The following is a 72,089-nucleotide window of genomic DNA, read 5'->3' as shown; positions in this document are numbered from 1 at the left end:
TCGTTAAAAACATTACAAGGAAAGCCCAATGGGACAAAACCTTGTAAGGAAAAAAGAGTATAACGCGTATTAACTCCTCTTGATGAGAGTATCAATTCACATCCTTGAGCCTTTGCATCCCAATCTTGTACACTAGTTTCTGGAAGGTTGACGTCAGTAGAGATTTGGTGAACAAATCAGCCATATTATCACTTGAACGGATCTGTTGCACATTGATATTACCATTCTTTTGAAGATCATGTGTCAAAAATAATTTTGGTGAAATGTGTTTTGTCCTATCTCCTTTTATGAATCCTCCCTTCAATTGGGTTATGCATGATGTACTATCTTCATACAAAATTATGAATAGTTTGCCACATTTCAAACCATATTTGTCTCGAATAATATGTATTATAGACCTTAATCATACACATTCTCGACTTAGTTCATGAATAATTATCTCAGCATGATTAGATGAAGTAGCCACGGTTGATTGCTTACTCAATCACCAAGATATTGCTGTGCCTCCACATGTAAACACATAGCCAGTTTGAGATCGAGCCTTGTGTAGGTCATATAAATAACATGCATCGGCATAACCAATTATTTCTGACTTGAATTCATTAGAATAAAACAATCACATATCTAGAGTTCCCCGAAGATATCTAAATATATGCTTAACGATTCCAATGTCTTCTTGTTGGGGAAGAGATGAACTTTACTAATAAGCTTACTGCAAAAGTGTAACAACCCGACTTGTCGATTTGAGTTATTACTCTCCTTTATACTATTTGAAGTCTTGAATAGCTTTATATGATGTATTATGATTTGTGTACAAAGTTTGAGGTCAATTGGACTTGATTTGCTATGTTTCGGCATCAAACCTAGGATATTTCGACATCGATTCTTCAAGAATACGTGAAATCACATTAAGTAAATGCGCTCCAAATTCAGTTTTGATTGACGCATTAGATCCGTATTGAAAATTTGGAGCCATAGCAAAAAGAATCGTCGAATTCGGACATCGTATAAGAAAGTTATGCCCATTTCCGTGTCAGGAATAATTTTCCGTCGCCGTCGGTGCCCAGGGTAGCGTGGGGCGCTAACCCTGGCACTGGGATGTTTAAAGGTACTATAAATAGCGCCCCACACTAAATGCGGCACCCGAACTAGCTAAGGCCCTATAAACGGAGGTTTTCTATCATTTTTAACAAAAATAGAGTTGGGGAGCTCGGTTTGGGCATTTTTGGGCGATTTTCATGGGTAAACATTGGGGTAAGTGTTCCTTATCCTATATTGATTATATTTCATGATTCCATACTCATTTACATCATGAATCCGTGAATATATGCAAGAAAAATCAGTTTTTTTGTAAAATCTTCCAAAAATGTAAAATGAAGTTTTGAAGGTCAATCCGATATCAGAATTTGATAAAATTGGTATGGGTGAACTCGTAATTGAATGGGTTATCTGATTTTGTGAGTTTCGTCAAATTCCGAGACGTGGGTCCCATGGGCTATTTTTGAGCTAAATTTCGGATTTTGTTGGAAAATTTTTATTTTCATATGGAATTAATTCCTACGATTTTTGTTGAGTATATTGAATTGTTTCTGACTAGATTTGAAGATTTCAGACACGAATTCGTGAGGCAAAGGTTTATATGAATCTTGAAATTGGTTGTGAAACGAGGTAAATATCTTGCCTAACCTCGAGTGGGGGAATTATCCCTTAGGCATTGAGTCTTATGTAAAAATTGTGTAATTGAAAATCATGTACGCAAGGTGACGAGTACGTACTTGATTTATATGTGCAAATTATATCGGTTGAAATTCATAGACGCCCTTAAGTATTAAGTTGAAAAATCATTGTAACTTATTAAATCCCTTATTTGTCATGCCTCATTCTTTGTATGCCGAGATTTTTTTTATATGATAATTTGGTGTGATTGCCACTTGACTTTTATGTGAACTCTGTGTTTGTTTGAGTTGCCATTTTTATGGAAAATACTTTATTATTGATTTTACCTACAAATAATTTAAATGGAAAATTTAGTTAATAAAATGAATTACTTTTCAGTTTACGTTGTTGAAAATTTGGTATTAAATTATAAAGGTCGTGAACCATATTGAGGCAAAGTGCCAAATTGTGAAATATTATTCGGTTGAGTTGTTCAGTCCCGAACATTTTGTTAAGATGTTGTACACATTATGATCGAGTTGTGGCTCCTTATTGTGGAAAAATATTGTGTTGTTGATTTCTGTGGCAAGTTGTAATATTTGAGCACTTGATGTGCAATTTGTGATATGTTGTAAGATTTGAGCACCTGATGTGCAATTTATGATATGTTGTGATATGTGAGCACTTGAGGTGCAAGTTGTATTATGCTGTGATATTTGGGAACTTGAGGTGCGATTTGTGAAATATTGTGATATTGATACGCATGTGGTGAGATAAGAGTGACTTGAAACGCTTGGCTAGTAGGGTAACTACTAGAAGTCATGCGGTGATATAAGGTCAAGGTGTTGAAACTCATGCGGTGAGATAAGGGTGGCTTGAAACGCGTGGCTAGTAGAGGAACTACTAGAAGTCATGCGGTGTGATAAGGGTGGCTAAAACGCTGGATGCTATTTCAGAAAAAATAATTTTTAAAAGAATAATATATGAAGGCTTTCGCGGTGATATAAGGAAAGATTGTGAATTTATTTATGATTTGGGACTACGAGGCGGTACCTCGGGAGTACCCTATTATTGATATTTCTCTATGGTTGCACATGCCTTTGGTTATTCTATTTTATTTTCGTAATTACTAAATTCTTGTATTTTTCGTGATGTATTATTTGACTTAATATTAAGTGATTTATATTTCTTGATGTATTGTGTTGACCTTGACTTTTTCGTACGAGATTTTGAGGATTTGTGTTTTTGGGTTGTACTTATTTTTGATGATTGAGTTGTTTTAAATAAAAGAAAATTTCTAGTATGTTTAATTTAATAAATTTTATACCCAAATCAGTAGTTTATCTGATACTTTATTTTAAATGAAAATGTCATTTTTCCTCACTCAAATAATTTCTAAAATAAACTTATCTTTTTGTTGATTACTTACTTGATTTAAAGATTTTAACCTTACTTTATTGAAAATAAATTAATCCTACGGATCTTATATATATTAATATTTTGTCACCTGAGTTGTCCGTATAGTTATGAAAGTAATATGGGTATGAGGTGCCGGGTAAAAAATATGATGATTTTATTATTGACACGTGAGTTGTCCGTGTGATGGTGATAGAAATATGGGCACGAGGTGCCATGAAAAATATGAAAGTGGGTTGAGACCCCTAATTTTTATGATTGTGAAATGAGGTGTCACATGGTGACTTTTACTTGAAAATATATTTATTTGAAAGAAGTATATTCGAAAGATAATTATTCAAAAGAAGTATAGTTGAAAGATATTTAACTTAAAGAATAATATGTGAAGGATTTATATTTGAAGGACTTGACTTATTGATTGTACTTGTATTCCTTATTCGCCTGAGCAATAATTATGATGTTCTTGTTGCGTTGTTGTTATATCACTAGTTGGGTTTGTTGTTATTATTGCTAGTTGTTTTTCAGTACTATTGTATACTGCTATATTGCACAGGTTATTTGACTAGTGAGTGTCTTGACTGTACCTCGTCTCTACTCCACTGAGGTTAGTCTTGATACTTACTGGGTACCGACTGTGGTGTACTCATACTATACTTTTGTACATTTTTGTGCAAAGTCAGGTATTGGAGCTATCAGACTCGAACAGAATTAAAGTGAGATCGCAAGGATTCAAGGTAGAGCTGCTTGGTCGTCGTAGTCCCTTGGAGTTTTTTCATTTTATTGTACTGTTAATTTTTAATCAAACATTATTATATATTCGGTCCTCGTGATCATTCCATGTATTCAGTTAGAGTTCGTGACTCAGTACTACCAGTCTTGGAAAAGTTGCTATATTTGTAATTATTTTCGCTGTTAGTTTCTATTTTTTTAAAATGGCTTCAAAAATGTAATTGAAATCGGCTTACCTAGTCTTAGAGACTAGGTGCCATCAAGACGCATGTGGCGGGATTTTGGGTCGTGATAAGTTGGTATCAGAGCTCTAGGTTCATAGGTTCTACGAGTCACGAACGAGTCTAGTAGAGTCTTGCGGATCAGTATGAAGATGTTTGTACTTATCTTCGAGAGGCTACAGAACTGTTAGGAAATCTCCACTTCTTTCATTCATGTCGTGTGGAATTTGTTGAATTTGAAATTTGAGCCTTTGTATCTCTAGTCCCTCACTGATGGTGAGGACACATGCTACCGGGTCAGCTGAGCTGACACCCGCGCATACTGCTAGAGTCGCAAGAGGTAGAGGCCGAGGAAGGGCACGTGTCGCGACTAGAGCACCTGTCAAAACAACAGTTGAGGAGCCACCAGTAGCTCCAGTTGGGAGACATGTACCAAAAAAACATGTTGTTACCCCCGGACTTCAGGAGACTTTAGCACAGTTCCTGAGTATGTTTGGTACATTAACTCAGGCGGGATTAATCTCTATTGCACCGAATATTTTGCGGATTGGGGGAGTAGCTCAGAATCCTACCACAACTCCAGAGCAACAGGTTCACATTGGTCAGGTTTCACGTGTAGTACCGGTACAACCTGTTATTTCGGTTCAGCCTGAGGTCAGGTCAGGGGCATCAGAAGAATAACAAAAGAGAATTGAAAGGTTTAAGAGGTATAGTCCAGCTACTTTCAGTGGCATAGCTACAGAGGATGCCCAAGGATTTCGAGAAAATTCTCACTGTATTCTCCGCACCATGGGTTTTGTGGAAATGAACGGAGTTTCCTTTACTACATTTCAACTCTCAGCGCAGCGTATCAGTGGTGGCAAATCTATGAAGAAGGTAGACCAGCCGATGCAACACCACCAACTTGGGCTCAATTTTCGGAAATGTTCTTGAAAGAATTTGTTCCCCAGACACTCCGAGATGCGTGGCACACAGAGTTTGAATGGTTGCGTCAGGGCCTTATGACAGTGTCATAATATGCTATCAAGTTCAGTGAGTTAGCCCGTCATGCACCTATCTTGGTTCCTACAGTCAGAGAATGGGTCCGCAGATTTATTGAGGGTCTCGATTATGATATTAAAATATACAAGCTCGAGAGTTGCAAACTGATAATCCATTTCAACAAGTAGTGGAGATTGTAAGGAAGATTGAGTGTGTTTTAGGTGAGTAAAGGGAGTCTAAGGAGACCAAAAGGTCTCGAAGATCTGGAGGGTTCAGTGAATTTTACTCTTCAGCTAGGACCCATTATAGCGGAGGCTCGAATAGTCGGTTAGCTCAGTCCGCACGTCAGATTACTCGGGGTGCTCCAGTAAGTTCTTATAGTGCACCACCGACACGAGATTATTACAGTGGTTATTCCAGTTATCGGACACGGGCTCAGTACCAGTAGTCGACCTCAGAGGGACTGTTATGAGTGTGGTGAAACTAGGCACATTATGAGAGATTATCCCAGACTCGGGAGGGGTGAATTTTATCAGAATACTCAGACTATGGGCCCCAGTGCAGCTACTACCTCACCCCACATACACAGCCAGTTATGGGTGGAGGAAAGACGGGTAGAGGGCGCCTAAGAGGTGGAGGCCCGACCCGTTGATATAATCGCTATGATTTGGCTGAGGTCGATACACCAGATGGTGTCATTACTGGTATGATCCCGATTTGTTATAAAAGGATAATTCTCCTTAATTTGATTCGGTTCTGAATATTGAGGTGAGTCCTCCTATTATGCTCCGCTTATGGGTGAGCATCGTAATTTTGTGAACCACTTATATGTTTATCCTTGTTGGGAGGTTTCATGATGTTAGCCCATATCTAACATTTTATTTTTGGGCACCATTGAGGACTATAAGTCGAAAAATAAATTTTATTACTCACTACAGTAGGTTTTGATGTGATTTCGGAATATTTAATTTCAATTTTATGAATTATATGCCCTACCGGTATGGGGGTTCATTATGTGTTGTGAAAATTATTTACAAAATTTATTGAAAAGAAGAAAGAAAAGAAATTAAAAATTTCAGTTGGCACAATGTGCAAAATACTTGTGATTCGGAGTTGAGGACGAGATCCTCGCATTTTTATATGATGTGAAATATTTAAACCGGGATACAAGCTGCGGTGGAAGTTATATAAGGACGAGGTTCTTGTGGTGAAATATTTATGAGTTAAATTCTCCTTTTGTGAAGTTAAATTTGTACTATGGTACTAATATGGAGTTATGCCTGATAGGCTTATGTGATAATTCTTTTATATGTTTCTGTGCCATAATTGTGCTGTAATTATTGAGTTTTAGCCTACGAGGTGAGTGCCCAGGTGGCTTTAAATGTGACTCGTTAAGTTGGGTAAATAGTTATGAGGTCTTCATGCCTCACATTCTGTTGTCAGTGTTGTGAAAATTGAAATGAGGTGTTGGTTAATATGAGATTAATTGATGATGCTGGAATTAATTATAAACATCTTTTAAGACCAGAGATGTGGTGATGAGCATACATATGATGTGCTTCATGTCCTGATATCATTATATTAATGCAATGCTTGTAATGTTGAGATTAGTGTTATGGATATATACCTTGTGGTGTTTTGTTGGGTTGTGGAGGTGTTGTTAGGAGTTATTTTGGTGTTACTCTGGCAGGTGGATAGGCCCAATTACAGGGGAGACTCTGCCAAAATTTCTGAAAACAATTGGGAGTTAGTAAAATTTGGGGGAGTGAGATTTGCAAAAGAATAGATAAGTTATATTATGTGTTTGAAGGCGAATGATCCTAAGCGGGGGAAATGTAACACCCCGAAAAATTTTTGAAGTACCTCAACACTATCAAGAAAGTTGATGTGTGCGTAGGCACGAGTTGCTATAGCCAGTTGAGACTAATACCGTGCTTTGATGTGAAAACCAGGCCTTTTAAAAATGTTTGGAGTGTAAACAATTTACTCTTAAGGTTTACAAATATGGATAAAAGAAATAATCTCAATTGAGATGGTGTTGTCGGGCTTATGTTGAATAGGGTGACGTGGGATCACCCCCGGGTATGTGCGCGGTAAGATGGAATAGTGATTTGATGGCTTGGAAAACAACGCTTGGCACGTTCGAGGACGAACGTATATTTATGTGGGGGAGAATATAACAACCCGATTTGTCGATTTGAGTTATTACTCTCCTTTCGACTATTTGAAGTCTTGAATAGCTTCATATGATGTATTATGATTTGTGTGCAAAATTTGAGGTCAATTGGACTTGATTTGCTATGTTTCGACATCAAGCCTAGGATATTTCGACATCGATTCTTCAAGAATACGTGGTATAACATTAAGCAAATGAGCTCCAAATTCAGTTTTGATTGAAGAATTATATCCGTATTGAAATTTTAGAGCCATAGCAAAACGAATCGTCGAATTTGGACATCGTATGAAAAAGTTATGCCCATTTTCGTTGCAGGAAGAATTTTCCGTTGCCGTCATCGCCTAGGGTACCGTGGAGCGCTAGCTCTGGCGCTGGGATGTTTAAAGGTACTGTAAATAGCACCACAGGCAGTGCCTCACGCTACCTGCGGCGCCCGAAACAGTTGAGGCCCTATAAATGGGGGTTTTCTACCATTTTTGACAAAAATAGAGTTTGGGAGTTCGGTTTAGGCGATTTTCATGGGTAAGCATTGGGGTAAGTGTTCATTATCCTATATTGATTAAATTCCATTATTCCATACTCATTTACATCATGAATCCGTGAATTTATAGAAGAAAAATCAGGTTTTTGTAAAATCTTCCAAAAATGTAAAATGAAGATTTGAAGGTCAATCCGATATCGGAATTTGGTAAAATTAGTATGGGTGAACTCGTAATTGAATGAGTTGTCGGATTTTGTGAGTTTCGTCGGATTCCAAGATGTGGGTCCCACGAGCAATTTTTAAGTTAAATTTCGGATTTTATTGGAAAATTTATATTTTCATATGAAATTAATTCCTACGATTCGTGTTGAGTATATTGAATTGTTTGTGACTAGATTTGACTATTTCGGACACGAATTCGCAAGGCAAAGGTTTGTTGGAATCTTGAAATTGGTTGTGAAACGAGGTAAGTATCTTGCCTAACCTCGAGTTGGGGAATTACCCTTTAGGCATTGAGTCTTATGTGGAAATTGTGTAATTGAAAACCATGTACGCGAGGTGACGAGTACGTACTTGGTTTATACGTGCAAATTATATCGGTTGAAATTCGTAGACGCCCTTAAGTACTAAGTTGGAAAATTGTTGTAACTTATTAAATCCCTTATTTGTCATGCCTCATTCTTTGTTTGCCGAGGTTGTTTTTATATGATAATTTGGAGTGATTGCCACTTGACTTTTATGTGAACTCTGTGTTTGTTTGAGTTGCCATTTTTATGGAAAACAATTTCATTATTATTTTTACCTACAAATAGTTTAAATGGAAAATTTAGTTAATAAGATGAATTACTTTTCAGTTTACGTTGTTGAAAATTTGGTATTAAATTATAAAGGCCGTGAATCATATTGAGGCAAAGTGCCAAATTGTGAAATATTATTCGGTTGAGTTGTTCACTCCCGAACATTTTGTTAAGATGTTGTGCACATTATGATCGAGTCGTGGCACCTTATTGTGGAAAAATATTGTGTTGTTGATTTCTGTGGCAAGTTGTAATTTTTGAGCACTTGATGTGCAATTTGTTATATGTTGTAATATTTGAGCACTTGATGTACAATTTGTGATATGTTGTAAGATCTGAGCATTTGATGTACAATTTGTGATACGTTGTGATATGTGAGCACTTGAGGTGCAAGTTGTATTATGCTGTGATATTTGGGAACTTGAGGTGCGATTTGTGAAATATTGTGATATTGATACACATACGGTGAAATAAGGGTGGCTTGAAACGCTTGGCTAGTAGGGGAACTACTAGAAGTCATACGGTGATATAAGGTCAGGGTGTTGAAAAGCATGCGGTGAGATAAGGATGGCTTGAAACGCGTGGCTAGTAGGGGAACTACTAGAAGTCATGCGGTGTGATAAGGGTGGCTAAAACGCGGGATGCTATTTCGGAAAAAATTGATTTTAAAAAAAATAATATGTGAAGGCTTCCGCGGTGATATAAGGAAAGATTGTAAATTTATTTATGATTTAGGTCTACGAGGCGGTACCTCGGGAGTACCCTTTTGTTGATATTTCTCTATGGTTGCACATATCTTTGGCTATTTTTTTTTTCATAATTTGTAAATTCTTATGTTTTTCGTGATGTATTATTTGACTTAATATTAAATGATTTGTATTTCTTGATGTATTGTATTGACCTTGACTTTTTCGTACGAGACTTTGAGGATATGTATTTTTGGGTTTTACTTGTTTTTGATGATTGAGTTATTTTAAATAAAAGAAAATTTCTAGTATTTTAATTTAATAAATTTTATATACAAATCAGTAGTTTATCTGATGCTTTATTTTAAATGGAAATGTCATTTTTCCTCACTCAAACGATTTCTAAAATAAACTTATCTTTTTGTTAATTTTTTACTTGTTTTAAAGATTTTAACCTTACTTTATTGAAAATAAATTGATCTTGCGGATCTTATATACATTGATATTTCTGCACGTGAGTTGTCCGTATAGTTATGAAAATAATATGGGCATGAGGTGTCGGGTAAAAAATATGATGGTTTTATTATTGACACGTGAGTTGTCGTGTGATGGTGATAAAAATATGGGTACGAGGTACCGTGAAAAATATAAAAGTGGGCTAAGACCCGTAATTTTTATGATTGTGAAATGAGGTGTCACATGTTGACTTTTACTCGAAAATATATTTATTTGAAAGAAGTATATTCGAAAGATAATTATTCAAAAGAAGTATACTTGAAAGATATTTAACTTAAAGAATAATATGTGAATGATTTATATTTGAATGACTTGACTTATTGATTGTACTTGTATTCCTTATTCGCCTAAGAAATAATAATGATGTTCTTGTTGCATTGTTGTTATATCATTGGTTGAGTGTGTTGTTATTATTGCTAGTGGTTTTCCAGTACTATTGTATACTGCTATATTGCACAGGTTATTTAACTAGTGAGTGTCTTGATTGTACCTCGTCTCTACTTCACTGAGGTTAGTCTTGATACTTACTGGGTACCGACCGTGGTGTACTCATACTACACTTCTGCATATTTTTGTGCAGAGTCGGGTATTGGAGCTATCGGACTCGGACAGAGTTAAAGTGAGATCGCAAGGATTCAAGGTAAAGCTGCTTGGTCGTCGCAATCCCTTGGAGTCTTTTCATTTCATTGTACTGTTAATTTTTAATCAAACATTATTGTATATTCGGTCCTCGTGATCATTCCATGTATTCAGTTAGAGTTCGTGACTCAGTACTACCAGTCTTGACAATGTTGCTATATTTGTAATTAGTTCCGCTGTTAGTTTCTATTTTTTTTAAAAAGGCTTCAAAAATATAATTAAAATCGGCTTACCTAGTCTTAGAGACTAGGTGACATCACGATGCCTGTGGCAGGATTTTGGGTCGTGACAAAAAGTAATATCTGGCCGGGTATTGTTGGCAAGATACATCAGTGGCCCAATTGCACTAAGGTATGGAGTTTTATCACCAACGAGCTCTTCATCATTTTCTTGAGGTCGAAATAGATATTTATTTATGTGAAGTGATCTCACAACCATTTGGGTACTCAATGGATGTGCATAATTCATGTACAATCGCTTTAAAACTTTTTCAATGTATGTTGATTGATGGGAAAAAAATTCATCTGTTACATGTTCAATTTGTAGGCCAATTTACCATACATCTATTGTGTATTGAGGTACTTGATTTATCAATTGTTCATATCTTGGCATGACTTGAACCAATAATTGACAGTCCTGTGAAAGCATACTATGGCAGTACCCTCACATACAAATAGATTGTTTGAAGAACGAACTTCAAAAAATGCATGCATTTGCATAACCAACAAAACCTTGACAATATTTGTTAGAATAAACAAACCTATATCAATGATTCCTAGTATTCCAATATCTTCATATAGGAATAAAATTATATCTCACTAGCATACTGTTATATTCATGGTTCTAGCAAGATACATTAGTGCACCAATTGCAATAGACACAAAAACAAATTATGTATGTGATTACTGCTCTAATTCGCATAAGGATTTGTTGAAGCTTTATTTAATAAATTTCTTGGAAACCTTAATATGTTTCAGAATAATTTAAATCCTTCTATGATTTCCATTATACGCATATCAAGTTTTTCATGTGTTGCCAGATTAAAACCTGAAATGACTACATCCACCACATGAGAACATGTCTCTATATAATCAATGTCAGGATATTTACAAATCTTCTTGTGACACAAGTCGTCTTAATGTCTATCGACTTGACTTTGTTTTCACACAAGAACATATTTATACCTCAACTGGCTTTATACTTTCAGGTGTTGGGACTATCCGTCCAACTTCACATTTTTCAGGTGAAGTCAATTTTTATTGCGTATTATTCATTTGGCCAATCGTTTATCTGTCCAAATTTCATGACAGATTTGAGCTCAAGATCCTCGTCAATATTAATAATATTGAGCGCAAAATTATATTAACAAAATTGTCGACGATCATTTTGCATCGGTTCCATCATCACTCAATAAAGACATAACTTACCGAGATCTCAATAGTTTTAGGTACCTGAGCCTCTCCCATAAGGTCATATAAAGTGTTAAATCGTGGTGCTCTTATAGAGAACTTGGCTCCTTAGTATGACCATCTTTAGCATTTGCTCCTCTCCTTCTTCAAGGAGTTTTATCTTTGGAACCGATTGGTCTGTTACACTTCTTGCGTGCCATAGACTCTGTCCCTCGTGGACTTTATTCTATTTGGAGCATTAGCATCTGAAATATGACATTTAGCTTTGGGTCAGCAAATGCGCCTGACAATAATTTGCAAATTAATTATCACTTGAACTTCACGTTCATATTTTCTTGTACGAGGATCTATGTGTATTCATAATAATTCATTCCACGTATCACTTTCTTAGCCACCCATTTTCTCCCCCTAATATCGAGATCACCAACACATTTCCCAACCTTTTTTGGGAACTCATCTTTGTGCATTGTGGTGGCATAATTAAACCATATAACACATCCATATTTCTATATAGAAATAATTTGGTTCTTGACCCTGAACCGATTGTGATAGGGAGAAATTTTTATAACTTGGCTAAATGCGTACAAGTGTTGTTGTATATTAAATAATACATCTCATATCAAATTTCGTTTGGGAGTTTTGTTCTCATAACCAATGATTTAGCTATAATTTGAGGCATACAATTTCTGCTAAACCTACTTGGATTTAAACTAGCATTATCAAGATAAATCACCATAATTTATATTCTAGAATTGTGCTCTAATAATTTGAGAAAGCAACCTTGCAAAAGTCAAACTACAAGTTGATAACAAATGCATATTGACCATACAATAGATGCATCTATTAAAATCATATAATAGTAAACGGTACACATGGCAGGTGATTGAGCCCATATATTTATCACCTTTTATTCGTTCGAGAAATCAAGGGACTCAATCTCAACCTTAATTGGTATATTATGAGAATAAGCAGCACAAGAGAATTCTTGAAAAATCTTCTATTTCTTCAATATACGTGAATTCTATTTCTTCAATATACGTGCTCTAATAATTTGAGCAAGCACCTTGCAAAAGTCAAACTACGAGTTGATAACAAATGCATATGTGACCATATAATAGATGCATCTATTAAAATTATATAATAGTAAACGGTCCACATGGCAAGGGATTCAATCTCAACCTTAATTGTCTAATTGCTATATCATGAGAATAAGCAGCGCGAGAGAATTCTTAAAGAATCTTCTATTTCTTCAATATATGTGAATTCTCAATTAATTTCCGCATCATAATTGAATCGGGATGGCCAATCGGTCATGCCAATTAATATTTGTTTTAGTAAACATCTAGTTTACTTGTGGCATATGATTCCATCATCATGCTTATACTTGTGTAGTACAAATAGAAGGAAAATCTGGAAACTTTTTATATTTACCCGGTATGATTAAAGTAATATGAATATAATCAATCTTCCTTTCAGTTATAGTCTCAATATGCCAATCACTTTGACTAATATATTTGAAACTCAAAAAATTCTTTTGAGACTTACTTAATACAATATCAATATCGTGAACTATTTCACGCATACGAGTAGTAACAAATTAGCTCTTTCAGAGCTTTTAATTGATTTTGTACTACAAGATCTTTTGTCACACGATCCATATAGTGAATATCTCTTTCACACATAAAATCATATCATAATAAATTGTCATGGTCAAAATTATCATAAGCAAAATCATTTATTGCTTTAATTTTGCCTTTAATAACTTTTATAAGGCATGCCAAAATATGTATCACATGTACGCGACCAATGACATACTCATGTAACCACACAATATGTAACGACCCGACTTGTCGTTTTGAGTAATTGCTCTCCTTTATACTATTTGAAGTCTTGAAAAGCTTCATATGATATACTATGATGTGTGTGAATCGCCGGTTTTGATTTTCAGGTGTTTCGGGATTAGTTCGTAAGAATAAATTTCATGTTAGAAGCTTAAATGAAAATAGTTGACCAATTTGAATTTTTGGGCAAACGACTCCGGAATAGAGTTTTGATGGTTCCAATAGCTCTGTATGGTGATTTTGGACTTAGGAGTGCGTCCGGATATTCATTTTGAAGTTCATAGTTAAATTCGGCTTGAAATGGCGGAAATAGAAAATTTAAAGTTTGGAAGTTTGACCGGGGAGTTGACTTTTTGATATCAAGGTTGGAATCATATTTTGGAAATTGAAATAGCTTTGTTATGTCATTTATGACTTGTATGCAAAATTTGAGTTCATTCCGGATTGATTTGCTATGTTTGGCATCGAACCTGGAATGTTCGATGTCGATTCTTCACGAATACATGGTATCACATTAAGAAAATGACATCCAAATTCAGTTTTGATTGAAGCTTCAGATCCATATTGAAATTACTGATTCACAACAAAAAGAATCGTTGAATTCGTACATCGTATGAGAGAGTTATGCCTATTTCTGTATCGGGAACAATTTTCCGTTGCCGCGAGCGCCCAGGGTAGCGTGGGGCACTAGCCTTAGCGCTGAAAATTTTGGGATATTGGAAACTGAACCACAGGCAGCGCCCCATGCTACCTGTGGCGCCCGAAACAACTGAGGGTCTATAAAATGAGGTTCTTGCCTTTTTTACTCATTTTTTGAGTTTATGGAGCTCGGTTTAGGCGCAATTTGGGCGATTTTCACGGATAAACATTGGGGTAAGTGTTCCTTATCCTATATTGATTATATTTCATGATTCTATATTTATTTACATCATGAATCCGTGAATTTAAGGAAGAAAAATTAGATTTTTATAAAATCTTCCAAAAATGTAAAATGAAGATTTGAAGGTCAATCCGATGTCGGAATTTGATAATTTTTGTATGGTTGGACTCGTATCGGAACGGGCGTTCATATTTTATGAGTTTCGTCGGATTTCGAGACGTGTACCCCACTATCGATTTTTCGAGCGGAGTTAGAATTTTTTGTAAATTGTTAAATTGTAAGCATTAGAGTAAGTTGTGATTAATTTGCACGTTGTTTGAATAGATACGAGTCGTTTGGATTGAATTGAGGAGATAGGAAGGCGTATGGAGGTTGATACACGCGGAATGGAATTTCTGGAGTATTGTACATCTTGCTCGGTATTGGATTTGGCTTGTTCGAGGTAAGTAACTCTTCTAATCTTGGAGCTGAGGGTATAAAACTCCGAAATACGTGTTATGTAATATGTGTTGAGGGTGATGGGTTGTGGGCGTGCACCATGTGAATTGGGACTTTGTTGTTTCCATGGCACTGAATAGTGGCCCTATTTTGTTGATATCCGTATTTTCACCATGTGATAAAGAAATTGAGTTGAGAATCATATAAAAAATCATGTTGAGGCTATATGCCAGTATTATTGGGACCCACAAAGGTCATATTGCTCTGAATTATTTGTTTTAAATTAAAAGTTCATATTCAGTCATATTCATTTCATTACATATCATATCTCAGTCTCTGTTGTTATTTGTTGATACATCATATCATCATTTTGGGCTATTCTCATGACATTGTGAGCCCATGAGAGAGAGACTAGAGATATTGATGACTGAGGTAGGCCGAGGGCCTGATTGTGAGGATACTTTTGGGATCGGGTTGCACGCCACAGCAGGCCATGTTGGCTTTATATATATTATTACTATTATGTGGATCAGGGTTTTTCGCCTGCAGCACGCCTTATAGGCTTTATTATAGCACGTGAGTTGTTCGTGCAGCACGTGAGTTATCCGTGCAGATTATAGCACTTGAGCTGAAGGAGCCCCTCCGGAGTCTGTACACCCCCTAGTGAGCGCAGGTACCTATTGAGTGTGAGTGCCGAGTGTTGAGTGACTGGGAGGCTTGAGAGATGGTGAGGTATGCCTGAGGGGCTGTTTACGATTTATTGTGAGGTAAGCCCGAGGGGCTATATACGAGTGATTGTGAGGTATGCCCGAGGGGTTATCACTGAGTTGCATCGCATTGGCATGCACACATGATATACATGCATAGAGATGTATTTTTCTCATGTTGTACAGTATCACATCATTCATGATTTTCTCACACATGTTGACAGATGGGCATAGTGATGCATTTGTTTTTACACGGGTTATCTGGAAAAAAAATGAAATATGTCATTTATTATTGAAAGAATTTTGGGAAAATTATTATTTTCAAATTTATTGATATTTTTGGCAACTTCGGTAAACGATTTTGGGTTTCACTGATGTACTTGAAAGGAAGAACGATTTTTGAAAATCATGATTTAGCTGAGCATTTTACCTCTGAATTACTTCTTGTATTATTTTTTTTACGTTGTTATGGATTGTGGTGGACTATTGATTTTGGACCCGGCCTTGGTAAAGGCTCGTCACTGCTTTCAACCTAAGATTAGGTTTATTACTTACTCAGTACATGGGGTCGGTTGTACTGATACTACACTTCTGCACATTGCGTGCAGATGTTGGCTGTTGTTGTTGCTGTACTCGATGGTTGCCAGATTTGAAGATGTACATGCGTTCCTATTGTAGATGCCTCTTATTCATGGTAGCCTTAGATTCATAAAACTCTGTTTATATACTTTTCAAACAGATGATGTATTTATTTCATACCAGCTTTGTATACTCTATTCTTAGAAGCTCGTAATTTGTACTACCAGTTCTTGGGGAATGTATAAGATTGAGATTTTTCTTTACTTAAACTGCTTTAATAATTGTTACTGGAATTGGATAGTTGATAATTGGCTTACCTAGGGGGGTGGATTAGGTGCCATCACAACTAGTTGGATTTTGGGTCGTGACAAGTTGGTATCATAGCCCTAGGTTCATAGGTTCTACAAGTCATGAGCAAGTATCTAGTTGAATCTTGCGGATCGGTATGATGACGTCCATGCTTATCTTCGGGAGGCTGCAGGGCATTTAGAATAATTTCCCATCTTTCTTTCTTTATCATGCGGAATTGATTAAGCTTGAAATATAACTCTTTGAATTTCTTCAACGCATTTGTATGTGACCATGAGCGGTCGGTATCAGCTGTGTATTGCCGGCTTATGATTTCAGGGATGATGTATGAGATGTGTATTCTGTGTTTTGGTGATGGGCCAGTCTGGAGGACTTGAGGCCAGGTTTAGACTACATCTTAAGCTCGGTAGCTTCAGTTGTGTGAACTTGTACATTTGGACTTATACGTCCGGTAGTGTCCCTATGAGTCTAATTTGTGGCTCGATGAGCGGTGGAATGACCATATGATGAGTATGATGTGACTGCGGGATGTGTCCAGATAGTTTGATATGACGGGATGAGTTTGTTTGGGATGTGAAAAAGACTATTGGGTGCTTGGTTTTTGTCTTGATATGACGTATAGTCTCGGGTTATGAGTGTGTTGAGAGATTTTTCATGTTGTTTAAATGTGTAATGAAGTAGATTTTTCATATCTTGTGGCGAGTTTAGACCTAGGAAGATTAAGTGATGGCATAGTAGTTGTGGTTGTGAAAGGTTTTGGAGAGATGTCAGTTTGAAGCTAAGCAGGTGGGTATCACCTGCGAGGTAAACTACGGATGTGCGGTCATTATGATGTTGTGTGGAGACTTTCTTTTCCGCCAGCGGGGTGTACGTGTTGAGATTTGAATTTGAATCTGGTTAAGAAAGTTGACTTGACTGTCAAGAGGAATAAATGCAAGCTTAGCGGATGATTGAAGTATTTTATGGTTGGTGTGGCATGAGCTTGAGAAAAACAAATCATTTAACTGACTATAGTATTATGGTAGTAATAGAGTATGGATATTGTGAGTTATGGAATGCTTTGTTTTATGTCTTTGAGCCAAGTGGGGGAATCTGTTATCTACGATTTGATTGAACGATTATGTGTTGTATAGGTTTTGGTCCGAGGCGTACTTGTGGATTAATTATGACTTGCATAGGTTGAGATCGAGGATGAATCGTGTAAGGAAATTCCTGGATACGGGTCAGATTCCACTTTATGAGCATATGAAAATTACGGAATGAGTTGAGTTGTTATTCGTTACGAATGTGGTGTGCACGGTGTATGAATTTGCTCGATTGTGTTAAGGCATAGTTACTTCTTGGGGGTGTTGTTGTACTAATTGAGCATAGGCAGTTCGGCCCGTTTGGGCGGTGCAATTGAGATTTGAGCAGAGTGGATGACTCTCGAGAAAGTTCTAATGGATTCAAGATTAATATGTAGCAACTGAGAATTTTTGGAAGATTTATATATGGCTAGTATCTGAGATTTAAGTTGGATGGTATCGAGACTTGTGGCATTTTTTTTATATCATTATGGATTTTATATTTTGGTATTAGGAAGGTGAAGGAAGCGGCTTTAGACTAAAATAAGGTATTTTCAAAGTGGGTGTCTCGGTTGTGGTATTTATGGGGGTGCTTAAGAAGAATACAACGACTTATGGGCCTTAGGGCGATGTGGTTTTATGTTAGGATGTCTTGTAGTGAGCTTTGGGTAAGGATCGTAGTGTTCTGACAAGGAGAAGTGATAACTTGAGGATAATTCAGAAGAAACTCGAAGAAAATAAAATGACTGGGTAGTAGGCTGGACCAGTATGGTAATGGTATGATCGGTTCCTCGGTAATTATAATGAAGTGAGACTTTACAGATATTTTGGTGGCATTATTCTTGGGTTTGGTGACCTGCATGGCTTGATAGAGTTAGGGAGATTCAACTCTAATGGCTTGGTTATGTGCAAATGGATTTCAAAGTGTTCTTGATGGTTTCTACCATGGAACCAGATATTTTTTTTCCGGTGTGCGGAACGTGTTGTGTATTGTAATTTCCTTCTGGAAGGAAGCAAGAGAAAGTTTTCTAACTAACCAGGTATGTAATTTGCTGGTGACTTAGAGTTCATAATGAGATTTTTGTGCTTGTCACATGATGGCATGATATATGTGGTGTGTTGTGTGGGATTAAGATTTACATCTACAAGTTAGCAATTCAGTCTTGAAGGGAAGGTCAAGAATTTTGGACAGCATGGTCAATTTCAGATATTTAGGTGAATGTTATAACTCCTCGGTAATTCCTGAGAAGGGTGCGCATTTCAGAAGGCACATAGTGTTTTGACTTACGGATGTTCATCGGTATTGCGGTACTCACCTGGTTGATAGACTGTTGATATTCTAGTTATTGCTATATGGCATGAAAAAGTTTAGGAAGAATTCCTCGTGGGATGATTGTGCATGAGAGATGTGTTAGTCATTCAAATGCTAGAGTTGGGATCAGTTATGATGATTCATGCGTCCTATGAATTTGGAGACTGGGAGTTCTCAGAAGCATATTATTTCAAGGTGGTGACCTATTTGAAGTGAGTATTTTATTTAAATCCAGTGGAGGCACTAGTTGCGTTAATTATTTGGGACATCTACGCGCTACAAGTGCGTATATATGTGAGGTTTGAGACCATGTGCGAGAATCGGGGCAAGTATTCATACTCGGAAGAATGCTTAGGCTATGATATGCCTAGAGTTGATTGTTAAGCATAAGTTTATAACGTTTCTCGTATTCTTACCTTTGTTGAGAACTATCTGGGCTACACTTGAGGTTACAAGAGGCTAATTCCCTGAATAAATGGGGTAGTTACTATTTCTGCGTTAAATTGCTAATTTGAAGTGTGATAGCAGACTTTGCACATGCTTACACTATGGCGTGTTATTTATACCAGTCCAAGAGCATGAGAATCTTATTTTATTATCTTATACAAGTGTACTTGTTTAATTGCTCGTGTATGATATGCTGGGACTGGAGGCATGTGACCATGCCGGGCGATTCATATTATTGGCACATGAGTTGTCTGTGCCGTGTGTGAGAATTTTATTTCTTTGATAATTTATTGGATTTCATTGCTTTCCTTCCTATACGATAAAAATTACGTGAGCAACATATTTGAGGAATTGTGTACATATGCCTACGGTTATCCTTTTCACGAAATTTGGGGAGTTGGTTGTAAATATTAGGTTGTGGTGGTGCTAGCTGAACTTGTGAAGCGGTTCTCTTCTTTGAGATATTTTTCCATTTTTGGGTGCACAAGTTGCACAGTTTTTGGCTTGATATATATTGGTGTGGTGTGTATGTGGAATAGTTGTGTTTGATAATATAAGGTCATTGGACCTAGAATGGGTACTATCAGTTTGATTACGGTATATTCGAGAAGATAATATTGAAAGTCGGCTTAGAAAGTGATTATGGTTCTGGTTGGGGCGAGAGAGCTCCATGACTAGTTGATCTTATAAGTGGTTAAGAGATTCCACTTGTTTCTTTAATTATCAGCAGTGTACGAAGGTTTTGGGAACAAGGTTTTGTTTGATATGTGGTTTAATACTATTACCGGGTTGGTTTTGAGTACTTATTGTGGTCGAAAATGGTGTTGTGAGTATGCGAGTTGTGTAGTATGTTATGTGATTATATATGGGGTATGGTTAAGGCGTAATACAACTTATTAAGACTCATACAATGTATAGATGTGAGATTCGGGCCTTGAAAAGAATTTTTTTTTGGATGTTGGAAATAGGATTCCAAGGTTAATGGGAAAAGGCTGAATTAGTAATTTTCAATTATGTTGTGTTGTCAGGCCTATATGGAATAGGGTGGACCCCGGGTATGTGCGTGGTAATGTGGAATAGTGATTTGATGGCTTGGAAACAACTCTTGGCACGTTCGAGGACGAATGTATGTTTAAGTAGGGGGAGAATGTAATGATCCGACTTGTCATTTTGAGTAATTACTCTCCTTTGTACTATTTGAAGTCTTGAATAGCTTCATATGATGTACTATGACGTGTGTGAATCGCCGGTTCTGATTTTTAGGTATTTCAAGATTAGTTCGGAAGAATAAATTTCATGTTGGAAGCTTAAATGAAAATAGTTGACCGATTTGAATTTTTGTGCAAACGACTCCGGAATAGAGTTTTGATGGTTCCAATAGCTCTGTATGGTGATTTTGGACTTAGGAGTGCGTCCGGATATTCATTTTGAAGTTCATAGTTAAATTCGGCTTGAAATGGCGGAAATAGAAAATTTAAAGTTTGAAAGTTTGACCGGGGAGTTGACTTTTTGATATCAAGGTTGGAATCATATTTTGGAAATTGAAATAGCTTTGTTATGTCATTTATGACTTGTACGCAAAATTTGAGTTCATTCTGGATTGATTTGCTATGTTTCGGCATCGAACCTGGAATGTTCGATGTCGATTCTTCACGAATACGTGGTATTACATTAAGAAACTGAGCTCCAAATTTAGTTTTGATTGAAGCTTCAGATCCGTATTGAAATTACGAACCCATAGCAAAAAGAATCGTTGAATTCGTACATCGTATGAGAGAGTTATGCCTATTTCTGTGTCGGGAATGATTTTCCGTCGCCGCGAGCGCCCAGGGTAGCATGGGGCGCTAGCCCTGGTGCTGGAAATTTTTGGATACTGGAAACTGAACCACAGGCAGCGCCCCACGCTACATGTGGTGCTCGATACAGCGAGGGTCTATAAAACGGGGTTCTTGCCATTTTTACTCACTTTTTGAGTTTATGGAGCTCGGTTTAGGCGAAGTTTGGGTGATTTTCACGGATAAACATTGGGGTAAGTATTCCTTATCCTATATTGATTATATTTCATGATTCCATATTCATTTACATCATGAATTCGTGAATTTATGGAAGAAAAAATAGATTTTTATAAAATCTTCCAAAAATATAAAATGAAGATTTAACGGTCAATCCGATATCGGAATTTGATAATTTTTGTATGGTTGGACTCGTATCGGAATGGGTGTTCGGATTTTGTATGTTTTTTGAATTTCGAGACGTGGACCCCACTATCAATTTTTCCAGCAGAGTTGTGAATTTTTGTAAATTGTTAAATTGTAAGCATTAGAGTAAGTTGTGATTAATTTGCACGTTGTTTGAATAGATACGAGTCGTTTGGCTTGAATTGAGGAGATAGGAAGGCGTATGGATGTTGATACGCGCGGAATAGAATTTTTGGAGTATTGTACAGTTTGCTCGGTATTGGATTTGGCTTGTTCGAGGTAAGTAACTCTTCTAATCTTGGAGCTGAGGGTATGAAACCCCGAAATACGTGTTATGTAATTTGTGTTGAGGTGACGCACATGCTAGGTGACGGGCGTGTGGGCGTGCACCATGTGAATTGGGATTCTGTTGTTTCCATGGCACTGAGTAGTGGCCCTATTTTGTTGATATCCGTATTTTCACCATGTGATATAGAAATTGAGTTGAGAATCATATAAAAAATCATGTTGAGGCTATGTGCCAGTATTATTGTGACCCACATAGGTCATATTGTTGTGAATTATTTGTTTTAAATTGAAAATTCATACCCAGTCATATTCATTTCATTACATATCATATCTCAGTCTCTGTTGTTATTTGTTGATACATAATATCATCATTTTTGGGCTATTTTCATGACATTGTGAACCCATGAGAGAGAGACTGGAGAGATTGATGACTGAGGGAGGCCGAGGGCATGATTGTGAGGATATATTTGGGATCGGGCTGCACGGCGCAGCATGCTATGTTGGCTTTATATATATTATTACTATTATATGGATCGGGGTTGCCCACCTGCAGCAGGCCTTATGGGCTTTATTTTAGCATGTGAGTTGTCCATGAAGTACGTGAGTTGTCCAGCACTTGGGATGAAGGAGCCCCTTCAGAGTCTGTACACACCCCTAGTGAGCGCAGGTACCTACTGAGTACGAGTGCCGAGTGCTGAGTGACTGGGAGGCATGAGAGATGGTGAGGTATGCCCGATGGGTTATTTACGAGTGATTGTGAGGTAAGCCCGATGGGCTATATACGAGTGATTGTGAGGTATGCCCGAGGGGCCGTTTATGATTTTATCACTGAGTTGCATCGCATTGGCATGCACACATGACATACATGCATAGAGATGTATTTTTCTCATATTGTACAGTATCACATCATTCATGATTTTCTTACACATGTTGACAGATGGGCATAGTGATGCATTTGTTTTTACACGGGTTATCTGGAAAAAAAAATGAAATATCTCATTTATTATTGAAAGTATTTTGGGAAAATTATTATTGTCAAACTTATTCATATTTTTGGCAACTTCGGTAAACGATTTTGGGTTTCACTGATGTACTTGAAAGGAAGAACGATTTTTGAAAATCATGATTTAGCTGAGCATTTTACCTCTAAATTACTTCTTGTATTATTTGTTTTGCGTTGTTATGGACTGTGGTGGACTATTGATTTTGGACCCGACCTTGGTAAAGGCTCGTCACTGCTTTCAACCTAAGGTTAGGTTTATTACTTACTCAGTACATAGGGTCGGTTGTACTGATACTACACTTCTGCACATTGCATGCAGATGTTGGCTGTTGTTGTTGCTTTACTCGATGGTTGCCGGATTTGAAGATGTACCTGCGTTCCTATTGTAGATGCCTCTTATTCATGGTAGCCTTAGATTCATAAAACTCTGTTTATGTACTTTTCAAACAGATGATGTATTTATTCCATACCAGCTTTGTATACTCTATTCTTAGAAGCTCGTGATTTGTACTACCAGTTCTTGGGAAATGTATAAGATTGAGATTTTTCTTTACTTAAACTGCTTTAATAATTGTTACTGGAATCGGATAGTTGATAATTGGCTTACCTAGGGGGGTGGATTAGGTGCCATCACGACTAGTTGGATTTTAGGTCGTGACAAGTTGGTATCATAGTCGTAGGTTTATAGGTTCTACAAGTCATGAGTAAGTATCTAGTTGAATCTTGCGGATTGGTATGATGACGTCCATACTTATCTTCGAGAGGCTACAGGGCATTTAGAATAATTTCCCATCTTTCTTTCTTTATCGTGCGGAATTGATTAAGCTTGAAATATAACTCTTTGAATTCCTTCAACGCATTCGTATGTGACCATGAGTGCTCGGTATCAGCTGTGTATCACCGGCTTGTGATTTCAGGGATGATGTACGAGATGTGTATTCTGTGTTTTGGTGATGGGCCAGTCTGGAGGACTTGAGGCCAGGTTTAGACTAATCTTAAGCTCGGTAGGCCACAGCAGGCCATGTTGGCTTTATATATATTATTACTATTATGTGGATCGGGGGTTCCCGCCTGCAGCACGCCTTATAGGCTTTATTATAACACGCGAGTTGTTCGTGCAGCACGTGAGTTATTCGTGCAAATTATAGCGCTTGAGCTGAAGGATCCCCTCCGGAGTCTGTACACCCCCCTAGTGAGCGCAGGTACCTATTGAGTGCGAGTGCCGAGTGTTGAGTGACTGGGAGGCTTGAGAGATGGTGAGGTATGCCTGAGGGGCTGTTTACGATTTATTGTGAGGTAAGCCCGAGGGGCTATATACGAGTGATTGTGAGGTATGCCCGAGAGGCCATTTATGATTTTATCACTGAGTTGTATCTCATTGGCATGCACACATGACATACAGGAATAGAGATATATTTTTCTCATGTTATACAGTATCACATCATTCATTATTTTCTCACACATGTTGACAGATGGGCATAGTGATGCATTTATTTTTACACGGGTTATCTGGAAAAAAAATGAAATATGTCATTTATTATTGAAATAATTTTGGAAAAATTATTATTTTCAAACTTATTGATATTTTTGGCAACTTCGGTAAACGATTTTGGATTTCACTGATGTACTTGAAAGGAAGAACTATTTTTGAAAATCATGATTTAGCTGAGCATTTTACCTCTAAATTACTTCTTGTATTATTTGCTTTACGTTGTTATGGATTGTGGTGGACTATTGGTTTTGGACCCGACCTTGGTAAAATCTCGTCACTGCTTTCAACCTAAGGTTAGGTTTGTTACTTACTCGGTACATGGGGTCGGTTGTACTGATACTACACTTCTGCACATTGCGTGCAGATGTTGGTTGTTGTTGTTGCTGTACTCGATGGTTGCCGGATTTGAAGATGTACCTGTGTTCCTATTATAGCTATCTCTTCTTCATGGTAGCCTTAGATTCATTAAACTCTATTTATGTACTTTTCAAACAGATGATGTATTTATTTCATACCAGCTTTGTATACTCTATTCTTAGAAGCTCATGATTTGTACTACCAATTCTTGGGGAATGTATAAGATTGAGATTTTTCTTTACTTAAACTGATTTAATAATTGTTAATGGAATTGGATAGTTGATAATTGGCTTACCTAGCAGGGTGGGTTAGGTGCCATCACGACTAGTTAGATTTTGGGACGTGACACAATAATATTTATTCTCTTTATTTCACTCAAACCTCCCTTGGAGTGAGTTGTGTGGTATTCATCCAATCATGCATTACATGTCTTTATTCATTACTTTTTTAACCTTTTGCCACATTCACCTTTAGGAATGGGTCTGCAATCTCAATGCTTATCACAAGTCACATTCCATTCAAGGAATGGATCATAATCAGCAACGTGCTTTATTATTTTTCATACCAATTTGATGGTAAACATTATTTTTACCTTTTGAAGGATATATTTTGAGAACCATTATTGTTCTCCCTTTTATAATTATCATAATGATGACTATTATTATTTTTTTATTTGTCACACCAATGTTCATTCATCAACCACTTGTCTTCATTTAGACTTATTATACCATGCTACCATGTTCACTTCAGGGAATGGAGCATATCCAATGGGACGAGATTTTTATCCAAAGCACATTATTTTACCTTAGTCATCATTATATCATCAATATGGTGCATTAGGACTCAAACCTAGTGTCTTACCCTTATAAAAATATGTTAAGCCATAAGGCATTAGGACTCTAACCCAAAATCTTATTATCATGGTGCACCACCCTCATTGTGTGCTAGGACTTGAAGGCATTTATCATACCAACACAACTTCAAATACTTGTGCTTTACATAAAGCTAACAAGGAAACGGGATTCAAAATAGAGGTAAATTCTAAACTGGACCGAGATGGCCTATACACCAATTAACTGGCACCATTCCCGAAGAAACAAAGATCGTTGCAAGAAGACCCCCTACCAAGATGTGTAAATGGCATACATTTTACAACAGTAGAACGAACCTTGGGGCTTGACATGACAGCACCTTGCGATTCCCTTTCAAGATGAACATAGATATTGTAACGATCCGGCTGGTCGTTTTGAGAGTAATATCCCCAATCCCCTATTTTGATGCTTCTCTCATATCTTTTTCTGCTATTGTGACTTGCCGGGAGGTTTTGTTTTGGATTTTGGAGTGATTTGGGACACTTAATCCCTAAACGAAAGCTTAAGTCTTAGGATTTTGACCGTAGTCGGAACAGTGTGAATACAACTTCGGAATAGAGTTTCGTTGGTTCCATTAGCTCCGTTAGGTGATTTTGGATTTAGGAGCGTGTCCGGATTGTGTTTTGGAGGTACGTAGCTTATTTAGGCTTGAATTGGACCGGTAGTAAAAATTTTGATATCGGGGTCGGATTCCAATTTAGGAAGTTGGAGTAGGTCTATAATGTTAATTATGACTTGTATGCAAAATTTGAGGTCAATCGGACGTGATTTGATAGGTTTCGGCATCGGTTGTAGAAGTTTATAGTTTCAAGTTCATTAAGTTTGAATCAGAGGGTGATTTGTCATTTTAGCATTGTTTGATGTGGTTTGAGGGTTCGACTAAGTTTGTATGGTGATTTAGGACTTGTTGGTATGTTTGGTTGAAGTCCCGGGGGTCTCGAGTGTGTTTCGGATGCTTAACGGACTGAATTTGGACTTAGGCTAGTTGCTGAAGATTTTCTGATTTCTGGTGTTGTCGCATTTGCGGAGGGGAGACCGCAGGTGCGGGATCGCATGTGCGAAAGAGGAGCCGCAGATGCGGCCAAGAAGGAGTTGGGAAGGAACCGCATGTGCGAATATTTTCTCGCACCTGCGAGAGTCGCAGATGCGGGCAGTTGGGTGCAGGTGCGAAGGGGAGCCGAAGGTGCGATGTATTTCCGCACCTGCGATAGTCGTAGATGCGACAGAGAGTCTGCAGGTGCGAGATGTCTAGACAGAACACTTAAATGCAAAGGTTCGCGATTTTTGCTCATTTTTAACATTTTGAGCTCGGGTTTAGCGATTTCTTGAGAGCATTTTTGAGGGATTTCTTGAGGTAAGTCCCTTGTGCTTATTTTTTTTTATCAATAATCTTACTTCCCCATTTATTCTCTCACCTAGTTAGTGTGTATTTAAGGTGAAAATTGGGAGTTGGAGGCTAGGGATTTGAAAATTTTGATTTGTGGATTTGAAGGCCATTTGGTGTCGGATTTTTTGTAAATTTGATATGGTTAGACTCGTGAGGGAATGGGCTTTCGAATTTTGTGACTTTTACCCGATTCTGAGACATGGGCCCGGATCGACTTTTTAGGACGACTTTCGGAATTTTTATTAAAATCTTGATTTCATTAATTAGATTAGTCTATTATAGTTGTATTTATGATATGCAATTATGTTTGGTTAGATTTGGGCCATTCAGAGTCGGACAATCGAGGAAAGGTATTCTTACGGAATGATTGAGCTTGACTCGAGGTAAGTGGCTTGCCTAACTTTGTGTAGGAAAAATACCCTTAAGATTTGGAACTATTGTGATATGTGAGCGTCGTGTACGTGAGGTGACGAGTGCGTACATGGGCTAGTTTTGGAAAAACTCGATTTTCTTACTGAGCAGCAACATATTTTCCTTTAATTTTGAGTTATACCATTTTAATGAGTATTAATCTATTTTCATTCTGAATTGAGTTATTTCAATATGTGTAGGTATCGTGTTTAGTCTAATACAGCATGTCTACGTGTCTTAATTGCTTATGTGAACTCTGTGCAGCATGCTTAGTGAATTTCCTGCTTCTTCCTTGGGACTACGAAACGGTATTTCAGGAGATCCCCCTGTACTGCATATTTACTTTGGGACTACGGAACGATATTCCGGGAGATCCCTTGTACTGCATATTTACTTTGGAACTACGGAACGGTATTTCGGGAGATCCCCATGTCTTGCATATTTACTTTGGGACTACTGAACGGTATTTCGAGAGATCCCCCTGCAAATTTACGTTTGGGACTACGAGACGGTATCTCGGGAGATCCCCTGTTGTTATCTCTGTGTATTGAGCTGTTACCTTCTATGAGTTCTTTCTTGTTAAATTTCAGTCTTTATTTTACTGTGATATTTTATTTTTGCCTTGCTTTATTATCATATTCCAGTAGGCCCCGGACCTGACCTCGTCACTACTCTACCGAGGTTAGGCTTGACACTTACTGGGTACCGATTGTGGTGTACTCATGCTACTCTTCTGCACATGTTTTTCATGTACATATCCAGGTGCTCCTTATCAGCCGCACTATCAGTGAGCCGGGACAGCTTTGGAGACTTCAAGGTATATCTGCCGCGTTCGCAGACCTCTGAGTCTCCTTCTACTCTTCCCCATGTCCATTATCTTATGTATTTTCTTTTGATAGACTCTGATGTATAGAGAGACTAGATTTTCCTCCTGTAGTTTGTGATTCACGATGTTTCGGGTTTTGGGATTGTTCTATTATTTTTGAATAGTTAGTTAAATTTATATTTTTATTTTATTATTCCGCAAAAATATTAGGCTTACCTAGTTGTAGAGACTAGGTGCTGTCACGACGTCACATGGAAGGGAAATTGGGTCGTGGTAGATGTTGCACTTCTTGAGTTGCTCAACAAATTGCGTTGTTAAAGAAAATTTGTTCTATAGGCTCGTACCATTGTATCCTTGAGTTCTAAATTTCTAATGAGACGGGAAACCAAGTGTGGGAGGATGAGTGTTGAGATATAAAAAAAAGTCACTAACATATTTACTATAAACAATAAAATACGTAAATAAGTGTAAGGTAGTTGCAAGAATGTTGTGAAAAACAAAATGCACACAAAGTATTGTTGTTGTTCCTATATAATGAAAGTATGTATATTTTCATTACAATTCACAACACAATTAATATCTTCACACATATAATTTAAAACATACACTGTTAATAAAATACCAAATTAACACACTAGCCTTACGGAATAAAAGCATACTACAAAATTATGTTATCACTGATAAATTATACAATTTTTTTTTAAATATAATGAAAAAAAAGTTTCTTTGGTTGCTTACTTATAAAGAATAAACTTTGATCATATTCAAATGTATACAACAAGCAGAACTAAAAATATGCATTTAAACTCTTATTTCGAATATTGATTTGAGTATAAATGAGCAGAACTCAATCCTAACCAATACCTTTATTTTTATTTTGTCAAATCTCTCTTTCTTAATCGTTAATTACCAAATTTAAAAGCCCCGTTAGTATGAGGCTTACTTAAAGATACTTGCAACATATCAACAATTAATTGCTACTATGATTTCCACATATAGGTCTTCGGAAATTAAGTTCCACTCATGTGATATAAAATATGCTATATTAATACGTGCTTATGCAATACAAGCGTAGTACGAAGTTGTGTGCGTACAGAATATTAGAGGAATGACAAGTATAAGATAATCATACCTTCTTACGTTTCATTACTTACCATATGTAGTTTCTCTTTATATCTAACCATGAGATGATATGTATGGCTTCTGATTGTAACCTTTTCGGATGTAGGACAAATTTTGTAGATATATATATATATATAAATAAAATTGGTTAGAGAATCGTGTTGATAACGTGTTATAAAATATAGTTCAAAGTAACAATATAGAACAAGGAAAAACAAGCTAAAAGAAATAGAGAGAAAGAGAGATGGTATTCTTATTTCTTCTTTAATTGTGTGTCTTTTACTATCTATTATAACACATTTATATAGGCATGAAAAGTGAAGACTCACTATTGTAAAATATGTATTTAACATGTCATCAAGCATTTGAGAAAAAAATGATGAGAGAATTTATGGAGTTACAATCATAACTCCACAAGTATTAGAGTTGTGTGAGTTACAGATATAACGGAGAAGAGCATATATAATATATATATATATATATATATATATATATATATATATATATATATATATATTATGAAAATAATTATATTGTGTATGTTCATTTATTACTCCGCTATAGATAATCTTCCTGAAGAAGATTATCTATTTAGTACGCTGTTGAAGTTTATCTACAAGTAGCTGATGCAGGCAGGTTGCAAGCAGCTCAATGAAATGATTTGCAGCAGCTTCTTATTAAACAGGCAGGTTGCAAGCAGCTCATGCAGACAACTTACAAGCAGCTAAAGAAAAGCCTTGCAGCTGCTTCCCGAAAAGCCTCGCAGTTGCTTCCTTTCTTCTATAAAATAGAGGAGTTTTCAGTTCATTATGTACATAAGTTTGAAGTTTGAATAATATATCAGTTTCTATCTATACTTGTCTTTACTTTACAGTTTTTATTTAATAACACGTTATCAGCACGAGACTCTGCCATCTCGAGAAAATACTTTGAAAGTATCAGAGGTACGAACTTTCTTTTTCTAAATAATGTCAAATCTTTCTAAATTTGAGTTTGTAGCCCTGGATATATCGGGCAAAAGCTACATGTCTTGGGTGTTTGATGCCGAAATTCATCTTGATGCGATGGGTCTAGCAGACACCATCAAAGATAAAAATCAGGCATCAAACCAAGACCGTGCCAAAGCAATGATATTCCTACGCCATCACCTTGATGAGGGCCTAAAAATGGAATATCTCACTATTAAAGATTCAGTCATACTGTGGAATAATTTGAAAGATAGATATGACCACCTGAAGATGGTCGTTCTTCCACAGGCACGTTATGATTGGACTCATCTAAGGCTACAAGATTTTAAATCTATCAGTGAGTATAATTCTGCTATGTTCAGAATTATTTCCCAATTGAAACTATGTGGTGATAATATTACTGATCATGATATGTTGGAGAAAACTTTCACCACTTTTCATGCCTCGAATATGCTCCTGCAGTAGCAATATCGAGAGATGGAATTTAAAAAGTATTCTGAACTTATCTCACATCTTCTTATAGCCGAGCAACATAATGGACTGTTAATGAAAAACCATGAAAGTCGACCTACTGGTTCTTGTCCATTCCCTGAAGTGAATGAGACAAACTTCCACCAAGCTAAGCGTGGAAGAGGACGTGGCCCCAGTCGTGGTCATGGCCGTGGTCGGGGAGAAAACTCTAATCGTGGTAATAACAATGCACCAAAGAACCCTCCTCACCACCAGCAGTGAAAAAGGAAGGAACAAAAGCATGAAGCGGTGCAAGAAGCAAAGCCAGAAAATGCATGCTATAGATATGGAGAAAAAGGGCACTGGTCACGTACATGTCATATGCCAAAGCACCTGGTTGAGCTGTATCAAGCCTCCTTGAAGAAGACAGAGAAAAATGCTGAAGCAAATTTTATTTCTGAAGATAATTTAGACTTCATGCATTTGGATGTAGCTGATTATTTTGCACTCCCAGAAGAAGAAACAAGTCGTGTGATCGGTAGTGAATCTATAGAAATGTAAATATTTTAATTTTTGTTGTTTGTAGTAGATAGTATGGTTATGTAATTATTGTACATAAATAAAAGTTATGTTTTGATAATAATATTTACTATCATATTTATTTTGTTTATGTCATTTTGAAGAATATAGATAATTCTCAAATTATATTTGGATCAAAGACCAATCATGAAGATATTTGTGTAATTGATAGTGGAACAACTCATGCCATATTCAAAGATCAGAAATACTTTTCTTATTTGCATAAGGAAAAAGTAAATATTTCTACAATTTCTGGTAATATAAGTTTGATTGAAGGCTCCGGAAGAGCTATTGTATTTCTGTCTAAGGGAACAAAACTTATTATAGACAATGCATTATTCTCCTCCAAGTCCCGAAGAAATTTGTTGAGTTTTATAGATATCCGCCTAAATGGGTATCATGTTGAGACAATAGATGAAATGAACGTAGAATATCTTTGTATTACAAAAAATATTTCTGGCCAGAAATGCATTGTAGAAAAGTTACCAACTTTATCTTCTGGCTTATACTATTCAAAGATTAGTACAGTTGAAGCACACTCTATCGTAAACCAGAAGTTAACTGATTCAAATACTTTTGTGCTTTGGCATGGCCGTTTGGGCCATCGTGGATCAATAATGATGAGACGAATTACTGAAAATTCGAGTGGGCATCCATTAAAGAACCTGAAGATTCTTACAAATGATGAATTTTCTTGTGATGCTTGTTATCAAGGCAAAATGATCACTAGACCATCATCAATGAAGGTTGGCATTGAGTCTCCTACCTTTTTAGAACATATACATGGGGATATATGTGGACCTATTCACCCACCAAGTGGGCTGTTTAGGTATTTTATGGTCCTAATAGATGCATCTTCAAGATGGTCTCATGTTTGCCTACTATCATCTCGCAACCTGGCGTTTGCAAAGTTATTAGCCCAAATAATTCGATTAAGGGCACAATTCCCAGATTATCCTATAAAGGCTATTCGCCTTGATAATGCTGGAGAATTCTCATCTCAAGCTTTTGATAATTACTGTCTATCAGTTGGAATAAAAATTGAACATCCTGTAGCTTATGTTCATACTCAAAATGGCATTGTAGAGTCATTTATTAAATGGCTGCAATTGATAGCAAGACCACTACTTATGAAAACAAAATTGCCCACTACTATTTGGGGCCATGCTATCTTGCACGCAGTATCACTTATCCGTCTCAGACCAACACATTATAATAATATTCTCCGTCACAATTAGTTTTTGGTCACGAACTAAATATTGCCCATCTACGAATTTTTGAATGTGCTGTATATGTGCCAGTAGCACCACCACAGCGCAGTAAGATGGGCCCCCAAAGAAGGTTAGGAATATATATTGGGTTTGAATCACCCTCTATTATTCGCTATCTTGAACCATTGACGGGAGATTTATTTACTGCTCGATTTGCAGATTGTCGATTTGATGAAATAAATTTTCCACAATTAGGGGGAGAGAAAAAGGAAATCAAAAGAGAAATTATGTGAAAAGTTTCATCATTATCTCACTTTGATCCACGTACCCCTATATGTAATCAGGAGGTCCAGAAGATCATGCATTTATAAAATATAGCAAATCAAATGCTAGACGCGTTTACTGATTTGAAGAGGATAACTAAGTCACATATCCCTACAGAGAATGTGCCTATACGAATTGATGTCCAAGCAGGACCATCTACTAGCATAAGAACTAGTGAACCTAAAGCACGCCTGAAGCGTGGTAGGCCTTTAGGTTCTAAGGATCGAAATCCTAGAAAAAGAAAATCGACAAATGATCAAAATGATATTATGAAGGGATCTCCTGAAGAGACCCAAGATCTGATTAGTTCTGAGATTCCTGAAGAAATCAATGAACCCGAGACTCAAGTGAGTGCGAAACTTTTAATAAGTTCTATTGGTGATGAGATTAATTTAAATCGATCTGAAATAATGGTAGATAATATTTTTGCATATAATGTTGCACTTAGAATTATGCAAGATAGTGAGGATTGTGAACCCCGATCTGTCGAAGAATGTCAACAAAGATCTGATTGGCCAAAATGGCAAAGGGGCAATTCAATCAGAATTGAATGCACTTGCTAAAAGAGAGGTCTTTGGACCAGTAGTCCAAACACCTGGTGGTGTAAAATCAGTTGGTCATAAATGGGTTTTTGTGCAAAAAAGGAATGACCAAAATGAAGTTGAAAGATACAAGGCTCGCCTTGTCGCACAAGGATTCTCACAACGACCTGAAGTCGATTATGAAGAAATAACATTTCGATATCTCATCAGTTTAGCCTTACGTGAAAGACTTGAAATACATATGATGGACGTGGTTACAACTTATCTGTACGGGTCACTTGATAATGATATTTACATGAAAATCCCTGAAGGATTTAAAATGCCTGAAGCATATTCGAAATCTCGAAAAATGTATTCAATCAGATTACAAAGATCTTTGTACGGTTTAAAGCAATCTAAACGCATGTGGTATAATCGCCTTAGTGAATATTTACTGAAAGAGGGTTACATAAATGATGTTATTTGTCTATGTATTTTTATAAAGAAAATGACATCAGAATTTGTTATACTTGCTGTTTATGTTGATGATATAAATCTTGTTGGAACTCCAGAAGAGCTCCAGAAGGCAATTGAATATCTTAAAAAAGAATTTGAGATGAAAGATCTTGGAAAAACAAAACTTTGTCTTGGATGGTAAATTGAACATTTAGCAAACGGGATCTTTATACATCAATATGCCTATACAAAAAGGGTCTTAAAACGCTTTTACATGGACAAAGCGCACCCATTGAGTACACCAATGGTTGTTCGATCACTTGAAGTGAATAAGGACTCGTTCCGACCTCAAGAAGAGGATGAGGAACTCCTTGGTCCTGAAACACTCTATCTCAGTGCAATTGGTGCACTTATGTATCTTGCTAATGCTACAAGGCATGACATAGCATTTTCTGTTAATTTACTAGCAAGATATAACTCTTCTCCTACTCGGAGACATTGGAATGGGATTAAGCATATTTTGCGATAATTAAAGGGAACTCTTGATATGGGTTTGTTTTATGCTAACAAAGGTAGTGCAGATCTTGTTTGTTATGCAGATGCATGTTATTTATCTGATCCCCATAAAGCTCGATCTCAAACGGGGTACGTGTTTACATATGGAGGTACTGTCATATCATGGCGCTCCACAAAGCAGTCAATTGTTGCTACTTCTTCAAATCATGCTGAGATAATAGCTATTCATGAAGCAAGTAGGGAATGCGTATGGTTGAGATTAGTGATTCATTTTATTTAAGAAAAATGTGGTTTGGAGTGTGATAAAAGATCCACAATTTTATACGAAGACAATGCTGCATGCATAGCCCAATTGAAGGGAGGATTTATAAAAGGAGATAGAACGAAGCACATTTCACCAAAATTATTCTACACACACGATCTTCAGAAAAATGGTGACATTGATATGCAGCAAATCCGTTCAAGTGACAATCCGACAGATTTATTCACTAAATCTTTGCCAGCTTCAACTTTTGAGAAGATGGTATACAAGATTGGAATGCAGAGACTCAAATATTTAGAACAAGGTTTTCATCAGGGGGTAAAATACGCGATATACTCTTTTTTTCTTACTAAGGTTTTTTCCCACAGGGTTTTTCTTATAAGGTTTTTAATGAGGCAGCTAAAAATGCGTATTACTAAATATGTGTACTCTTTTTCTTTCACTAGGATATTTTCCACTGGGTTTTTTCTAGTAAGGTTTTAACGAGGCACAATACCTTTTAATGAACATCCAAGGGGGAGTGTTATGAAAATACTTATATTATGTATGTTTATTTATTACTCCACTATAGAAGAAGATTATCCATTTAGTACTCTGTTGAAATTTATCTACAAGCAGCTGATGCAGGCAGGTTGCAAGCAGCTCAATGAAATAATTTGCAGCAACTTCTTATTAAACAGAAAGGTTGCAAGCAGCTCATGCAGACAGCTTACAAGCAGCTAAAGAAAAGCCTTGCAGCTGCTTCACGAAAAACCTCGCAGCAACTTCATTTCTTCTATAAAATAGATGAGTTTTCAGTTCATTATATACATAAGTTTAAAATTTGAATAATATATCAGTTTCTCTTTATACTTGTCTTTACTTTACAATTTTTATTTTATAATATATATATATATATATATATATATATATATATATATATATATAAAAGTTATATTCGATAAGCTATATATTCTATTCCCTTTTATTTTCCTAGAATAGAACTAGAATTTGCATCCAATTTCCACAGATCCCTCACTGATCATCAATGGCTTCCACACCTCGAACACGGCCCCCTAGATCGCCCTCCTCTCTTAGCCCTAACCCTAAACCCACCAAGTACAAAACTCCTTCTTCTTCTCGTCCTTCTGCATCATCCATCGATATTCCTCTAGAACCTTCCTCGAACTTCTTCCCTTCCTCTAAATCAGAGTTCTCACGGCTCCTCGCCGTCGTCTTTGTTGCCTCCGCCGTCGCATTTGCCTGCAACTACGTCTTCACATTTCTCAATCACCAGCCGAAACCTTTTTGCGATAGCAATCCCGACTTCGATGAATCTCTCTCCGGTTAGTCCATTTTGTTCTTCTAGTAAATTTGCTATTTTTTTCTAATGTTATATTCTCAATTGTTTTTTTTATAATCAACATGTTAGGCTATCAAAACCTGATTATAACAATTACTTCCTCCTTCCCGATTTATCATACTGCTTTTTGTACTACTTTCACAGCTTTCGGCCATTTTGAAATTATCAAATTATTCAAAAAGTTGAACTTTTTAATATAACGTTTTAGATGTCATAGTAAATGTTGAATAATTACGTTAGTGTTCTCTTAAGCTATGGCTAAATAAGGAAGTTGTAAGGCCAGAAGAATTCAATCTGTTGGAGACTAAGAAAGGGGCAAGCTTTTGCTAGAAAAGTACTCCTATCTTTAATCCCCAAACTTTATAATTTGGATTGAAAGTCATATTTACACCTTAAATTGAGGAGCATAATCCATAAAATATTGATTAGAAGAAAAACCAAGTTACTGGACTGGATTTTTTAACTAAAGCAGCTCATGACCTGCTCTTGTTTTGAAAAGCTTATTACTCCGAATGATGGGATTGGAATTTTAACATTAAAGACAAGGGAAGCTAAGGTATGGGCTTGTATGTCATAAGAGGTTTAGAGGTTAAGAAAATGCTAGGTGGTTCTGAATTCTGATATACTTCAGCTTTATTAGTATATCATGTGGAAAATGTAATGTTTATCACATCATAGAGTTATTCAAATGATTCAATACATTATCTTGTGATACACTATGTCTTTGTGTCAAATATACCATTATGCAGATTGCAGACTTTTTCTTCATTGTGTTTATTGTTTTAATACTTATTGGAAAACACTCTTAACAAGGAGGTTAAAAGAAAGATAAAACTGTCATAATTTGTTAATAGTGGGAGATCAGCACATGATCATCTGTTTTCCTCTGCAAGATTCCTCTTTGCAGAGAAAAGAAGCAGAAGATCACCAGAAATGCTTCTTCCTCGTAATTTCTTTGCCCTTTTAACTATTTTTTGATCTCCTCCAGCGAAAGAAATTTTGTATATCATTTCTGACAACTGTTTGTTGAAGTTGTCAATCTTGCATATCACCACACAAAAACTTAATCAGGAACAAAGGTGATATCCAAAATTGTAACAACTATAGGGGTATCAAGTTGCTTAGTCATACTATGAAAGTTTGGGAGAAGGTGGAGTAAGCGAGGGTAAGGAGGACTGTGTGTCTGTGTCTGTATTCGAGAATCAGTTCGGTTTCATGTCGGGACGTTCACTTAAGCCATTCATCTTGTTAGAAGGTTGATGGAACAGTACATGGAAATGAAGAAGGATTTGCATATGGTATTTATTGACCTAGAGAAAGTGTACGACAAGGTCCCTAGGGAGGTTCTTTGGAGATGTTTGGAGGCTAAAGGTGTTCCTATAGCATACACTAGGGTGATCAAGGACATGTATGATGGAGCTAATACTCGGGTGAGCACAGTGGGAGGAGACTCAGATCATTTACCGGTTGGGATGTGGTTACTACAAGGATCTGCGCTCAACCCGTTTTTATTTGCATTGGCGATGGACGCACTGACGCATCATATTCAAGGGGAGGTGTCATGGTGTATGTTATATATTGATGATATAGTACTGATTGATGAGACGCAAGGCGGTGTCAACGAAAAGTTGAAAGTTTTGAGACAGACCCGAGAGTGTAAAGGTTTCAAGTTGAGCAGGACTAAGACAGAATACTTGGAGTGCAAGTTCAACGACGTGACGGGGGGAGCGGATATGGACGTCAGGCTTGACTTACAAGTCATCCCTAAGAGAGGAATTTTCAAGTATCTTGGGTCAGTTATCCAAAAGAATGGGGAGATTAATGAGAATGTCACACACCGTATTGGGGCAGGGTGGATGAAATGGAGGTTAGCATCTAGCGTTTTGTGTGACAAGAATGTGCCACAAAAACTTAAAGGTCAGTTTTACAAAGCGGTGGTTAGACCGACTATGTTGTATGGGTTAGAGTGTTGGCCAGTCAAGAACTTCCATATCCAGAAGATGAACGTAGCTGAAATGAGGATGTTGAGATGGATGTGCGAGTACACTAGGTTAGATAAGATTAGAAATAAGGATATTCGGATGAAGGTGGGTGTGACCCCCATGGAGGACAAGATGCGAGAAGCGAGACTTAGATGGTTTGGGCATGTGAGAAGAAGAAGCTTAGATGCCCCAGTAAGGAGGTGTGAACGGTTGACCTTGGCAGGTATGAGAAGAGGTAGAGGGTGACATAAGAAGTATTGGGAAAAGGTGATCAGGCAGCACATGACGCCCCTTCAGCTTCCGAGGACATGGTTGAAGGAAAGATGTGAAGGTCGAGAATTAGGGTAGAAAGGTAGTAGGTAGTCAGATGTTTTTCTCAGTTGTACCGATTTATTAGGGTCAGTCTGTTAGTATCTTGTCGTTCTTAAATTGCTAGTATTATGGTTGTTTTCTTACTATCTTCTGCTTCAGTTTTCTGGTATCTTGTCATTGTTACTGCTTGTTGCTATTGCTATTGCTATTGCTATTGCTTTCGCTATTGCTCTCTTCCATCAATTTTTTCCATTTCATACATTATTGGTATCATTTTTCAGGCCTTTGTTGGTGATATTTCCTTGTTTCTATTCTTAATCTCGAGCCGAGGGTCTTTCGGAGACAACCTCTTTATCTCCCTGAGGTAGGAGTAGGTCTGCATACACACTACCCTCCCCAAACCCCACTTGTGAGATTTCACGGGATTTGTTGTTGTTTTACCGGACAGAAACTTAATCAACGCACTACTAAGATCTCTCTGCATCTTAATGAGTATCCAGAATATCTATCCCACATAATGAGAGCATCTGTTGTTCAGTTTCTTGTATCCATATCATATAGCTGGAGAAGGGTAAATACCACAGGTTAAAATTGTTATTTTGGTTCTAAACGGGAAAACAGCTGGATGTTATCTTCTTTTGCAATTTTTTGTGGAACACGGGTAAAAGCTTCCTAATCAAATATGCGGTTTATTATATGTTATTTCTGTGTATTTCTGTTTTGCATTTGCTTATTCTTACAACATTTCAAAATTGTGTGATCCTCTTCATTTTGGAGAAGAGAAGCTGCAGAACATTATGTTGTGCAGTGCTGACAGCTTCTTAAATAACTTCCAACTTTTTCGATATTCTTTGAGATCAATAGCGTTGTTGGGTTTTAATTATTCCTCTTGGCTTTAGACTTGTGTGAGCCTTGTCCACTTAATGGAGTATGCCATGAAGGCAAATTAGAGTGTGCGCATGGCTACCGGAGGCTCGGGAACTTATGTGTTGAAGATTCAAATATAAATGAAGCAGCTAAGAAGCTCGTGAGTGATACCTATTTACCTTTTTCAGTTATAAACGTGCAGTGTTGATTAAGTTTGGGTTTTGAATGCTTACTCAATTATGTAATTTACGTATGTGCAGTCAAAGTCAGTAGAAGGTCTTCTCTGTGAAGAATATGCTCAATTTTCATGCACAGGCGCTGGCAATATTTGGGTGTGTTGCTTTTGAATCTTGTGTATTACCCCCCCTCCCCTCTCTCTTACACACACACACGCACATACAAAAAAGAGATCTTCAAGATGTCTTCTGTATTATTAAGCTACTGAATTAATATTCTCCATAATTTGACGCTTGCCTTAGGTTCAAAGTAACCAATTGTGGGAAAAAGTGAATAAATCTAAAATAATGGATGAGTATGGCTTGAACAAGGCTGTTTATGCTCATGCCATGCAACGAGCCATGGAGGATCTTGGCAAGGTTTTGGAGAGAAGACTGAATGATCAAGGGTATGCTCTACTGATTTCTGTTATATTAACCATTATTTTGTAACAAGCAGATGAAAATATATCATATTCGTTTTCATTAATGTTTTTACATCTTTTGTCTAGAATGGAAGAGTTGAAGTGTCCAGCTTTGCTGGTCCAACATTATACACCAGTTTCCTGTCGCATCCAGCAGTGGCTTTTTGAGCATGCTTTGCTATTGGTTCCAGCTTGTGCATTGGTACTCCACAGTAAGAGCAGCCTTTGGAAGCTTATATTATAACCATCTAAACCTTGTTGACAATATTGGAATTTACAGCTCCTGGGTAGCATTTTCATGCTGTTAAAACTCCGTTGGAGGTACTACTTGTCAGTTAGAGCTGAACAGATATATAATGAGGTATTTAACATCGTTTTCTTTCCTTGGAGAATCTATCCTGTGACATTGTTTGCTCTCAGTGTCAAACTTGTGACTGGCTATACTACTTGAATATGATAGGCTTGTGATGTACTTGAAGAGAAGGCAGTGAGTGCAAGAAGTATGACCGGCAAGTATGAACCTTGGGTGGTGGCATCACTGTTGCGGGATCATCTTCTTTCACCGAAGGAAAGGAAGGATCCAATGTTATGGAAAAAGGTGCTAATGTCCTCCCTTCTTTTTTTCTACATTTTTTGGTTCAGGGATGATACTGTGCTTCCTACTTTTCCTATGCCTAGTTGAAATGCTTTCAGAGTAACAAAATAGTATATGGTTCTTGATTGGAAAAAACAAGATAGTAGAAGGTTCTATCTTTTCTATATCTATGTTTTGTAGGTTGAGCAGTTGGTTCAAGAAGATTCTCGTCTAGAGAGATACCCTAAGATGGTCAAAGGTGAAAGTAAAGTGGTATGGGAATGGCAAGGTATGGAAGCCATTTTACTGCCTTAGTCTTGAGTTAAACACTTGCTGTTGTTGATCAATTCACCTTTTGGCTAACATGTTCTTTCTAAGCAGTTACTGGTTCTTTTTCCAGCTAAAAGTCAATTAGTTAACTGCAACGACATTTGTATTTAAAACTTGATCCATGGAGCAAAGTTCACACAGTTTCACGTTGAAATGTCCTTTTTGATAGAAACACATAATAGGAATGTTTGCTCCTATGGATGTCTCTTAGAAACACTTCTTCTCCTGTCTAGCAGTTGGAATTTACTATTAAGAAAACAGGTTTTATCGCGCTGAACGGTGAACACCACTTATGATGTGGTAAAATTGTTAATTGGTTTCTTTCTTTTTGACTTTTTCTCTTACTAAAGTTTTTGTAAAAAATTTAATTGCAGCAGTATGGTAAGTGGTTTAATGTCTTATCAGTTTTGAGACATTGAGTCTGAGAGCCCAAATAACATTTTACGATGCATTAGAGGCAGTCTATCACCAGAGGCTGTAAATGTAACCTGTGTTACAAAAGATCAGTGGGGAATTTGGGAAGAAAGTTTTCAAGCCAGTGCATTAACGAGAGTAATAGATTGAGTCCTTATAAGAAAAAGAGAGTAATAGATTAAGAGATTTTTGATAGCAAGTACTTACCTTTTGCACTCTCATAAATAGTTAACTACATCATGAAGCAATGTTCTGGAGGTGTGATACTGCCTCATGATAAATGGACCTTGGGGCTAATTCAACTCCAAAAGCTAGCTTATGAGGTGAGGATTGCTCAAGACCATATAAGGAGACCAAGGAGCTCAAATCCCACCGATGAGGGACACTCTTCCTATAAATCTGTATAGCTTCACTTCCTAGGTTTTTATTCGACTTTGGGTGAGACTCTTATAATGGTTACTTCAATCTAGTGCTTCCTTTCTAAACTTTTTTTGTTCTCCATAATATCCCTATATGACAATTTAAGACGCCGAAATTTATAGACAAAGAACAGGCACTTTGAATGAGGTCTATGCCCTGCCTTGCTAAGCTCTTTTACCACGTTTTAGGGGAAAAAGAAAGAATATAAGACAACAATAGGATGAGTACCCATTCCAGATTTCTTTTAGCAATAAAACTCTTTATTGTTTGTTCCCCTCTCTCTCTTTCCTTATTTCTTGAATTTGACTTTAATCTTTCTGTTTTTGTAGTTGAGGGTTCTTTAAGCTCTTCGGGTAAGAGGAAGAAAGCGCAGGAAAGCAGGCTAGTGAGAGATGAACATGCAAATCTCTCCCCTCAGCAAAGAAACTGGCTATTGAAGGTCGAGGAGCCTGTGAATTGCTGAGCTTTATCCTACACTCTTGTTTGCTTGTTTTAAATTGTTGTATAGTGTACTTTTATTGGCAAAATGCAGTTCCCAGTGTTGTACTCTTAGGTCCATGATACACGTTTCAGAATAGCACCTTGTAAATCTAATTATTAGTCTGGCGTTAACCACATTAGTGTGCAACAGAAACGCAACAATTTTGGCTATGATGGAATTCATGTGGGAGCTTCATACTACAAAAACAACATACCCAGTACGATCCCACAAGTGGGGTTTGAGGACGGAGTGTAGATGTGGGAGCTTCATATTCTAAATGTACTTTCTTTATGTCACGTTTCTGTCGAATTGTGTTTGCTTTATGCTTATATAATATGATGCTTTCTTCATACACATCCCAAAATGTACCTTGAATTTGATGGACAATTTTGCCAGCCAGCTCGACTCGTGATACTGCTGTCAAAGTCCTTTTAGGATTGTAAAAGAAAATGGCATTGTCAAGTCATAAGAGGAATATCCGCAATGAAATTGGAAAATTGGCTTTAGAGCCAAATACAAGTCAAAATATACTGAAAATAATGACTTTATGGGACTGAATAGTGTCGGTAGAGTGTGAGAATTAATAATGCAATGGCACTTGATAGTATGTCATCTTCAGATCTGTCCCCCAATGGTCCATTATCAGTATTGCCTTTCTATTTTTTCATTTAAATTCTCACTCCACCTAAGTCAATAAATAATAGTATCTTTTACGCGTACCCTTCATGTGATTTTATTTCAACACATTTGGATGTAATTAATGAACTGACCTTAATATATCTTGATGTTTGCTTAAGATTAGTGTATTGAAATTTGAAAATATAGATTAGTTAACTATAAATGGAGAAGGGAATCTAAAGTAATCTTCCTACTAAATTCTTTATTCCTCCAAAGTAACATGCTGCATTATGCAGATCTACCTTAAATTCTTTTAAGTTGTACCTTTTTGTTGCATAACTTTTATTTCAAGTGGGAAAAAGTTTTGCTTTTCTTAGCTCATAGTTTTAGTTTTATTAATCATGTTACCATTTCATTTTTTTAGAGAATAAACTCGGGTTCCATCTAAGCATCCAGATCTAATAAGATAGGGAAAAGGGTTAAATATACCCCTCTACTTTGGTATATTGTTCACATCTATCCCATTATGCTATGGGGTCATATTTACCCTTACCGTTAGCCAAATTTCTTAAAATTACCCTCCATCTAACGGAAAGCCACCAGATTAATAAAATACCTTTTTAAAAACCCGTTAAACCGCTTTTATTTACTGCACTTCTTTCTTACATATTAGTCGTCTCCTACATAGTCACTTGTTGAATTCAAGAAGTGAAAGACATAAAAATACCGACAACCATATATTCATTTATACATTGAGTCCCAATTCTTTTAATATCCTTATTGTATGTTTATTATATTCTACCTTTTCCAAATTTTTTTTTCTTTTAGCTTCTCTCTTTGTTTTTTTCCCACCATGTCGAACTGTACCAAGTATTCATCATGATTTTCTTTCCACCATGACTTGAATGTTTACAACATCTTATTAGGTTGGCAATTCTGAAGTCTTAACGCAGCTACCGAAGTATTTCTTACTCCAACAGTGAGCCTTTATTGATGAGTATTCATACACCATATTTTTTTTTTCTGCTTTAAGCATTTGGGCAATAAGTAATTATCGCCAAATCACCCCTTAAGAACCAAAGTTAGATTCCAAGATATAGGATGGGATACTCGTAATTCTTAGTAACAACTGAACTTATAATGAACAAATTAAAATTAAAAAATAATTAGAGGAGATTCAATTTAATATCAAGCTACAGTCCGAAAAATTCATCAAGAATGAAAGAAAGTATACCAACAAGTTGTAAAGCAAACTTAACAACCTAAGTACACTAACTTAATGTATTAATCAAACACAAGTATTATTAAAGTATATATTAGTTGTTACCAACATACAAACTAATTGTCAAGTGTGTATTACATTAGACAAAGGGATGGCATATTACAACCACCCAAAAAAATAACCGAAAGTGATAACATTGACATCCCACTACCACCATGAACAACTAATAACCAAAAATATAAGCTCTTACTTATCCTACTTCCACCATCATTCACGGTCTCTCTAAATGAATAAAATGTGTTAAGACGTCTCAAAAATCTAGGTTCCGTATTTTTAAATAATGGGTTTAACGGGTTTGGGTTAATGGATTTTTTAAAAATGATTATTTTATTAATCTGGAGATTTCCGTTAGGTGGGTGGTATTTTTAAAAAGTTTGGCTAACGGTAAGGGTAAACATGACCCCATAGTTTAAAGGAGGGTAAATATGAACAATATACCAAAGTAGAGGGGTATATTTGGCCCTTTTCCCAATAAGATATATGAGTATCAGAATATTATTACTCCCTCCGTCTCATGTTATGTGTCATGTTTCTCTTTTACACGCCCCTTAAGAAAAATGAATTAGGAAAGGGACTAGACTATTCTACCCTTATTTATGTCTTAACTTATATTCTCTCTTCATTGAATATTTAGTCTATTTATGTGTTATCTCTATCTTCAAGAACAATTATTACTAAGGGTAAAAAGGAAAAAAACACTCAAATTTGTCTTGAACTTCTAAAATAACAAATAATTTGAGACAACGATTTTTAGTAACCATGACTATTAATATGATTTTAGTAACCATGACTATTAATATGAGACGGAGGGAGTATTAGAGTTAGCTACGGAAAATCCAACAGTCTATTTATAGAAATAAACAAAAAATTGTTGTCGGTCACGTTAATTAAGCCATCTTCATTTGTGAATCTATTCCAGGCATAGACAAAATTGTCATAATAATTGTCCTTCCCTACTTATAAAATGGTATTACTAGATCTTTTGAAAAACCAGATGGGATACGATGTAGACAGATGAGTCAATACCTCTTATTTTTATATATGGGAAAATAGATTCCTATATTGTTGTATGTTGTGTTATTTTTTCACAAATTACTTGAAATAAAACTAAATATGTAAAATATTTGTGCTACCAAATCAAGTTTGAAAGGTAAAGAGAAAGTTGCAACTTAAGAATTATGCGCTTATGGCGTTCAAACAATCTGACTTATTGGTAAAAGTTAAGGGCAAAACATAACCTTAAATTGAACATGGGTACAAAAATTATCAAATTCCTATGTCTAAAAGTGGAGAGAAAATATTTCGAGCTTAAATATTTTATCTAATTAAAAAATTAAAGAATAATTTACAAATAATTCATTAACATTTTGCATTCTCTTCCGTTAAAAGTAAAAAATATTGAAAAAGAAAAAAAATGAACTTGGTCCTTTTTCAATTATCCACTTGGCTGAAAATATGATTCCTACTTGCACATTATAACAAAAGAAAAAATAAAAATAAAAAGAACAAGAGTCCTAACGCGGTCTCCCTACCTTTTCACACTACCCATATAATCCACACCAGTTGGGAGTCTGGCCAAGCTATTCAATTTTTACTGCTCAAAAAGTTCAATTGAAAAGTTCCCAATTCTGATCTTTAACTATTACTTCTACTTCTGATCTACTCCATTGATTCATCTTCACTTTAAAAAATCTATCTTTTTTTTTTCCTTTTGAAAATACAGTGCATTTATAGCAGAGTATGTGTAGGCTGCTGCTTTCAGTTCCCTTCTAATCTTTAAAAAAATCTTAGCGTCAGATCTCTCACTCGTCAAGTGAGAACTGAGGAGCTCTCTTTCTAGGTAATAAACTAAAGTTTTGATCTATTTTTAGTTTATTTCAATGTTTTTGTACTTTGCTGCATTGGTTTTGGTCTCTGTGTAGCTGTGATTCCAACTTTATTGTTTCAATTTCTTGTTATTTGATAAAGTTTTCATCTTTCTTGTGTACCCTTTTGTTTTCTTTAAGTCTGTGGATCAATGAGTATGATTTTCTTTTGAATATTCCGAGATCTGTATTTGTGGTTTCTTGTTTCAGAGAATTCAGTTCATTATCAAAGTATGTTAATTGCTTGATGCACTTTCTGCTTTATGTTGTTAGATTTTCTCTTTTTTCACCTTTTTTTATTTTTTATGTTTTTCAAGCAGAAGTCAGAATTGTAGTGATTTAGTCTGTACTGAGTTCTTTGATAATACATTAACTTCATTGTGAATATTTGTCCCAAGGGAGGTGTTATATGAAGTAAAGTGAATAGTTAAAAAAAGATTTCTGTCCTAGTATGAAGACACTGAGTTCTCGTTATTTGATCAAGTTTTCATTTTTCTGTGTACCCTTTTGTTTTCTTTAACTTTGTAGATCAATGGGTATGATTTTCTTTGAAAAGGTCTACTTTCAGTTTTGCAAGATCTGTGTCTGGTGATTCCTTATTTAGAGAATTCAGTTAATTATTTGGATACGTTAATCACTTGATGCACTACCGTTTTGTCTCCTAAGCTGTTGGTAAAAAGATCTTTTTGTTAAATTTTCTCTTTTTCTTATTTTTTGTTTTTCAATCAGAAGTCAGTTTTATGGTAATGTAGTATTTTCTGAGTTCTTTGATGAAATCTCTACTTCAGTGTGAGTAGTCAGCCCACCGGCTGGTGTACTGCTCACGAAGTAAAGTGAGGAAGTTAAAGAAGCATTTATGTTCTAATATAAAGATTAAATCTTGAATATCTGTGAATACCTATTACTAATTCATCCTTTTGTGCAATTAGATTATATTAGGTCTCTTTGAGTTGTCCTTTGAGAATTTCAGTCGAACTGTTACTGTTCAACTGTCAAGAACCAATGAGTTGCCTGTATCATGAGACTTAGTGGATATGAAGCTACTGTTTCTCCTGGCTTGAGATGATTATATGAAACTTACTTTTAGAAGAAGAGTATCTTTTGCATCCTGGCAATTGCTCGAAATTCTAACTTCTTGATGCTACAGGGAACTTCTGGTGCTGCCGTGAGCACATAATGGCGTCCAAGTATCATGCACCAAGCAACAGAACACGACGACCGATCTCTATATTGATTGTAATTGGTCTTTGCTGTTTCTTTTATCTAATAGGAGTTTGGCAGAAGAGTGGGTCCGGTAAGGGAGATAAATTAGCACTAGCAGTGACCGAGCAAACTGCTGACTGCAATATCTTTCCACCATCCACTCTGGATTTCGAATCACACCATAATTATGTAGAAATGATTGAATCTTCAGAACCAAAAACTAAAGTATTCAAGTCATGTGAGGCTAAATACACTGACTACACTCCCTGCCAAGAACAAGACCGAGCAATGACGTTCCCACGGGAAAATATGATATATAGAGAAAGGCATTGCCCTCCAGATGATGAAAAGCTTCGTTGTTTGATTCTAGCACCCAAAGGATACACAACTCCATTTCCATGGCCGAAAAGCCGTGATTATGCCTACTATGCTAATGTTCCTTACAAACACTTGACAGTTGAGAAGGCGGTCCAGAACTGGGTACAGTTTCAGGGAAACGTTTTCAAATTTCCAGGAGGAGGTACAATGTTTCCTAAAGGAGCAGACGCATATATTGATGAACTTGCATCTGTGGTTCCAATTAAAAGTGGCATGATAAGAACTGCTCTTGACACTGGTTGCGGGGTATATTCTATTTTCCTTTTTTCCTCCTTTCCCTTACAGTTTACGAGTTATTCCATTAAAAAAGCTTCCATGATGCTGATTATCTTCGATGGTTACATTTTATATAAGGAAAGAGGAGAGTTTACGCGATTCATGTGCTAAACAAGTTTCATGCACATGTTAAACAAGTTTTTGTCAATGAGCAAAACTGCAATACGAGGATCACTGTGTTCTTTGACGATAAGACATCTTTTAAAACCTCTATTAACATATTGTTACTTGACTAATTCACATTTACTTGTAACAGTGCTATTTATAGTGGTTATGGTATTGAAAGCCTAAATGGGATATTTAATCACTGAGGTCATTGAATTGACTATCTTAACACTTCCCATTTACCTGTGAGAATACATTTTTTCCCTGATAAGTTGCTGGGAAGGATACTATCCCAATTGATTTAATACAGCGAATCTTTAAAAATTTTGGAGTCTAATATAACATACAGGTCATAAAAAAGTAGTCTGTCCTTCACCATCTTTTGATATACCTTGTAAAATCTTGCTTTCAGGTTTAAAAATTCAAAACTAATAAATAGTCTATCTCACTTGGAAAAGGTAAGATTACTGCCAGGAATATCTGCAAGTTCTTCTCGTGCTGTTGTTGAGTCTTTTCCTGTTTTTAAGTAATCACATTCTACAGGAAAAGGGTTTCTCACTGCATTAATGCTTGTTATTATTCATCAAATATCATGCTTTTTTGAAGTATCGATAATAGACAACTTATTGCATTCACATATCATGTGATAAGGTTGCAAGCTGGGGTGCTTACTTGCTGAAGAGAAATATTCTGGCAATGTCATTTGCACCTAAGGACAATCATGAAGCACAAGTGCAATTTGCATTGGAGCGAGGTGTACCTGCTGTTATTGGAGTGTTTGGTTCCATACACCTTCCATACCCATCAAGAGCATTTGACATGTCTCATTGTTCTCGCTGTCTCATTCCCTGGGCATCAAACGGTAATATGCACAAGATATAGTTTAACAAGCTTACCGAACTTTCTGATATAGGCCTATCTTCTTTATCTATCTTATTAGATGGGCTTAAGATCTGTGGAACCTTTTGGAAACATAAAATTGGAAACAGTACTTGTCAAAAAGAAAAAGAAGGAAAAATCGGAAACAAGGTATAGGTGCTGATGACTCTGAAAATATGCGTTGACTGCCATAGGGAAGATAAGCCTTTGTCCGCTAACTCTAAAGTATCATCTTCGTGTATATTGATGCAACTGTTTATTTATTAAAAAGAAAAGCATTAGCCTTCTAAGCTTTTAAAAAAGAAGTTCTGATGTTGCTGCGAAGTTTTGGACTGTATTATTTGGTGTAATATATTTCATTCTTTACACAAATGATGTCAGAGTCTTTGGATGTGAGTCACGCTTAAAATTGGAGGACATTTTATGTTTGTAACTAGTATTGATAAATTTGTGGTTCCTATATGCTATAAATAAAATGTTGAAATGTTATATCTTAGAATGCATGAATTATTGGACTATTAATTCCAATTAGTAAGTGTTTAGAGAGGAATAAACACATAGATGTTAAAATGACAGGTACTTGCAAGATCCAATTTAAGACCTCAACCTGCTTTGGTACATAAATGATAAATGTGAAGGTGGATTTAACCATTTAAGAGGATTGTCGTGGATAAATACTACAAAAGTTAGTGATAATTAAGAACTTTTCTAAGATTCTCACCTTAATTAAATATTTTTCATGTTGTACTTGCCTTTTGTATTGATCTTCAAGTGCTTTCCGGAGCATTGGGAGTTCTAATAACAACACCTTTGGAAAGGAGACATCTAATACCGTTGGAACTTCCAAATAGGAGAAATGCATTTGTGCACTGGAGATCAAGTCATAGGGAAAAAGATTTGGATTTGGAATGAGTCTATAGCATAAAAGATTTCCATTCGAACTGTAAAATCCTCTGTGTAAGAGGAAAGATCCTTGTTGGAATCATGTAGTGAATAAAAATAGGTGCTGTATGTTAATAATTCTAAGTAGTGATTGTGACTTTAGCTTATCCTGAGAAAATTAAAATTGCCAGCGATGAATTTAACTTTCAAGGGTGAAATTTCTAGCTTGCTGATAGTTGGCTTGTATGTGCAGAGGGTATGTACATGATGGAAGTCGATCGAGTTTTGAGACCTGGTGGATACTGGATACTGTCTGGTCCTCCACTTAATTGGAAGACCTATCACAGAGTCTGGAACAGGACAATTGCGGATGTGAAAGCTGAGCAAAAGAGGATTGAAGATTTTGCTGAGCTTCTTTGCTGGGAGAAGAAATATGAAAAAGGTGATGTAGCTATATGGAGGAAAAAAATAAATGGAAAATCATGCAGCAGAAGGAAATCTGCCAACGTATGTCAAACAAAGGATACTGATAATGTCTGGTAAGTTAACTGAGTCCTACTTGTTAAATTACCCTTTTTCATAGTCCAGAGACCCTCTTTAGTGTGTTTTTGTTGTGAAAGGTACAAGATAATTTGTCGCTTTTGAATCCTAACTGTTTGTCGCCCTAGTTTCAATGTGGTTTGCTCACAAGAGTTGCAACTCAAGTTTCTACTTTCAATTTCCTGTAGTAATATTAACTGGAACACGGCTTCAGGGACCATGCTGCACATATAAAGTAGTTTGATTTAGAGAAAATAATTGCTTTCTGTAGCAACTGGGCAAACCTTTTATCTTTCTAGATCGTATATTTTAAAAGAGCTGTTTGAAAGCCAGTATGTTGATGTCTGTTGAAGTACTAAATAAAAGAACTTCAAGTTCCTTCGATGTGACTTTCTGCTTTGACAAAATTCAGGTTATAGTATCCAACCAACAACATTTTAAAAAAAAAAAAAAAAAAAAAGAGAGGGCACCCCGGTGCATTAAGCTCCCACTATGCGCGGGGCCCGGGGAAGGGCCGGACCACAAAGGTCTATTGTACGCAGCCTTACCCTGCATTTCTGCCAGAGGCTGTTTCCACTGCTCGAACCTGTGACCTCCTGATCACATGGCAACAACTTTACCAGTTAAGCAAGACTCCCCTTTGACATTAGTGAAGATATACAGTTATTGGTGGGTCTTTCCGTTTCACTTGGCACGAAGTTAAATTAGAAATTTCACAAAAGTGTAAATCAGAGGTAATTAGAGCGTACGATAGTTGAATGAAGAATAGGGAGCCACTCATGAGTATGAGTCATGACTATGACATTACCTTTGGTCATTTGATTTATCACCAAAAATACTGAATGCTAGATTGTTGTTCCATTATGTAAGTATCAATTTGTGGTTATTTTTTCCACTCTTTATAAAATGGTGATTCAGGTACAAAAAAATGGACACATGCATAACCCCCTATCCTGAGGTCCAGAATTCTGATGAAGTAGCTGGAGGGGAATTGAAGAAGTTTCCTGCTAGGCTCTTTGCAGTTCCGCCACGTGTAGCCAATGAAATGGTTCCTGGGGTGACAATTGAGTCTTATCAAGAGGATAATAAGCTTTGGAAGAAACATGTCACTTCTTACAAGAGGATCGTTAGCCTACTCGGCACCACGAGATACCACAACATAATGGATATGAATGCCGGACTTGGAGGATTTGCTGCAGCACTGGACTCTCCTAAGCTGTGGGTGATGAATGTTGTGCCAACTATTGCTGAAAACACTCTTGGTGTCGTATATGAGAGGGGCTTGATTGGGATATACCATGACTGGTACGCATTGCTAATGGTTTCTTATCAACTAAACTCTTTTTTTTGGCAAATGGTAAAGAATTTTGCTGGTTTACTTAAATGGGCATTCAGCCTATTCACCTACCACAATTATCAAGAAATCGGGAAGATCTTCCCTTTTATTTACTGAAAACCTATAGCATCTAGGATTCAAATGAAACATTCACAATCTATTGTTACTTGCATGTATGAAAGGAGATCCTTTGTCAATTGTCATTCTTCTGTTACTGTTTTACACCGGGAACAGTCTAGAATATTGCTTCTGAAACTCTTGGATTAATTTCGATTTTCTTCTCCTTTCAGGTGTGAAGGCTTCTCCACGTACCCGAGGACGTATGACCTCCTTCATGCTAATCGCTTGTTCACTTTGTATCAGGACAAGTAAGCATTCTTCAACTCTTCTTTAAAGAAATGGATCTATGCTCTGATTCTTATATATTTGAGAGGGATCTATAGCTAGCTATCTATGAAAATCGGATATATATATTACGTAGAAGATATCAAAATCTCAAAGCTATATTATTGTAAACAGGTGTGAATTTGAAGATATTCTTCTAGAAATGGACCGTGTTCTGCGGCCTGAAGGGTCGGTCATTCTTCGAGATGGAGTTGAAGTATTGAACAAGGTTAGGAAAATTGCAGCAGGACTGAGATGGGAAACTAAATTAGTAGATCATGAAGATGGACCCTTGGTACCTGAGAAAATATTTGTTGCTGTCAAACAATATCATGTTGAAGGTGATGACGACCAGAACACGCAAAACGATGAATGAATATTTGAGTATATGGATAAACCTGTCAATTTTAAAGTGGAAGGTAAGATTTCCAGACAGAGACATGAAGGTTTTTTTTCTCAAAGATGGCAATACAGCAATAGTGCAAGTTCAAGTTCTCATGTAGAGCAATTTTAGCTATTTTTTCCCTTTGATGTGTGATTTTGGAGATGTGGTGAAAAGCAAAGATCCCTTTCTCCAAATAATGAAGCAAAGCAAGATACTAGTAGTGATATGTTAATTTTAGAGCATCTTGTTTAATTGTTTGAACTAGCTACAAAACTGAATATTGCAACATTTGTAATCCTTATTTATTTATCTTGGCAATTTAATTTATTTAAACTGTTAATCAAAGGACCATCAAAATGTTGATAAATATTAGCGGAAATTCTGGTCTAGTTTGCCATTATATGAAGGGGTATTATCACTTTTAGCCCGCGCCAGAAACTATTTACATATGGTAGCCAAAAAAGTGTATAAAATTTATATAATTTTTTTATATAACATACATAATATATATATATATATATATATATATATATATATATATATATATATATATATATATAAAAATATACAAATTTTTTATATTTTTTCGGCTATTATTTCGACCGCAGCTATACAATGTCATTTTCTCTTGTAAGAGGAGAGCCTATACACTCAAGATTTGACAATGTAGGAACTAGAGAAACCATTACAATATTAAATTTCCATAGCGTAAAAGTGGTTTTGCCTTGTCAAAATAAATAGGCATGGAAAAGGTAGAAAAAGAGTTGACTTTGAAAAAATAAATAGTATGATTTATAAACAAAAAATATACATTATTTGGGAGGCAGAGAGTACTATTGTTGTCCAAACAGACTTAATAAGATAATCTAATCAAAGCTCTCAGTTAAAATGAAAAGATTATGAACTTAACTTTCTCCTAGAGATGCAAGTTCGTTAACTGTGATCATGTCATTGAAATTTCTTCACTCTCATCTAAAATTTTCGAGTGCGAGACGGAAATAGAAAACGTTTTGGCAAGGAGAACTTATACTTCCTTTAATGGTCTACTCAATGCGAAACTAGATTAATCAAGTTAGTGAAAATATTACACATCGAAGAATTGGTGACTTTTTTGTGCGAGAATTTGTGGAATAAATTCAGCTAGAGTTCAAAACTATGTGCTATTAAAATCAATGTACATGTAACTACCCAACTAACTCCACCAAAGTCTGTAACAGAAATCAATAGATCATCAATTAAAAGGATACCTTTTGGAAGACCTAAATGTTGTACTTTATGCTAAGAATTAATGCTCATATCTTGTGTTGGCCAGCAAAAATGGTTCATCCTTTCTACTCTAAGTGGTAGACAACCACACAACTTTCCCCACCTAAATCTTTATTAGAACATTTCCCTATTTTTTTCAGCTTGTGCTATCATTTGAAAAAAAGAATAACTTATAGCCCATGTGATTAAAAATTTGCTTATTACCCATTGATGATATTTTGAACCTTATATATTCTTGTCTATCAAGTTTACTCCCAATGTATGTCCCATTTAACTCCAAACATTGATCAAACTTAGTCTTCATAAACAAAGAGCGTTAACCAAATCGGAAAGGATGAAATCTCTACTTAGGGGTCATTTGATATGCTCGATAAGGGATAATATTTACGAGATTAGATGCGGGATTATTTTATCCCGCGTTTGGTTGAAATTTTTGAATCCGGAATTAGCTATTCTCACGATTAATTAATCCTACAATTAGGTATTATTTTACCCCACATTGAGGGTGGGATAATAATCTTGGGATTAATTAATCTCGAGAATACTAAATTGACAAAGATGCCTTTCTCCAAGACTCTTTCCCCAAAGTCTTTTAAACAATGCAAAGTTAAAATCGAAAATAATAGTTTATCCCAACTTATCTAGTATATACCAAACACATATTTATATGACACACGGTATATCTCATTTTTAGTCCAATGAACCAAATATCTTTAAATAAAAATATATTAACTAAATAATCCCGTTATTATTAATTCTCATATTTTAATCTCGGAATAACTTGTTCCCCATCAGACGACCCCTTAAAAAAAATTAAAGGCTAGTATATGACAGTCTGACCCAAAATCTAGATCTAGGTTTAAACAATTAGATTTTCGAATAGAATAGAGTTAGTCTTAAGCCAATATAAGATCGTTTAACTAGTTTCTTAGCCAAATGTCTCCGGTTAAGTTTTCTTAGCAATAAATGTGTAACAGTAGACAATATTCAATGGCCCAAGAATAAAGAGAATAGCATTAATAGTAATAAATGATAAATAATGGTATTTATGTAAATATATGCAAGTGAGATAACCGAAAAAGGGTGAGATTCTGTAATATTCTTCGTGGCAATGATAAATGATTGATGAGTCTTTGAACATTCGAATTCTCCTTGGATCGTGAGAGAAAAATTTCGACACAGATTTGGAGAAAAGGTATATTTTGTATGTATGTAATAAAGTAAGAAAATGTCAATCCCTAGATGCGGATCCAGGATTTAAACTCTACGGGTTCAACTTTTAAGATTTTTAACATTGAACCCATTATATTTTTAAAGTTATGGGTTCAAATCTATTATTTTTGCAATTTTAATAAATTTTGACACATAAATTTTTACTCCGCGTCGAAAGTTATGGGTTCAATTGAACCCGTAATTACCACACTGCATCCGCCTCTGCAATCCCCCTCTATAACTATATGTCTTTCTATTTATAAGGGAACACCTACAAAACCCTAATAGTACAGATCCCAAGAATATTCGCTAGAATATTCTCTTTAAAGTTTATCTCTAAAACTAGTCGTTACTATTTTGTTAAGGAGGGTACTTGTCCTCAACCTCGTATTCGTCCTTCGTTGTAAACAGATTGATAACATATGGCGGCCTTTGAAGGCTTTCTTAATATCGTTTAGGCTCGCATATAAGTATGGTAATTTTTGGCCCATACAATGACGGAATTTCAGTAGACTAATAGGTTTAGTTTTACTCTGTATCACTTAGATTAAGAGTTCATCGAAACTCTCCTTTATCCTTTATTCAAGATTTATGCTGATTAGAGGAGAATTATGTTATTCTTCTTCCATATTTAAATTATATCATTTCAATACTATGTTACATCATTTTCATAACCCAAATAGGAAAAAAAGAAGACCCCCTTTCGTCAAAAGAACTTCAACCATTCCAATTGTATAAGCCTAACTTTAGAAATCATGTGTTCTTCATGCCAATAATGGAGAAATTGGTTACCCCTTCGCATTATTGATTAGACACCAATAAGAGCAAAAATGTGTACTCTCATGATTCAATGATTCATAAGCCTGGAATCAAAATGTGGTTCTTTTGGACTCAAAGATTCAAAATGTGTGGAAAAAAAAAACTGGCGACCATAATATATATAACGCCATTTTAAAAGGCGTTATATCTTAACGACCGTTTGCTCAGTTAAGTATAGCGCCCTTTTAAAATGCGCTATATTTGAACCTGAAATAAGCGTGAAGGTATAGCGTCTTATATTAAGACGATATAGTATAGCGTCTTAATATAAGGCGCTATACCCACATAAAAACCCATACACTCCCCTTCCCCACCAAACCAGAAACGCTTCCTCCCCCTTAAACAAAACAAAACAGCGGTCCCCCCATTGTTAAGGAAAAAAAGCTCGAGTGGAGCCCACTGGTCCCACAAAAAGTATAGATTCTCGGTCCCACATCCTAGCTAAGGCGTTATCTCGTAGTGGGTTGCTCGTTTCGGCTCCAAATCACCACATCTTCAACTTTCCAAAAACTTTAAATCGAGGTATTCCGACTTAGTTTTTATTAAAACTCATCTATAAAAAATGCATATTAGTTGTTTTTAATGTGCTCTATGTTATTTTGTGATTGTTTTGCGATTTAATTAATTTGTTATTTTTTATCCGAACTATAGTATTAGTGTGCTAAAAAAAAATTAGTAAAATAGAAAAATTATTATTAGTTGTTAAAACAAATTAATTAGTTACTTTTTACTTAGGTATATGTATTTTCGTGATTGTTTTGTGATATTTAATTTGTTATTTTTATCCGATTTAGATTATTTATTTGCTAAAAGACTAGTAAAATAGATAAATTGTTACTTTAGTTCGCTGTAGTGGTATCTTGTGGCCTAATGTAGTGCTTGTATATGTAATGTAGTGCCCTTTTAGCATAGTAAAATGTAGTGCCCTTTAGTGTAGTATCTTTGTAGTTATTGAAATTAATCATTTAAGTATATGTTAAACCCAAAATATGTCAAAAAAGCTGATAGTTCAAATACAAACTCTCTCCAATTCTAGTCAACAAACGTGAGAAAATAACATGAGAAAACAAGAATATTTGTCAAACTAAGTATTGTTATATGAATATTTAATAATTAAATCCTGTATAGTTACGAAAATTAATTATTTAATTTTATTATAGTAAAAAATAAGTGAGTAACAAACAAACATATAAAATAATAAAACTAACATATAAAATAATAAACTAACATATACATTAATAAACTAACATATAAAATAACAGACCTGTTAAGTGATAAATCGGGAAAATTTTCTCATCATGAACACAAGAACATTGGATACCTTGGTGCTACTCGGCCTCAAATGTCGAGTTCGGAATCAAAATGTGATTCATTTGGACTCAAACTAAGTATTGTTATATGGATATTTAATAATTAAATCTTGTATAGTTATGAAAATTAATTATTTAATTTTATTATAGTAAAAAATAGGTGAGTAACAAATAAACATATAAAATAATAAAACTAACATATAAAATAATAAACTAACATATAAAATAAGAAACAAACATATTAAATAATAAACAAACATATAAAATAGTAAACTAACATATATAATATTAAAGTAACATATAAAATATAAAATTATAATATTGAAAATGTACAACCTAATTAACAATATAGTAAAATTATCAAATAAATTTTAATATTAAAGGTATTGCAATATATTTAAAGATGTTAAGCAATGAAAAAGAAAAATACTTTAATTAATATTGTTCAATTTACAGTAGTCGTCATGGAGGTTCCGTCTGTGCATCCCGGACCTGCCTCGCTAGAGCTACTGTTGCTACATGCCGAGCATAAGTCTTCGTACATATGGGAGGGGCAGTTATTGGCCCAGACGTTCCGTGCTAGAAGAGTAGACGATATGTGGGACTTTCTTAGGGCCCACCATCTCCATCCCCGTATAGTCAAACGCCTTCAGGATACGGGTTTCTATAGGATTATTGAGATCGGCCGGCTGCAACTGGATTGGTCGTTGATCATGGCTTTGATAGAGCGGTGGCGACCAGAGACGCACACATTCCATTTACCCATTGGCGAGGCTACTATCACGCTTCAGGATGTGGAGGTTCTATATGGGCTGCCGGTTAATGGACATCCTGTTGCTTTACCGCATGCCATCAGAAATTATACGGGATTGTAGTACCTGGAGATGTTGCAGAGGCTCACCGATTTCTAGCCAGCGGATGTGGCTGCATTGGTTGGGGCTAGTCGTCTGCAGTTGACGCCCGTCCGGCTGCATCTGGAGGCGATGCATGCGGACATTACGGATGATACACCGGATCTTCATATTAACCGGTACACGAGGTTATTGCTGTTACTTATGTTTGGAGGGGTATTGTTCCCGAACACTTTGAGAAACCTAGTCAGCTTGAGATTTCTTCATCATCTTGAGCGGCTAGATGATTTACATGATTACAGCTGGGGTGTTGCTGTTCTTGGTTACTTATACAGGCAGATATGCCGGGCGAGCATGGTCACCCAGCGAGACATTGCCGAATTTTTGCCGCTGCTTCAGGTGAAAACATAGTCCATTATTTTCATGATTATAACATACATAGTAAAAATATACCCTAAATTTTATGTCCGCATTGTATATTAGGTTTGAGCATGGGAGTGGTTCCTGCAGTTGCAGCCACCTCTACCACCCTTCGTTCCGCATGCACCACCTCCAACGTTTCTCCCTTTAGCTAGGAGGTGGGTTGATAGGCGGGGATACAGACGTGAGTACGAGGCTCGGCACAATATCCCCTATTGCAGGGATTTGTTGAATTTACTGGAGGGCGCACAAGTAAATGTATACTTAAGTTTACTTGGCCTGACTTTATATTTGTTGCGTATACTCACGGTTCCTGTTTTAACTTAATAGTTCATTTGGAGTCCATACAGCGACGAGCTAATAACTCGTTTGCCCGATTATTGCTCGACCGACCGAATTATGTGGAGCTCTTCCATCCCGTTGATGTGTCTCGATATTGTCGAACATCATGCCACTGAGCGAGTCCTTCTCCAGTTTGGTCGATCGCAACTTGTACCTCCACTGTCCGCTTGGCATAGGACACATTACCAGCGGGATGATCGTTCCAGGGTTGACCATACATATGTGGCATGGCTAGAGGCGCAGATCGATATTTGGGACCAGCGGCATGACCTGATTCCGCCCTCCCTCCACCTGACCGGACGGATGGTGAGCATGAGTATATGGGCTGGTACCGCAGCGTTACCCGACTTTTCGTCGAGAATCTCGTTCATCGCGCTGGCGGTCGGTACGTTCCATACACCGGGAGGCACGAGGAAATGGTATGTTATTTGGTATACTTACTTATAACGTTAACCTAGCGTTCCGTAATTAATATTTTACATATTGTGCAGGCTATTGGCCTACATCTGTTCTACCAGTTGGGACTGCAGATGCAGCAGCATACCGGCGAGGGAGCGGCCGCTTTGCACAAGTATGGCCGTCAGGTTACAGATCTGTCTTCCCGGACATGGAGGCGAGCTCGAGATGATGAGCACTTAGGATACGAGGCTGATTATATGGTGCCAGAGCAGTACCATCGTGGGCCAGTAGTGGAGCCTGAACGTGGTCGACGTGGCAGGTGTGCCCAGAGAGGTAGGGGTGTCCCACGAGGTTGCGGGGGTCGGCGAGGACGTGGTCCCCAGCAAGGGGGCGTTGAGACACCTGTTAAGGATGTTGGAGTTGATCAGCCGGGTGACCACCATGAGCCAGACCATGCTCCTAGAGATATGCCATCATTCAGCCTTCAGCTTACTCCTGGGACTTCGCAGGTGACCCCGTCAGCTCCATTGTTGATCGCGGGCACGACCATTACGCGACAGGAGTGGGATCAGTATTTTTCTAGTCCTTCAGAGCCAACGACGGTTGTTGATGATCGTCCGACACGAGATGTGGATAGTGGGCGCCGACTGAATTATGGCTCATCATCGAGGGATGCTGCAGATCTTTCACAGAATTTGGTTAGTTTGTATTACTATTATTTATATTTATTTTTATCTCATTGATTAGTCATAAATATCTAAAGTGTTTTTTAAGGCATCATCCTCGGCCGTCACGGAGGCCACTTTGTGCGATACTGACATGCCTGCGACGGATGATTATATTCAGGAGCCCGACAAGACCATGGTAAGACAATTTAAATTATTGTGACTAAACACGTACATTACTAATATATATTTCATATATTAAAATATCTTATTATTCTGTAGGTTATTGCTGGACCGACGAGCCCTTCTACCGAGCCTGCCAGCCTTACTGACGTTCATGTTGCATCGCATCCTCCGATAAAGAGGTGACGTGATGAGGATGATCCTGATAGTGTAGCCGGGCAGGATGGGATGCGCCTCAGGCCAACCAATACTTTAAAGCATACGGGTTATGGGACACATTGCCATTTTTTATTTTCTGTACATATGACATTCAGTATGTAATAGCAACATTATTTATGGTTTAAATTATATGCGCATGTGTTCTTATTTCTCGGGTTATTAATTAGTTTAATACTACAACACAAAAACAAATATAGCAACTTAACATAATTTAAATTCGGTACAACTAATAAAAATACATGACACAGAAAACATAAAGATAAAATACTAACTCAACACATCCATGTGTTTGTTTAGTCACTATCGCCCATTATTCTCTGCTTCAACCACTTAAATTTCTCTTCCAACCTATTATTTTCTTCTTCCGCCTCTTTTAGTTTCTCCTGCACTGCCGCAACTTGTCATTGTAGTTTAAAGATCTGGAGTTCGTATTTACCGGTCATATTCCAAACATACTGCAAACATGATTTATAGTATTCTTGGTTAATGCGTTCATCATACCATTCGTCAAATCTACATTGATTTCCATCCTACCAATGGGGATTATAACACAACACTATTAGTTAACATTTTATATAAAAAATATTAACAAATATTTTTTTCAAAACAATAACTTACAAATTGTTGACATATCCAGCGTCTGCGCCCCACATTACTATTTGACCAACATAGCTTCAAAATCGCATGTTTGCCACAATAACACCTTGGTACGTCATTGCATCCAGGCATTTCTTAATACAAGATAACTTAACGAAGAAATATTTCAGAAGACTTGAAAATATTTATGAATGGATTTTTATAAAATCCTTAACTTCTTCAAATAAGGCAAAAATCAGTCTGGGAGGTACAATTATTTGAGGTATAGCGCCTTAAATATGGGCGCTATACCCAGTTGAATTATTGTTATGTCCCTAGAAGAATTATCGGTGGGCCCACATAATATATATAGCGCGGTATGTTAGGACTTTATATATATAGCGTATTTTAAAAGGGAGCTATACTTAACTGGGCAAACGGCCGTTAAAGTATAACACCTTTTAAAATGGCTATATATATATATATTATGGTCACCAATTTTTTTCCCACATATTTTGATTTTTGAATCTAAAAGAATCATATTTTGATTCCGGACTGATGATTCATCCCATATGTATTGGTAACCGTGTCTACTGAAAACACCATACACTGCAATCTTGGTGCTGATCACTACAACTGGAAAATGCCAAACCAATAAAGGCTAAGCATTGCTTTGTCTTGTTGATCTGGAACGAAACTTGTACCAAGGGTAATGTTGTTTTCATGTGATCTATAGGATATGAGTTTAAGTTGTGGAACTAACCATTAAAATATTTGTATTAGAGTAAGCTTTTTATACCATACCTCTAGAAGTGCAGTCCTTTTCCGAACCGTGAATAAATATAAAATACTTTATGCATCTTGCTTGTTCATTCATTAGTATACTACTTTTGTAGCTTTGTTGGATCGTAAAAATTTTCCAAAAGGGAACTGACACTTCGCGAGTGAGATGGATTTTAAGTTATATATAGTGATAATGTGAATTTCTTTTAAATAATTAATTCAATTTAATTGATCATAACAGGTTATGCTTTATCTTTAAGGTTACTATAACAAGTCTATTATGACAAACGATCTAGTAATCTATGCTCTGCCAAGCCAATGATGTGTGCATAAAACTTAAACTCCACGTGTATATATACTCCCTTCGATCTTGTCACATTTCAAGAAGAATTTGTTGTCGCACAAGTAAGGAACTAATAAGATATATATTCGTATCACTAAAGCAAATGTTGTTAATAATAATGTGTAAAAATCTTTAATTGGAGCAACATTAGTAAATAGATCTTATATTATGTTCTATGTTTTTTTTTTCCTTGTGAGAATCACATAATTCCAACGTTGGAGCTCTAGATGGGTTATTTATTGATAGAGAAAAAGATAGTATTAGTATATACACACAATATATTCTCATTTTTGTTTTGGCCATCTTACATAAGAGGTTAACGATTCGTAATCACCTTTGTTTTATCATTTCTATTACATAATGGTACGTAACACAAATGTTATGTCATTGTCACAACCAAAGTAGAAAAAACACATTCCCTTTTGCAGAAAACTATCAAGCATACCAATTGTCCAAAAAGAAGACAACTATTATTTGAAGTTGAAGATCCTCGATTAGTTAACTGAAAAACCATGCGCTCTTTTTGCCAATAATGGGCAAATTGGGTAATCCCCTTTGAATATTTGATTAGACACTAATAAGAGGAAGTAATATTCCCTTTTTCATGTACTCGTCTCTATTGCTGTCCAACGTGACGGGATGGGACGGGACGGGACAGAATTAACGGGACGGGACGGGACGGGACGACATTTAGCCGGGACGGTGGCGGAACGGGACGAAACGGGACGGGACAAACGGGACAAAACGGTAGTCCCATCCCGTCCCGCTAACAAACGGGACGGGACGGGACGGGATGGGACGGGACGGACGGTAGGCCCATCCCGTCCCGCTAACAAACGGGACGAGACGGGACGGGAACGGGACGGGATGGGACGGGACGGGTTCGCGGGCCTTAAGTGTCGTTTTAAAAAAAAAAATTATTTAAGCATTGAGTTTGGAAACCGTTATTCTTTTGACAATTACTAAATTTTTAAAGTTTGCAACAACTAGTTTTTTGAGTTATTTAATAAACTTAAAAATTAAACGAAAATTAGAAAACTTAGTAGAGAATTATAAAATATTAAAACAAAAGACTTGTAATGAAATATTCTAGTAATTATAAATTTATAATAGAGTTATTTTATTTAATATAATTTCAAGCCACTAAGTAACTAAGTAAGAGTGTAAGACAATTCATAAAAACAATTCAACGCTTAGAGCCTTTTATTTTATTAATAGAACTTTCAAATCTCACATACAAATATAATTCTTTTGAAGAGCACCTAATCTACGGCTCTACGCAGCCACCTTCTAGGAAGGGTTCTATTTGAACTAGGCCTCTTAGTAGCCAATTACAAATTATCATACTAATATTTGTAAGCTCCTATATAACTTCGTTGTAAGTTGTAACTTATCTATAATTTCTCTCGGACATTGTTCTTGAATTGGCAATGTTGATTGATGTTCCATGAGTTCCATGCCGTCATAGCTCCCGGTGCTAAGTATCTCATTGTATTCTTCTTCTTCCTTAGTTTCACCACTTGGTGTTTCCATAGATTTATATTTATCAAACATTGATCTAACATAAGAATATATGTTAGCTTGACAGTCTTCGAGAGATGGTTGTTCATTTTGTTGAAATGTTAAATTCTCATAAATTTTACGAACAAGTCCATTTGCACCTCTTAATTTTAAAGATGGGTTAAGTATAGTAGAAATTAAATAAACTTGGGGAATAGGGAAAAAATACTTTTTAAATTTTGCAATCATTTCATTAATGGTCGGTGCATAAGTTGGATTAATTTTGCAATAATTTCATTAAGCTAGTTATTGTAGTTGTGTTAGCACTTAGCAAAAGCATTATCTAAGGTGATAGTTAAAACTTTATCAATGAGTCCATAAAAATAAATAATTTATAGAACAATAGTTGCAATATATGCTCCATTGTATCTTGAATCAACAAATTTATAACCAATAATACGTTTTTGTATGTTCTAGTGATGATCAACCCAATGACATGTAACAGTTAAATAATCACAACCATTAGGACTATGACCTATATCACATGTGATAGGCACTTTACAATCTAAGTGAAACAATACACAACGAATATACTGAAGATATTCGGTTTGAAATTTAAAAACATCATTTCTAACAGTGGTCTTAGGAAAACCTTCAAAAGCAGGATTATAAGTTTTTTGTATATAATGCACAAAAAATAGGACGCGGGACAGGCGGGACGGGACGGGACGGGACAGGATGGGACGAGATGGGACGGGACAGGCGGGACAGGCGAGACGGGACGGGACGAGACGGGACGAAATGGGACGGGACAAACGGGACGAAATGGCCATCCCGTCCCATCCCGTGTCCCGTTTAACATGGGCCCATCCCGTTTAGAATTAAGCGGGACAGGACGGGACGGGACGGGATGGGATGCGGGACGGGACGTCCCGTCCCGTTGGACAGCCTTACTCGTCTCATTTAACGATATATAATCTCTCTGGTTTGAAAAGGGTTCAAAAAAGGAATAAGTTAAAAAATTTAAAGAGATTGTAGCTAATGGGAATAGAACCAATGACCTCATAATGGTTTTGAACCCCTTGACCACTAAGCCATGCTTTTGGGCTGTGTGAAGGGAATTTAAAATATAATATATAGAGGTAAAAATCAGATTTTTTCTTATATACGCAGTGTAATTTTTTGGCGAAGGGGGTTCGAGTGAACAACTTTGCGCCCTCCTAAATCCGCCCCTGACCGACACTTCTTTGTTGGGAAATAACAAGCACAAGCAATATGCACGACGAGGTAGTAGCGGAATAATACCCAATTTAAACTTTCTCAATCTACTTGAATCAAGAGAAGATAATAAATTGGCACAAACGGTAATATGGGCAACAAGTATATCAACCACCATAAATATAGCAAGGTAAAAATAATCAAACATATGAGACACCAAGATTTACGTGAAAACTCTCTTCAATGTGAAGAGTAAAAATCACGGGACCAAAGGACCTCAAAGCTTCACTAAATCAATCAACAAGAGTTACAAATATTCTCTAAATTGGTCACAAAGTAAGTTTCAAGCCAAGAGCAACAATACATAAAAGAAAGCACCAAAACAATTGAAGAAATGAGAGAAATTATCCCAAAATGAGCTACTGTTCACGCCTCCAAAATTGAAGTAACAAGCCATCAAATCCAATCTCCATCGTTGAAATCAAAGAACCAGAAGAACTCCCCGTTCAAATTTGAGTACGATCCAACGGTTAATGAGTCGGATAACGCTAATTGAAGCGGACTGCCTGAGCAAAAGTTTTCTGGAGCAAAAGAACACACTTTTCTCTCTCACAAGACTTCAAAAACGCCCGCCCCCTTATGTTTTCTCTCTTGTTATATTTCTAACTTAAAATAGGTCATATTTATATGTCTTGATATTAGTGGGCTATAGGAAAGAGTGGGCTAGATCCAAAAGATATTTTATTTATCCCAATAGAAAAGTAAAAATCCCCAAAATCCAACAATTCTCCCCCTCCCGACTATGTTAAGGAGACCTCCATCCCATCGATCATGAAACACTCTTCAAACTTCCCTCTTGGTAGAGCTTTAGTCAATATACCCGAACTATTATCATCGGCGCGAATCTTCTCAAGTTTAAGCAACTTAGAATCCAACACATCTCTAATCCAATGATATCTCACATCAATATGTTTTGACCTACCATGAAATGTAGAGTTTTTGCCAAGATGAATAACACTTTGACTGTCGCAATAAAGCACATATCTCTCTTGAGCAAAGCCAAATTCCCCCAAAAATCTATTCATCCAGAGCAACTCCTTACAAGCTTCAACAACAACAATAAGCTCAACTTCTGTAGTAGATAGAGCAACACATTTTTGCAACCTAGATTGCCAAGACACAGCTCACCCAGCAAAGGTAACCAAGTAACCTGAAGTTGACTTGCGAGTATCAACATCACCTGCCATATCTGAATCAGTGTAACCATAAAGAATAGGCTTCCCTGTCCCAAAATACAAACTTAGACTAGAAGTGCCACAAAGATATCTCATTATCCACCTTGTTGCATTCCAATGATCTCTTCCTGGATTAGATAGAAAAAGGCTAACAATACCAACAACGTGAGAAATATCTGGTCTTGTACAAATCATTGCATACATCAAACTGCCAACAACTAAAGCATCTGAAACTTTCTTCATATCTTCCTTCTCATCATTACTAGAAGGACATTGCTTCATGCTCAATTTGAAGTGAATAGCTAAAGATGTACTTACAATCTTAGCTTTATCCATGTTCAACTTGCAAATTTTCTGAATATACTTCTCTTGTGATAACCATAACTTCTTGGCCTCTCTGTCACAGACAATCTGCATACTAAGAATCGTCTTGCTGGTCCTAAGTCTTTCGTAGCAAAAGACTTGTTCAACTTTTGCTTCAAATTTTGAATCCCGCAAGCATTATGACCAACAACAAGCATGTCATAAACATAAAGTAATAATATAATAAAGACATCGTTAGAGAATTTTTGTAAAAAAATACAATGGTCTGAAAAAGTCTTCTTGAAGCCATGTTGACTCATAAAAGAACCAAACTGCCTAGGAGCTTGTAACAAGCCACAAGCTCTTCTTCAACTTGCAAATAAAATTCTCTTTTCTCTTGACTTTAAAACCTTCTAGTTGTTCCATATAAATTTCTTCATCTAAGTCACCATGGAGAAAAGCAGTTTTAACATCTATTTGCTCAACCTCTAAATCTAGACTTGTAGCCAAGCCTAGAACAACCCGAACGGACGACATATTCACAACTGGAGAAAAGATTTCATCAAAATCAACTCCTTTTTTTGATTAAATCCCTTGACAACCAATCTAGCCTTGTACTGTGGAACTGGTTACCATCTTCGTGTTTCACCCTGAAAACCTACCTATTTTTCAAAGCTTTTCTATCTTTAGGTACCTTAACCAAATCAAAGGTATGATTATCATGCAAGGATTTCATCTCATCTTTCATAGCATCAAACCTGTTTTCTTTTTCATCACTACCCATGGCCTCTTCAAAACTTTTAAATTCTCCCCCATCAGTCAAGAGTACATAATCAATAGAGGATAACGAGATGAAAGTACTTTCTCTCTAGTAGATCTTTCTGAGAGAACTCTCTAGAGCATCAATAGTAGTTGGTTGCTGGTCAACCACATCATCTTGCACTGGAGCATTAAGATCTTGCTGGTCATTCTAAACATGATCATCATCTTCATTATAAACTTGATTATCATTAGTTTGAAGATTATCTTCAGGTGGAATAGTCACAGGAATTGGATTAACATCAACTAAGCTCTCATTGCTTTGAGAATCAACCTTTTTAGCTTTTTCAAAATCTTCAATTGTCTGGTCATCAAAGAACACAACATCATGGCTTCTAACAGGTTTCTTTTCAACTAGATCATAGAAACGATAGCCAAATTCATCTTGACTATAACCAATGAACATATATTGCCTAGTTTTAACATCCAGCTTTGATCTCTCATCCTTAGGAAAATGCACAAAGGCATTACACCCAAAGACTCTCAAGTGATCATAAGAAACATTCTTACTAAACCAAACTCTGTCACTGAAATCACCATTCAAATCAACAGTAGGAGACAAATTGATAATATAAGCAGCAGTATTATGTGCTTCTGCCCAAAAGGAGTCTGGCATCCTAGCATCTGAAAGCAAACATATAACCCTCTCAACTAAAGTTCTATCCACCCTCTCTGCTAAACCATTCAATTGAGGAGTCTTTGGAGGAGTTTTCTGATGCCGAATACCCTGCGATCTGCAATAATTATCAAAAGAACCAATATACTCACCACCATTATGTAAACAAATGCATTTTAATTTCTTCCATGTCTGCCTCTCAACCAAGGTCTGAAAATTCTTGAACACATCAAGTACTTGATCTGTGGACTTCAAAGGAAATACCCAGAGTATACGAGAATAATCATTAATAAAAGTCATAAACTATAGTGCATCACCATGAGACCTTACTTTAAAAGGACCGCATAAATCAGAATATACCAATTCCAACAAATCAAGCTTTCTTGAAGGGGAATGACTCTAAAAAGAAACTCTCTTTTGTTTTCCGGCTAAGCAATGAACACATATCTCTAACTTTGCTTGTTTCACTCCAGAAAGTAAATTCTTCTTAGCCAAACTATCAATCCCCTTCTCACTCATATGACTCAGGCTTCTATACCATAATTCTGATGAAGTATCATTCCCCACCAAATTGACTGAGTCAATAGAATTGGAGCCATACATTTTGTACAAGTGAGATACCTCGAGCCACAACCATTGAACCTCTAGTAAGCTTCCACTGGCCACCACCAAGAATATTATAATAACCATCATCATCAAGTTTTTCTGTAGAGATTAGATTCAGGCGGACATCTGGAGCATGCTTGATATTGTTAAGAACTAACCTTGAGCCATTGTTAGTTTTTAAACAAACAATACCAATGCCAAATACATCAACCTCACCATCATTGCCTATTTTTAACTTTTGAAAATTACCTGAAGTATAAGAAGAAAAGTATTTGTGTGATATGAGAAGTGGCACCTGAATCCACAAACCAACTAGCCTCATCATGAACAAAATTAATGGTATCTTCGTTGTCACGACCTAATTACCACTATAGGTCGTGATGGCGCCCAACATCGCCGCTAGACAAGCCAACAGTGAACTAGTCATGTAATTATTCTTTTTAAATTTTTTAAAGTAGTTGATTTTATTTATTAAGAGGATGATTAATAGAAGATTATAGTAAAGTAAAGCATAAAATAATAAAATATTAATGTCGTGAATTTAATACTCAAAACCATAAAATGTCTACTAGAATATTCCCAAAACCCGGTGTCACAAGTGTATGAACAACTAGTAGAATATATAAAATCTCCTATACTACTGTCTGGAATAAGATAGACAGAACATAAATACAAAATAGAGAATTAGGGCACTGCAGGACGGGCATGGAGAGCAGCTCACCACTAAGCCTCGGGGTAACGCCAGTACACGCCTAGATGATCGCCAGATGCACCTGCCTCAGATCCTGCACGGTCAGTGCAGAAGTGTATCGTGAGTACATAAACAACATGTACCCAGTAAGTATCTAGTCTAACCTCGAAGAAGTAGTGACGAACGGTCGACATCGACACTTACTATGGGCCAATAAATAAAGTACAGAAATTCTAAATAGGCATGGAATACACAAAAAAATAATAATGATAATGAACAGTAAATAAGTGATTCTTTAACTAGATGTCAATTAAGATCTACAACTAACACATACTAACTTCAACAAATACGAGCCATCAAGTAAATTATAATTTCTCAAGTCATGAAAGTAATATCAAGTGTAATCGAACTCCGAGCATTATCATGCACGATTTATGCGAGCTCGTACGGCCCAATCCAGAATAATGTGTATACTGCCGAGGGTCGACCGGCGTGAACCATAGATTCATCTATTAAACTACTGAAACGTTCGGCCCACTCCACAAGAAGAGAGAATACTCTACGAACTCTGATTTAACGGCTACTACAAGACTAATACACAAGGAGACACAATTTTTACTAACGGTCAAGTAACCCGCCAAAACTCAAAGTAAATGAAGTTCGGTCTTTACGAATCCTTTATTAAGTATCAATATCATTTAAGCACTTAAACTAACAAGTAGAGTGCAAATACTACAAGTATTACATGATAGAGTCCTAAAACTACCCGGACATAAGCATGATTTGTAGCTACGCATGGACTCTCGACACTTCGTGCGTACGTAGCACCCACAATTAGTAGCAAATAGAAATATAAACAGCTATAGGGTAAATTCTCTCTTACAAGGTTAGACAAGAGACTTACCTCATTCTCAAATTCATTTTTCGGTCGACAAATTACTTTAATAGCCTCAAGTATGTGCCGAACAATCAGAAAATAGCCAAACATTTTATAAATTAATCAATATATACTCAAAAGTTCATAATTTAGCTATTAGAGTAATTACCCAACCCAAATTGGAAGATTCCTAAAATTTGCCCCCACACCCGCGTGCCCGGATTTCAGAAATTTATGAAGATAAATATTACCCATAACCTCACGAACCCAAATATATAATTTCTACTCAATTCCATAATCATTTTCCTGGTCTAATCCCATTTTTTTAAAACCTAGGTTTTTCAACAAAATCCTAAAATTTCCACAATTTCTATGTTAAAATCTACCCATAATATATGTATTAAATTCATATTGTGTAGAAAATACTTACTTCAAGGTGCTAGATGAAAAACCCTCTTCAAAGAGCTCTAAAATCGGGTACAAGTTGAGAGAAATGAACCAAAGAGGAAATAAAGCTCACCTCCCCCAGGCCCTTTTCCTTACGTGAACGCGGGCCCTTTCACGCGAACGCGAAGGCCACATGTCCCATACCTTCGTTAACGCGGGCAAGGTTCGTGAACGTGAAGAGCAACCACAGTCCCCCAAATTTCCTTCTTCTCGAATGCGACTGTTGCTCCCAGACGCACACGCAAGTATACGTGATCGACAAGTAATATAAGATTGTAAGTTCAGATATCGTACCCATAAGGACTTATGATTAACTATTTACTAAATTAAACTAAGATAATTAATCTACTCAAGCAATTTTCTAAAGTGTGATTTTTTAACTACAACTAATCTAGAGTAGCAAACAAAGAGATTAAAGGAAACAAGTTGGCAATATTAAAGACGAATTCAATGAGAGACGATATTCTAGAGCTATCGTTTGGCTAACAATCCTATTGATTTTTTCACTTAAATTGTCTAATTAATTTATCTAGTTTATTGATTGACAGGGTTAATATTACTCGTAGCCTTCTCCCGAAGTACTACTCGTCTATTCAAGCTAACCTAACGCCTATATTCCTATGGAATTAGAATTAACAAGAACGTATTAATAATTCCTGTATAGTAACCAATCAAGGCGATTATATATATTCCTATCCTAACCGCAAATCCGTTCCCGATGCTCGAGTTCAAGATCTTGCTCTACTCAATCTTATATGCAATCTAGAATTTCCTCTCCCAAGTTCAATCCTAGATTTGTAGATAGTATTTAATTGGTGATCAAGCAATCAAATAATTAAGTATAAGATTGAATAAATAGACCAATATGATAAAATAATAAGAACAATTCAAGCTTCAAACTACAACGTTTATGTAGCACCCAAACCTCTAGAACTAATAAACTATGAGATTAAAGGAAGGGAAGGGAAGAAAACTGAGAATCCTTGCTCCAAGCGTGGTTTATGTTCTCCTCCTCCAAAGTGACGTGTCCTCCCTGAAAAATACGTTAGATCTCCTCCAAATTAGGTTTACACTTGCTTTTTATACGAGTTGGGGTGGTCTTGGGCCGAAATAACCTTATCCCGGGAGACGTAGGAGATGTTTCTCGTCACCAGCGCCCAGGGTAGCATGGGACGCTGGTCCTGGTGCTGGGAAAATAAGCATACTGGAAATGGCGCCACAGGTAACGCCCCATGCTGCATGTGGCCCTGGAAATCACCATTTTCAACTTTTTCTCCTTTTTGGCTCTAATCTCGCACCCTTCGCCCCATATTGCCTCCGGATGATTCCTACATATAAAAACACCACAGATAAGCATATTTCAATACATTTCACATCCGAAATCTACGAAACACGAGTAAAATATGAGGTGATATACATACATATATATATATATATATACACACACACACACACACACACATACACACACACACACACACATACACACACACACACACACACACTAAGCCAAATATCAACACCTCACACTTAGACTCTTGCTCGTCGTCGAGCAATGGGACTATCAACTATACCCCAACAATGTACACATCTCAACTAGAGAGGAGTATTTTAATATTTTTTAACCATACTCTCTACCCTTGACCATGATCGATACTGACAATCAAGTACGAACATACAAATTTCACATTCTTACCGTTTTAAACATGCCCAAGTATATCATTTCAATTCAATCAATTCAAGCAACCTATCCGTAACCACCCTACCTCAAGAGCCGACTTGTTATCACTAAGCACCCTCACTCGCGCACTCACACAACAATAGAAGTTTACAACATTACCAATCCTTCATGAGATCATGTGCCCTCACCAACAAACAAAATAATGAATATATAATAATCCACACATTCAAGTATGACTTTGAATATAATTTAAAGACATCACACAATTGAACAAAATTCGCTCACTCTCACAAAGAATTCATGTGTATCCCGTGGCCGTACCATAAGCTTGCCCGTAGTGTACATATCTACTAATCTAAGTTAGCCAAATCTAGGATCAGTTAGGACTTTAAGGTTGTAATGTAGGCTAAGGGACATGTAGGATACATTTAGGAATATTGACTAACTCTCCTACGTACTTTAATACATTACACTCACAAATCGAGCACATCTTCTTCTCAACCAATTCACTTGTCATACACCATATATAACATAGCCCTCTTTTCAATTAAGCACCTCTATATTTTCACTAGCACGAATTAGTAAGATTAGGAGGTGTGTATTTTTCTACATTATTTGAGCTATTATTTTTTTCCTTCTTGAATATTTTTTCTTTTTCTCTTTTTTTTTTCTACACACACTCCATA

General features: G+C 36.4%; 2 protein-coding genes across 2 annotated transcripts; both read left to right on the top strand.

The window, feature by feature from the left end:
- Positions 1-35,487: 35,487 nt before the first annotated feature.
- LOC107827871 (uncharacterized) lies at positions 35,488-42,243 on the top strand. The gene is made up of 9 exons (XM_016655086.2): positions 35,488-35,852; positions 39,063-39,190; positions 39,291-39,362; positions 39,510-39,655; positions 39,758-39,872; positions 39,951-40,031; positions 40,131-40,268; positions 40,446-40,533; positions 41,738-42,243. Exons 1-9 carry the CDS (start codon positions 35,555-35,557, stop codon positions 41,869-41,871), a joined length of 1,200 nt encoding a protein of 399 aa, XP_016510572.1. The 5' UTR covers positions 35,488-35,554; the 3' UTR covers positions 41,872-42,243.
- A 3,049-nt stretch (positions 42,244-45,292) lies between these two features.
- Positions 45,293-52,367, top strand: LOC107827872 (putative methyltransferase PMT14). Its single transcript, XM_016655088.2, has 7 exons — positions 45,293-45,629; positions 46,802-47,481; positions 48,268-48,478; positions 49,631-49,916; positions 50,836-51,222; positions 51,544-51,621; positions 51,773-52,367. The coding sequence occupies exons 2-7, from the start codon at positions 46,831-46,833 to the stop codon at positions 52,011-52,013; spliced, it is 1,854 nt and encodes a 617-aa protein (XP_016510574.1). The 5' UTR covers positions 45,293-45,629; positions 46,802-46,830; the 3' UTR covers positions 52,014-52,367.
- The last annotated feature ends 19,722 nt before the right edge of the window (positions 52,368-72,089 follow it).

Source organism: Nicotiana tabacum, chromosome 23, assembly GCF_000715075.1.
Source record: "Nicotiana tabacum cultivar K326 chromosome 23, ASM71507v2, whole genome shotgun sequence".
NCBI classification, from domain to species: domain Eukaryota; kingdom Viridiplantae; phylum Streptophyta; class Magnoliopsida; order Solanales; family Solanaceae; genus Nicotiana; species Nicotiana tabacum.
The sequence above is the reverse complement of the archived record's forward strand: the minus strand, read 5'-3'. Positions and strand labels throughout refer to the sequence as shown.

What these genes read in the sequence shown, in the direction of transcription:
- LOC107827871 (XM_016655086.2), top strand. Translation starts at nt 35,555, where the DNA reads ATGGCTTCCACACCTCGAACACGGCCCCCTAGATCGCCCTCCTCTCTT. An exon ending in CAGGCGCTGGCAATATTTGG is followed by an intron (nt 39,363 to 39,509) that starts GTGTGTTGCTTT and finishes CGCTTGCCTTAG; the next exon opens with GTTCAAAGTAACCAATTGTG. An exon ending in CTGAACAGATATATAATGAG is followed by an intron (nt 40,032 to 40,130) that starts GTATTTAACATC and finishes TGAATATGATAG; the next exon opens with GCTTGTGATGTACTTGAAGA.
- LOC107827872 (XM_016655088.2), top strand. Translation starts at nt 46,831, where the DNA reads ATGGCGTCCAAGTATCATGCACCAAGCAACAGAACACGACGACCGATC. An exon ending in CTCTTGACACTGGTTGCGGG is followed by an intron (nt 47,482 to 48,267) that starts GTATATTCTATT and finishes TCATGTGATAAG; the next exon opens with GTTGCAAGCTGGGGTGCTTA. An exon ending in AAGGATACTGATAATGTCTG is followed by an intron (nt 49,917 to 50,835) that starts GTAAGTTAACTG and finishes ATGGTGATTCAG; the next exon opens with GTACAAAAAAATGGACACAT.